The sequence below is a fragment of the Vicugna pacos genome, chromosome 1, assembly GCF_048564905.1.
Source record: "Vicugna pacos chromosome 1, VicPac4, whole genome shotgun sequence".
Classification (NCBI taxonomy): Eukaryota; Metazoa; Chordata; class Mammalia; order Artiodactyla; family Camelidae; genus Vicugna; species Vicugna pacos.
Genome location: NC_132987.1, coordinates 27,116,054 through 27,188,142, shown reverse-complemented (window position 1 = coordinate 27,188,142; position 72,089 = coordinate 27,116,054). Strand labels below are relative to the sequence as shown.

The 72,089-nt window shown below is 35.4% G+C and overlaps 1 protein-coding gene across 4 annotated transcripts; it reads right to left on the bottom strand.

Annotated features, from left to right (window-relative positions):
- Window positions 1–12,267: 12,267 nt before the first annotated feature.
- Window positions 12,268–61,311, bottom strand: TSC22D2 (TSC22 domain family member 2). 4 transcript variants are annotated; one of them, XM_072958997.1, is made up of 4 exons: window positions 57,194–61,305; window positions 45,824–45,895; window positions 14,932–14,983; window positions 12,268–13,973 (listed from the first exon to the last, which is right to left on the bottom strand). In XM_072958997.1, the coding sequence occupies exons 1-4, from the start codon at window positions 59,146–59,148 to the stop codon at window positions 13,713–13,715; spliced, it is 2,340 nt and encodes a 779-aa protein (XP_072815098.1). In that variant the 5' UTR covers window positions 59,149–61,305; the 3' UTR covers window positions 12,268–13,712. The 4 variants fall into 4 exon arrangements, 3 of the variants coding, with proteins under 3 accessions (XP_072815098.1, XP_072815100.1, XP_072815103.1); XM_072958999.1 differs by lacking the exon at window positions 45,824–45,895 and having other exon boundaries at window positions 57,194–61,303; XR_012071734.1 differs by lacking the exons at window positions 12,268–13,973; window positions 45,824–45,895 and adding an exon at window positions 33,755–33,913 and having other exon boundaries at window positions 57,194–61,311.
- Window positions 61,312–72,089: the final 10,778 nt, after the last annotated feature.

Here is a 72,089-nt window from a genome sequence, read left to right as displayed (position 1 = left end):
CTGAAATGTAATGTCATATATCAGTTACAGTTCAATTAAAAATAAATTAATAAAAATAATAAGTAAAAAGGTATTTTATGAAGTTTGACTCCCACCATGAATAAATGAAGGTGATCATTTGCCATATCTCTGCTAGGGTTGAAGATTACTACCTATAAAATTCTTTGCTAATTTCATAGGTTAAAATTTATCTTATTGTTTAATTCTGCATGATTATGTATAGCATAAATATGTACAAACCAAACAAGAAGAAATCAGAGCAAATGGCAATCTTCTTCCATTACCAGCCTGTAATAAATTGCAAGCAAGTATTTCAACAGACTTTTTAGAAGGTGACATAGGGAAAATTTCTCAGATGTAATGTGGAGTGGCACAAATGTACACTCACTTAGTTGTAAGACAAAAACAAAAACAAAAACCAAAAACTCTGCTTTGGCCCTTTTTAAGCCTTAATTCCCTACTTTTCTTTTAATAGTGAAATGACTTTACGCCCATGGCTCAGATACCCTCTTTTCTTACCCACGTGATGTGAAGGCAAAGGACTCAAGGAATGTTGGTCAATGCCATTCTTATTCTGAAGAAATTCTCATGCAAATGGACAGAGATACATGGAGAATTAATTTTGGCTATAGGAAAAACTCGAGTGCTATCTAATTGTCCATTAATAGGAGAATGCCATGGTATGGCTTATTATACAATACTGTGCAATTATTTAAAAGAATAAAGATGATCTCTGCTGTTATGGAAGGATGTCCATGATTACCGTAGAGTTGTAGAAAGAAAGTTGAAGAAGAGCATGCTTAGTATGATCCCATTTATGATTAAGAAAACCCCACCTCTTCAGCAAATGGTGTTGGGAAAACTGGACAGCAGCATGTAAAACAATGAAGCTAGAACACACCCTTACACCATAAACAAAAATCAACTCAAAATGGATCAAAGACTTAAACATAAGACAAGATACAATAAACCTCCTAGAGGAAAACATAGGCAAAACATTATCTGACATACATTTCAAAAATTTTCTCCTAGTAGAAATAAAAGCAAGAATAAACAAATGGGACCTAATGAAACTTACAAGCTTCTGCACAGCAAAGGAAACCAGAAGTAAAACAAGAAGAAAACCTACGGAATGGGAGAAAATTTTTGCAAGTGAAACCGACAAAGGCTTGATCTCCAGAATATATAAGCAGTTCATACGACTCAGTAAGAAAAAAATAAACAACCCAATCCAAAAATGGGCAGAAGACCTAAACAAGCAGTTCTCCAAGGAAGACATACAAATGATCAATAGGCACATGAAAAAATGCTCAATATCACTAATTATCAGAGAAATGCAAATCAAAACTACAATGAGGTATCACCTCACACCAGTCAGAATGGCCGTCATTCAAAAATCCACAAATGACAAATGCTGGAGAGGCTGTGGAGAAAGGGGAACCCTCCTACACTGCTGGTGGGAATGCAGTTTGGTGCAGCCACTATGGAAAACAGTGTGAAGATTCCTCAAAAGACTAGGAATAGACTTACCGTATGACCCAGGAATCCCACTCCTGGGCTTATATCCAGAAGGAACCCTACTTCAGGATGACACCTGCACCTCAATGTTCATAGCAGCACTATTTACAATAGCCAAAACATGGAAACAGCCTAAATGTCCATCAACAGGTGACTGGATAAAGAAGAGGTGGTATATTTATACAATGGAATACTACTCTGCTGTAAAAACCGACAACATAATGCCATTTGCAGCAACATGGATGCTCCTGGAGAATGTCATTCTAAGCGAAGTAAGCCAGAAAGAGAAAGAAAAATACCATATGAGATCGCTCATATGTGGAATCTAAAAAACAAACAAACAAACAAACAAAAACAAAGCGTAAATACAGGACAGAAATAGACTCATAGACAGACAGAGAATACAGACTTGTGGTTGCCAGGGGAGCGGAGGGTGGGAAGGGATAGACTGGGATTTCAAAATTGTAGAATAGATAAACAAGATTATACTGTATAGTACAGGGAAATATACACAAAATGTTATGGTAGCTCACAGAGAAAAAAATGTGACAATGAGTGTGTATATGTCCATGTATGACTGAAAAATTGTGCTGAACACTGGAATTTGACACAACATTGTAAAATGATTATAAATCAATAAAAAATGTTAAAAAAAAAGAAAACCCCACAAAATGTGTGTATGTGTGTGTATCTTAACTACATGCAGAGAAAACTATCAGAAGAGATTAACTCTGCAGATTAGGGTTGAGGATGAATAGGGAGGGGGAGGTTTTGATTTTTTTTTTTTAAGATAAGCTTCTTCATTGAAATTTTTTAATGAGCATGTACTACTTAAGAAAACACACATTTCAGACAAATTAACGATAGTCAGCACCCCTCCCCTGCAATGAGGCTGCAGAAATCAGCTATCAGTAAGCTGATTGCAGTCTTGTTGGCATTCTATGATGGAGACTTACCTTTCTTCATTCCAAGGAGGATACATTGTCATATATTGTTCTCATTTTGCTCATGCCACGTGGCCATAGTTTGAATCACAGAGCTGCCTCAATGAAATAAAACAGATGAAATCAATGAATAGGAATAATTTGTGTACGGCTTCAACGTAATTTGTTCTAGAAAGGGAGTTCTTTCTTCCTGTGACCTCTAACCCTCTTGAGTATCATGGGGAGAAAAACATGGGGTTCGGTTTTTTTCCCGCAGCCTGGAATCTAGTTCTACCACTAACCAGTTCTGAGATCTTGGGCAGATTGTAAGGCCCTTGGATTCTCTAAACCTGTTTTCCTGTCAAATGTGAAAAACATTTGCTTTCCTAAGTCTTACTAGGATAATTGTGAGGATCTAGTGAGATAAAAGGGGGGAAAAGATTTTGGAGAATGTGGTTTAACTTATCTTGGTGACCTGTATTATTGTAGGTGCTATTCCCAGGGCCTGAAAATCACCCAATCTTTTCCTAGAGCTTTTGGTCAAAAAGTGATGAGGAAAGAGAGCATGGCCTCAACCAGATGTCTAGACAGAGGCAGAAAGGATAGCAGGAGCAAGAATTTACTGCGTGCTCGCTAGGGTCCAGGTCCCAGTGAAGTAATGTACATATTCCATCTTGTTTAATCTTCCCAACAAGCCTATGACTTGGTTATCCCAGGCTACATTAACAGATCAGAAAACCGAGGAATAAAGCATGTGAATCCCCATCCATCCATCCATCCATCAGGAGTACAACTGTGAATAAAAAAGTAGAAGTCCTTGCTCTCACAAAACTCACCTTTGAGGGTGACCTGGTTTGAAGGTCCCCAGCTATCAAAGGCAAAGGAGGGTTTCTCATTCAATTTTATACCACTGAGCTTCTGGCTCTAAGCGGCGGCACCCTGCTGCCCCACATTTCCTAGACTGTTCACTTGAAGTCTCACATGTTGGTCCCAGAACTCTGATGCCTTTTCTCCTCCTCGCCAGGAGAAATCCCCACCCTGTGCTGACATTCTTCAATATCCAGGAGTATAAGCTTGTATAAACCAGTTTTTTTCTCCTGAGGTGTGATTACCTGAGCAGAGAAATCCTCCAGGAAAACTGCATTCCCAGATGAGTCAGCTGTCATCACAGCCATTACCTAATGCTGAATTGGATGGGTTTAGGAAGCTGAAAGGCGGTAAAAAAGCCAAGACTCACAGGTTTGGAACTCAAAGTCGCTGGAAGCAACGGGTTGGTCATGTTTCCGCAGCTGGTGCCAAGTCTTCACTTGTTCATTCTCTCTGGAGAACAGGACAGGGTAGGCTTCATAAGTCCCATTTAAAAAGAGGCTGACATTCCTGGGAAGAGGCTCCTTCTCAATTTTTCCCCAATAAGAATTTAATAAGGACAGTCAACTGGATGCAGGGTCGGGTGGGGAGGGGGAAAGGAAAGGTAGAGAGTTCCCCCTGGAGAAAAGTGGATAGGAGGAGTGGTTACTAGGAGGAGCAAAAAGACCAATATTCTTAAGCTCATGTCTCAACTCCGAAGCCTCTGCTTGTTTCCAGGGCAAGACCATACAACTGATAAAGAAACTGATCCTCACCAAGAGTTGTGACATGGTTAATAAAGGCAATAAATAGAACACATGGTTACCAGAGTTGCTGATCTTTATTGCCTTGCTTAGAAGTAATGCTGCCTAAGCTAAATGTTACCGATCCCATGCTGTTTCTTAGGAAACTTCCTGGCTTGTTGTCAGTTTGTAAGGAGAGCATTTCCAGTCTCCATTTGGCAGAGAGTCAGCACACAATAATCCACTGCTCATTTGTGTAACTCTTCGCTCCCTGGGTCCACAGGGCACCCTGACCTGCTTTTTCTGGCTGCTGATGCTGCTTCTGAACCAGGCCCTCCTCTGCCCAGATATGGGCTTCTGACCCACATTCCCGCAAGGTACTCTTGACTCAGAATTCTCTCTCAGACTCAGCAGTAAACAGACAAGCCTTCAGGTTACTGTTTCCCACCCTCAGCTTTTTGGGGGGTTGTTTCCTGGCTTCTCCCTATCAACACCTGATGTACACCATCCTAAATCAACTCACTTTATTCTCTCTTTCTTCTTAGAATAAAGTATCAGAGTAGGTCTTCCTCTATCACTGCTTATTTATTTATTTATTTATTTATCTGGGGGTGGGGAGGTAAATAGGTCTATTTATTTATTTATAATAGAGGTACTGGGGACTGAACCCAGGACCTCGTGCATGCTAGGCATGCACTCTACCACTTGAACTATACCCTCTCCCCCTATTTTTCTTCCTTTATACTCATTATTTTGAAAACTGAGAAATAAAAGGGAAGAATTAAGTCCCTGTCTTTCTAATATGAACCTCAAGGTAATTGAACAGTTGATAAGGGCAAATTTCTCTTTAGAGAAGTATTTTGCTAATGAGTGAGAAGGAATGATAGATTTAATAGGCTAATGGGTCTAGGCAATGCTTATCGATGCTGCCAAAATCACAAAATAGAGACAGCCAGACCTTATGTGATGGAAGTATATACACCATCACTTATGAATTAATCTTGAAAAAATATGAACGTGAATCTGATTGAGATTTTAGATCTAACTAATTTTCAGGAAACACAGGGGTTAGACGGTTCTACAAAATGCCATCAGGAAAACTCAGACTTGGGAAAGGCTACTGGACAAACAACTCTAATTTTTAAGGGATTTCTAGGGAAAAACAGAGTGAGGAGCCTATAGATTAAAAGACCTAAGAGGCATGCCAACCAACTGCAATGTATGGACTTTATTTTGATTTGAATTCAAACAAATGCACTATGAAAAAATGTAAGACAAGCAGGGAAATGTAGACACTGACTCGATTTTTAATGATATTAAGGAATTATTGTTAACATTAAAGTAAGATAATAATATTATAGTTTTTATAAAATCCTTATATTTTAGAGATCTGTGCTTATAGGTTAGAGACATATTAAATGTTATGATATCTTGAATTGTTTTCATTATAATCCAGAGGGTCATGGGGGGAAATGGATGCAAGTGTAAATAATACAAGATTGGCCTTGACAATAGACGATTGTTTAAGCTGGGTGAAAGGTACATGGAAACTCATTATTCTGTTTACTTTTATACATAATTGAAAATTTCCACAACAAAATAATAAAAAAAAACTGTGAGATAAAACCCTGGAAGAATGGACAGGGAATGTATAACTTCCCAACCATCAGAGGAGAGAAAAAAGGAGTAAGAAAACAATTGAGTAAAAGTCAGGAAAAGGGGAAAACGGGGGGGGGGGGGGGAGAGGGGACACTTGCAAAGCATTTCAAGGAGAGAACATGAAATAAGATGGCAGAAATACAAATATGCCAGTAATGATAACAAATGGGATAAGATAATCTATTAAAAGACAGATTAGGTTAAAAATTTCGCTACATGTATATATATATATTTTTACAAGAGAAACCCTAAAAAAAAAAAAGGAGGCAAATGAAGAGATAGAAAATGAGATACTAGACTAAACAAATGATAATAAACTGAAATTAGGTAAAGGAGTTCAATAAGATAAGAACTGAAATATATTGAATGGAATTAGTAACAAAGTGACCCTTGGTGACCATGGTGAGAATGGCTTGGGAGCACAACAGGGGCCCCAACCAGACTGTGTGTGATAAGCAGTGAGCAAAAAGGAAAGAAGTAGAAAGGCAAGTGGAGGGGGCACATTCCCAGTTAGGGGAGAGGGTTACTTATTTATCATTTATTTACTTATTAAGCCTATATAAATACAGATGTGATAAGGACATAGGAGAGATCCAAGTAGAACAAATGGGAGAGGGAGGAAAAGCAACTGTGGGGAGGAGAGAAGGCTGAAGATGACAAGCACCCAGAGCACCATGGGAGACATTAGCAGCAGACAAGAAGGAAACACTTTCTATTTTATTTTATTTCTAATTTATTAATTTGTCATTACACAAACAATACATGAATGCATACTCAAAAACATCAAACATTACAGGTAAAGCTAATGCACTCCACCCAACTACTGTGAACAGTTTGATTAGTATCCTTCCAGACCTTCTCTATACATTTTTATAATACACAATTAGGTACTTAAGATGTACACTATACAGTATTTGTGTGTGTGAATGTCTGTGGTAGGCATTTTAACATCAATGGTATCGTATGTATTTCATGTATTATCCTTCAATATTTCCTTAAATTTTTAAAAACATAACATTGTAACTTAGAGATTTTTCCATGTCAGTACAGGTAGGGCTCTCCTTTTTCATTAATGCCTAGTATTTTATAATGTGTACCGTGCCCCATTCCCTTGATGGGTATTTTGTTTTTTCCAACTTTGTATTATTACAATCAAAGGTACAACAGATATCATTGTACAAGCCACCTTGTGAACAGAAGTGTGTAAAGTGTGTTTCATTGAAAATTGGAATTGTTGGGTCATGGGGCATGTGAATTTAAAACTGTAATGGACACCACTCAATTGTCTTTAAAAGTGGCTGTGCTAGTTTATATGCTCACCAGCGACGTAGGATTCCTGTTTCCCCAGACTCTTGATTTACATTTATTTTAAATATTTGCCAGTTGGATCTGAGATGGTTTCTTGTGTTTTAATGTGCATTAATTTTCCTTATCTTGCTGAAGTTGGGCATTTCTTCATAACTTAATTGTAAAACTTTTGGCTTATGTGCATTTTCATAGGGCTATTTCTAAAAGGGATATGTGACCAAAAAGAATAAGGCTCACTGCTAGTCTGGCTGGAATTAATTTTGGTGAGTTAGAGATCTAAAGTTATCTTTTTCCCAAATAGTTATGTTGTCTTAATACTATTTGTTCAATAATCCATTCTTCCCTACTGGTTTGAAATGTCACTTTTATCATTTATTCAATATATATTTGTGTTTGTTTCTGGATTCTCAGCTCTATCAGATTTATTTTTGGCATTAGGCACCTGAGTTATTCTTAACTTGGTTCACTGAATGGTAGCTGATTTTGTCAGCCAAGATAATGTGTTGCTTATGAGACAATCGATGATATAATTCATGACACACAAATGCTATTCTAGTTAAATTTAATTTAAATCAGTAATGTTATCTACAAACTTAACAGTACTAAGACATGTGTAAACTTCTTTCAGCTTAGTTCCTTTTTTAGGGGACACCTCACAGGCTAAGTGTAGAGCTGAAAGGCTTTTCACCAGGTCCCCTCTTTCTAAAAGTATTATTTGATGTTAAAGCTTTTTGGTGATTTAAAGTTGTTTCCTGGCAATGTCAGAGAGTTTCTCGTGGCATGGCAATATTACAGTTGATTTATAAGAACCTTTCATTCAACAAATAATATGATGCCCACAAACTATGACATACACTTTGAAAAAACAATACGGCACTCTAGCTTTTACTTTTACATTGGACATGAGCTCCTGGAGTGTACATATAGTGTCCTTCATCTTTCTATCCCTAAACAGCCAGTACAGGGTGCAGCACCTGAACTGAAATAGAATTGAAGTGCATTTCAGCAATGTTTCTATGAAATAAAAAATAAAACTCAAGCTCCTTAAAAACAAAACCTTTACTTTAGGGGCATCACACACTTACACATTTATTTTTTTCTGTCCATCTGCCATTTGATTAAAAAAATATATTTTTAAGTAGGAACACTAGAATTAGACACTGACCTGACAGTTCATGCCCAAGTGTGGGAAAAATGTTCCCTTGCTGTCCATGGACTTCCTCAGGTATGCTCTATCTATAGACATGTTGCTTGCCTATTAAATGACAGCAAGAACTGTAATCTGGAAAACATTTTGGATTGCAGTGGGCAAGCATACTTTACAGTCATTATATAGAAACATCTCAAGCATGCAAATGAATAAAAAAAAGGTAAACAACTTTTTTATGGGAAAGTAGAAGTGTGGCACTTGCTTTATTTTAAAATTCAGTTATTTTTATCATCTAAATTAGCACATCTTTTCCGACTTTGGTGGGTAATGTCTTTGTCCATAAACTTTGATGCTCCATTTTATAGCTGAACCCTTGACATCAGACCATGGGAAAATTCCCCAAACTGCTTGATCTATCAGTTTCCCTGGTGAGGAGAAGGAAAAATAACACTAACTCACCATCCATGCATGCTGAAAAATTCTATGACCAAGTAGACAGTGCCAGTGCAAAATACCAGCTTCTTACTTTACCATTACCAATCTTGAAAGGCTGCCTTACTTTTATTTTTGATGATTCTGTTAAAAAAAAAAAAAGAGGATGTCTATGACCTTAAACTTGCTTGGTATAGTGCCTCACTTAGCATTTTTATTTGTGAACACAGCATGTCAGCCCAATTTGTAGATGAAGGAAATCACTAAATAGCACTTGTACAGCACTCTCTCCGCTGACAAAAGGAATACATGCATTTAAAGAACAGTTCTTACCATAAAAGTTCTGTGACATGATATAGAAAAATCTGAAACAGGAATGCATTCTGGAATGTCAAAAAGGAAGTAATAGGAAGCAAATAGACATCACTAAATAATGAACTATTAGTATTGCTAGAAAATAGAAACAGGGATTATGAGGTATGAGGAGGTGGGAGAAAAGGTCCAGTTTTGCTTAGGCAGGGGACTTCTAGGGCAGAAAGCCTTCGGAATTGAACTGTGTCAGAGAACGGAAGGTTGGAGCTTACCAAAACTATCCTGACTTGGGCTGTTAGTATCTGCATTGGAGCTAGAAGCCATACTATCCTTTCTGGGGAGGAAGAAGTAACTCTGAGGGACAAACTCTGAACTCATATTTCTGGACCACTCTAATTGTAGTCACCATAAAAGGACAAAATTTGGTTTACCTTTAGGGCTGGATTTACACAGAGGCATAAAGGGACAGCCAAGTCTCTTCTAGTACCCCCTACACTTTTGCTAAATTCTTGAAGTCCCTTTAAAAGGAAATAAAGACTCATTTCATAGAGATATAAGGCTGTTGGAAGGAAAAGTCTTTCTCAAACTTTCTAAGACTTGGAGCTCTCTGATCTTTCCTTGGAGCAGTAAGAAACAGGCACCTGACCCAGGGAATGGAATGTTCATCGTGGAGGGAAAAATGGTACAGAAAGACCCAAGACAAACTTCCTTCATGAAGTCACAAGATTGCCTGTATAATTTTGCCTATCCATCATCTCTTTTCTGGATTATTACTACCCCTCCTAAATTACTTCTCAGCTTCTAGTTTCAGACGCCCAACTACCTCTCATCTGCAAGTGGAATTATTTTTCTGAAATGCAATTGGTTACAATCTCATTTCTTAAAATCATATAATAAATCATTCTTGCTTTCTGAATAGATGCCAAACTACACAAGTGGGTGAGGCAGTCATTGCCTGTCTGCCTGCCTCCTGTGAAACAGTTCTGTGCTCCCCAAGGAGCTTTGCTTATGGCTCTCGTTTAAGCCTTTGAGCACTCTCTACTTTTGTGAACTTCAAGACTCAGGTGTCACCTCTTTGAGGAAACCTTCCTTGACAAAGCCATCCTTGACTGTGTATACAAGTCTTTATTACTGCATTGTATCTATTTGATTGTCTGTATCCTTAATTAAACTGTGAATCTTGAGAGCTGGGCTTTATCCTTTCAAAAGATTTTTGAACAGGACTGAAAACAGGACTGAATCATGTCACAAAGTGCCTGCCACTGAGCTATAAAGCTTCCTTTAAAAAATACATGACTTCAAAAACAAAATAAAACAAAACAAAAATACGTGACTTCAGATTATCCTTAAAATGTTTCCAGAAAATTAGGTGATATTTTATTTCTGGTTCTACAAGGATGAAATTTCCATGAACAGGTATTTTGGTTAATCTTAAGGACCCTGCCTACCCTACTCCCCAACTCGTTTTTTTTTTTTTTTTTTAAAGTGCAGGAGTGACTAAGGTTTGGAACTTGGAGAAACATCATAGTCTCTGACCTGTGACAATTCCTTGTGAATAATAGTAGTTTTAATTATCCATCACTGAGGGCTTGGTAGTAAAGCATTCCTGTCTTAATAATACTTACTATGCTTAGCTCAGGAAATAAAATTGGAAATATACAGCTATTTTGGACATACAGTTATGAGTTAAACATATTTAATATCTTACAATCCCCCCCCCTTTCTTGGGGGGTGCTGTAGCAAGCTATAAAATCACATTGTAGCTTGGGGAAAGTTAGGTTCATATTGAAGACACATTCCCATCTCAGAAACAAATTTTCTACTTGAATTTTTGCTTGGCTAAAGTAAACCAACAAAAAACTTAGGTGGCACCTTGGTCTATGAGCATTTCACTGAGAAAATTACAGATGGCTCTCCTGTAAGACTGTGCTCTCAAACTGGCATCTGAATAAATTAATATTCCAGCCATGTGTAACAGGAGACTCTAAATATCTGAGGTAAAACTGAAATTTACTTAAGATCCTAAACTAACCACTTGGGGGAATGCTTGATGTCTCCATATACAGAGTATCTGATGCTGGCAAGCACACAGCTTTCCCCCTCTTAGGCTTGTCCCTGACTTTGGAGTGGGGGCATGCCTTATTAGAGGAGGTCCGGATGTACAGGCTTCCTTTCACAGCTATTTCTAAGGGTGTTCATGATGAATTTAGATCCAAAGGGAAGGAGAAGAGGGTAGGAGAGGAGAGAACAGGCACTACTGTAATTTTGCATTTTTTGAACACTGCACCATTAGTTGAGTATCTTTTCATGTCATTAAAATAAATTGAAAAGTGTATTAATATTTAAGGCCTTAATACATTTTGCCAACTTACTTTCTGGAAGTACTCAGGAAAGCTTGCCCTTCGACATTAGGTCCTGCTATTTAAAAGAAAAATCATTTGTTAAATATTAATTTGCATTTCTTAGGTTACTAGAGGTTCAACTTTTAGCAACTGCCATTTATTTCTTTTGTGAACTATCCAAGGTTTTCTCGTCTATCGTGATTTTTTAAAAAGTAGTAATTTATTTCAATTACCATTTTAAACATACTAATCATTTCCTTTGTGACTATTACTTTACTGATTATAAAGTGTTTTTCTATCCCAACATCAAAATTTACATTTTCACAAAATTTCAACCCTTTCTAATACTAATTTTTCTCCACCTGTATTAAATACCACATTGTTTGCTCTTATGGGGCACACTGGGTGAGCCTTTTGGTTAACATTCCAACACGAAAGTTTCACCTTCTAGCTCATCTGTGGTGGCTCTATTTAAAATCTTACTCCACATCTTTAGGTTGCTTCTTTAAGCCTAAGTACTTAGTTCCTTTAGTTAGTTCTAATGTTAATTAACATTAAAATTTTGTTTTTAGTGAATATATCATTCAGCACAACTATAATGTAAAATAATTGAAAATCCCATGTATACTTCGATTTTATGCCATTTAGTTTGTAGCTGATTTGATTTTTTTATTTTAAATAAAGAACACTTATTTATCGTCTTTTAACACAGAGAGCTAACTATTGGTTCTCATTAACTCTTGATTAGCTAGCTGGCTATAGATACACAGCATGTTAATTTCTACAGGCACCTTTCTGAATTCAAGTAAAAGTTTTGGTAGACAAGGATTTCCTACTCAAATGTCATTGACATAATATGAATATTAAGTACAAATATTGCTCACCATTCTTGCATTCTTTAAATTATTTTACTTTGAAAATTTAAGAACCATCGTTAAGTCATTAATAACATAGGTTTTCATTTAAGGAATATTTTGAACTGCGAAAATACAAATCTAATCAAATTAAATTTTGAACACATATAGAGCCAAATATTTCAACAAAACTGCAGTTTAATTTCAGAAAATGTGTTAAAATATATATTTATACATCAACTTCTGACATACACTTAATGTGTTAGTATACACAAAATGATGCTTTCTCTTGAAATTGTATTTATGAAATGTACATTTTAATTTAAATACTCAGTATACACTGCACTTAATCTGCATGTTGCATTTATTAAATACATTAAAATCTGCAATGTAACAAAACGTTTTCTGCATACGAAATTCAAAACACCATTTTAAATGAACAAAAGATGGCTCACTTCATTTTTTTTTTTTTACAACTAGTGTATAGCGCACTAGCTCAGCTCCACCATACTACCTGTTCGTTCTTTTTTATTTGACATTGTTCACAGACTAGTACATATTACAATAAGAGTGCTGGATAAAAACATGAGGTACGAAAGTGGTTCAAAGATTATAGATCATGCAGATCATGCTAGACAGCAAAGAAAATTGTGACTGAGAAAACACTAAGTAAAAATACATAAAGAATGTGCATTATAAAAAAAAAAAAACTCCATTACACAGCTTTGCTTCTTTGGTTACAAAGTAGGTTGAACAATTTCACAGCTTTTTATTCCCACCCGAAAAAAAGTCATACGAAATGTCGAAAAGCAGAGGAATCGTGGCAATTTCTCTATTAGAAAGTAGAAACAAATGAACAAAGTTTTCTTCATCAAAATAGCCCAATTATTTATTATATCACAATAACTGGTGACTACCTGTACAGTTGCACTATGTTCTTCATACTTACACTATACAAAATTTACATTCAAGCTGGGTCTTTACTACTGAAAATAAATACCAAAGGTAAATTGCCATTAGTGTTAGAAATATGCCAGGATTCTTTTGTTCAATTATTGCCTAAACGTTTTATCTATTAAATGCAATCCTGTCTTTCAATTCCTTTACTGATACTTATAATTATTCAAAAAAATTAAAAAAGTTCTGTGACATTGTTCATGTACATTATGAAAATAGCAGCCCTGTAATAAATAAAACACAAATAAATGAAAACTTATGTAGGCAAATGTTACTGATATTGAAAGAAAAGTGGCTCTTTAGATGAACTGTTACTTATAATGTGATAGAAAGGCTCAGGGTAAATCCATGGGAAACAGGAAACATGGGAGAGCCACCAAAGCTCTTAAAAGACCCCACTCATGCGCACCAGGTAAAATGCAAACTTTGCTAGCTTTAACACATCCCATCTGTTATTCTCCTTGTGTACTGAGGACATAACCTGAACATTGACAGCGCTGCATGACATCTCAGAGAGAGGAGAAGCTCTTGTAGAATGATTGTCTAATACTGAAAAGGCCAAACACACAACCGAAGCATGGCTACTTGCTTTCGTATCAAGTGGAAAGAACATGAGTGGCACACAAGGATAGGTTGCTTTCAGTTTTTCTTAATGAGGCAAGAGAGCTTTACGCTGAGGAGACATTCGGCTGCTGCGGAGGCTGTGCCGGCTGCGGAGGCTGTGCTGTCGCTGCCTGCTGCTGAGAAGTGCTACCGGGACTGGCCTGCTGGGCTGGGAGCTGGGATAACTGATCGTTGTTTGAAAGAGATTTTAACAGTGCGTTTTCTCGTTCAAGTAAAGAGTTTCTTTCAACTAATTCTTTTATTTGTTCCTTTAGAACTTCCACTTCTTCTCTTACTGCATACATCAAATGGCTTTTCACCAGATCCTGTGAAAAACAAAATTAGGAATGTCAAAAAGAGTGAGAGGGAAAGGAGATGCTGTTTGGTTCTAGCTCACCTAGTGCCTCAAACACGAGGCGGCTTTGTATTTGCTTTCTGCTCTTGCTTTTAACGTTTCTATTGTATCTTGACTGACCCTAAGGAAGATGGGGTATAAAAAGTTCAGTTCCCAACTAGGGCAGCAAGCCCAGGAATCTCTTTTCAAAGTTTTAAGTGATTTCAAAAAATATATGCTCCTTAAATTGTCAATTACTATAAGCTTAGAATTCAAAAAAAGTTTAATTAAGATAATATGCTTAGATGTCAGATTAAGAAAACAAAGGATATTAAACTAATTATAGTACTGATGTAAGAGAGAAAATGACCTGCAATTTCCAACTTTAAAATCTTAGGATTAAAAAAAAAATAGTTTGAGACTAATGGTCCTTATTTATAGCCTAACTATAGTTTCAATAACCTGAACCAAAATTTTTATATATAAACACAATATCTTAAAGAAAAAAAAATTTGTAGTAATAGCAGAAATCAGAACCGGAATTAATAGAAACAGACTATTTATTAAAGCTGAGTAAAACAGTCTCCTTAAATGACCAAAGGATGAAAAAGATTTCCAGCTAAAGTTTTCATTTCAGTACTCTTTTGTCTCTGAACTATTTCTGATGCTAAAATACTTGGGGGATCATAATGCATCCTGAATACGTATATCTATCAAAATGGGCCCTATCAATGGTAATGCATGAAATAAAAGATGTTCAAATAGGGGAAGTATTTACTCCACCGGTATTTCTAGACTAAAAATTCTCAATGTTCTAGCATCTTCAACTAAATCTCATATTCAAAAATACACTTTTGGTTATCTTGATTTAAAGAAATTAGGTATTTGTTTTTCAGAACTGATAAAAACCAACAATCAATGAAATGAAAGGGCTATATATTTTTACTTACCATTGCTTGTTCTATTTTGTTGTCAATGGCTACACCACCTCCCCCAGATGCACTGGAAAAAATTAGAGTATTTCATTAAATTATTCTAAAAAATGTAAGCTCTCTTCCAACTCTTAAAATAATTAAAAACATTTGTGTTTTATGTAAAACCAAAAATGGTAATTTAAAATAGATTAGTCTATTCTCACAATTTCATACTCAGAGCTCTCATTTTGAAAATGAAGATGTAAATAGATGACTTCTAAAAATCCTTTGTAGTTCCAACATTTCTAATCTGCCTATGACATACACACATGCTACTTTCAAATGTAACTCCCAATTCTAGTCAGGAGTTCTCAATTTAGTGAACTTAAGATACATTTTGAATGAGCAGTACCCTTTCTCCATCTCTTTCTCAGTCTTCTTCATTTACCAACTATATATTCTAATTGCCTTCTATGTATTAATTCTAGTGGTTACTTATTGCATTAAAAAATCAGATGATGATTTTTTCCTACAGATTTTATATTTTAATACCTAAATTTAAAATTTTAAAAACTGGCTTGTAAAAATGATTTGAAGGCTTTTGGGCAAACAGAACTTGCAGGGTTGGCTAACAAGGAACTCAACATTTTGGCAGACCTATGTGCTTTGACTGTAGTTTTACTACGTGGCAAAAATCACCTACTAAGGCATGTGGTTTAGACCAATTTTTTCTGGAAATATTTGGAAATAGTCTAGCTGATAAGTACATCCCAAGTTCAAATATCACCTTAGCATGTGTATGATAATGACACAGAAGGTTGAATAATTGTCTTCTTTGGCAGTTTATATTCCCCCATATATCTAGCAAGGATCCATATCCTTTCCTTGGTGTTTTTGTAAATTTCAATTAGGTTTTCTTGTAAAGATAAATCTGACACTTTAATCTATTTTATCAATACAAGAAGAGGTCTCTAAATCATTTTTATACAAAACTTTACTAGATACTTTTCATTTAGTATTTAGTGCTAAATTTCCATGCTAATATATCCGAAGATTAGTTTACTTTAGATGATGTGGAGCCTCAATGTTACATCAGACTGAGGCTCAGAAATATTTTGTCTGATGTAGTAATGCCTTTTGATAATGTAATCCAAGTAGATCATTATATCCTGGTTCTGCTCTTCACTACCATCAAATCAAGTATTTAACTTCCTTGAACCTCAGTTCCCTCATCTGTAAAATGAAGGCTAGTGTCAATGCCTCCATAGACTTTTCACTTTTAAATTCTCGAAACTCTGAATCAATGCATGAAAAACACTACGCTTGTTTATCTGAGCATTAACCATATTAATTACAGCATACTACTTCATTTCTTGCTGCTGTTTCTAAGATGAAAAGGAGCTTCTGTATACCGAATAACCGGAAAGGATATATGAATCATTAATACTTATATATGTTAGGCTTCAAATGCTTGTAGAGAGCCGCACAAAGCAAGGTTACATTAACTATAAACTGCAGAACAGCTAATATAAACTTTAGTGTAAAGTTCAGTTCAGACACCATGTAGATAAATTCACCAAATATTGGCCATAATTTGGCAAAAAAGAGTGACAGGTATTTAGATTAGAATTTGCCTGAGAATCCTAGATTATACCTTATTTCTATATCAAGAAAAAAACTGAATTAGTTTTAGTCATTTCTCATTTAGTCATGACTTAAATATATTCAATTCTTTTAACATCAGTTTTAAATAGAATACCTTAAATGCTAACTTTAACACCAGTTTTACATATTAACAAGCAACCAAAACACCCAAATAAACTCCAAACCCTTCAAAAAGGATTTATTATTTATTTATTTTGATAATTAAAATAAAACCTAGCCAGTTTCTAAACCACTCCCTCAGCTAAGGAAAAATAGTTACCATTCTATTCTTTGCTGATATAATAACCTCTAGTCCTGACTCAGACCTTTTACTGCTACAGAGGAACAGGTTTGCAAAGTATAAACAGATCAAGCTGAAGACATGGATCTCTTAATAGGTATCACTATTCTAATTTTGTTAAACATTGTACTTGAACAGAATCAAATCAGTCACAGATACAATTATTATCATTATTGTCCCTTTGGCCACTTTGAAGGCTGTTACCCAAGAATTCTATAACTTACTGCAGTAGTTCTCAAACTTCAGCATGCACTAGAGTCATCTAGAGGTCTTGTTAAAACAGACCGCTGAGCTCCACCGCAGTAGGTCTGCAGAGGGGTCCAGGAATTTGCATTTCTAACAAGTTTCCAGTTGATGCTGATTCTGCTGCCCAAAGACCATACTTTTGAGAACTGCTAGCTTATAGATATGAAAGAGACTAAGAATAAAAAAATCTAATTCTATTAAAAACATTTCTTAGCCCGGTATACAAAATCCTTCATGGCCTTGACCTCTGCCTTCTATGGTCTCCTCTCCTCTCACACTCTATCTGGTCTATTGTGTGTGGTCTTACGTAATGTAACTATTTGTGGTCTGTGGAACGTTATGTCCCCTCAGGTTTCCATGCCTTTGCAGAAACTGCTCCCTCAGTTGGAAATGCTCACAGTTCCAATTTACCTGGTTATCTTTTACTTATTCCTGAAGATGCTCGGTGCCATCTCATCTGAGATGCCCTTCTGATTTCCTAAGGTAGAACCAATTATTCCATCCCTCCTGTGGTCCACTAATCATCACAAACTTTTACAGTGCAAAACCAGCAAAGCAGAATAACAAATCCTGAGGCTCCTCCTTATATTCACTGTGTGAATTCTAGGAAATTATTTAACCTTCCTGGACTTCAGTTTTTTTCACCTAAAATAAGGATTACATACCATAATTTATAAAACTTCTGAGAAGATTAAGTGAGTTTAAATAATATTACCAGGGATAACTCTATTAGACTGAGATCCCTGAGGGAGGTGCCTTATCTTCTTTGCCTCTGTCAACAAATAAACAGTGCTTGGCACATATGAGCTCAAATGTATACCAAAAGAGTCAATATGATAGTAATTAGATTAAAAGCAATTACTGGTTCATACTAGGAAAACATTAAATTTTTTTGAGTTTGAATAAATCAGTAGTTCTCAAAGTGTGGTTTCCTGGACCAGGAGCATCAGCATCAGCATTATTTGGGAACTTGTTAAAAATGGAAATATTTGGGCCCACCCAGACCCAGACTTACTGAATTAGATACTCTCGAGGTGGGACCCAGGAAATCTGTTTTAATAAGTCCTCTAGGTGATGAGAAAGAAACTAAAGTTTGAGAACCACTGCTTTAAATAGCCTGATTTTTAATAAAAATACCAATATGGCAGTCTTAAATATAAACAAATAAAAGGGTATTCTATTTCAAGATCCCAGAACATGGTTTTAAGAATATTGCTTCCATGAGGGTAACAAGTTGTTTTCCATTGTGTTCAAAGTCAACACAGTGGTTTGGGCTTTATGCTCTCTTTTAAAATGAGAATCATCAGCCACAGCAGAATGAGTAATTTTCCTTCATTTACTTCCTTGACTTAATGGTATAGTATTATGCCTTGTTTTCTTTTTTATTACTGCATCTACCACACTGTAACCTGACGATTAACCAGTTTCCAAACTTAAGTTCCCTAAGAGAAGGCTTCCTAATAAGACTTTGTAACTATTCTGGTAAACTATAAAGTGCTATATAAAGGTAAGGGATACTTTCTTTTTTTTTAAAGGAACTTTTTATTTACTATGGGTCACTCTTTTAGAATAAAATCATAACTGGATTAAAATATACTAGATGAATTAAAAATTGTGGATATGGAGGGAAAGGACAGAGGTACAGAACTGTGGGGAAAAAAAGACTTTATGACTTCATATGTGATGAATTTTCACTTACTGGAATTGCAGCCCCCAAAGAACCAGATGAGGTTGAATTTAAGTAAATTATAATCACACTCACAAGAAAAGTAAAACTTAAAGTATCAATAGTACAGCAAGATAGTATGGATTTTCATGCTGTTCATCTTCTAATTCGTCCCAATTGGTTCCCCACCACAGCTTTTCTTCCCAGGCCTGCGTATCACAATAGCTCTCTTGAAACCTAAGACAAGAGGCCAGACAGGAACCTCTGGCTTCATAAGTTTCCTACATTTTTATCCTTCTTAATAGGCTAACTGTATCATCCATGGTCTCAGCTCAGTGACTTTGTGCAAATCATCCTGTCTTTCCTCTCTAAAAATTAAAATCAGTGAAGTCTAAGTTAGGCTAACTTGATCTCACATTTGAGAAAAACTCCTTATGAGAAATCAACATTTTTCTTTTTTTTTTTATTAATGTGGACAGAGACATCATGGCCACTGTTTAGGATAAAAATAGGGCACATTCTTCTCTATTACATTTTGACTACTTTGTCTTTCTCCTGCTCTCCTTTGATACAAATGCTAATTAACAAAGCAACAATGTAGAGGAAAAGAACACAAACAACTGCCCACTTTATGGTAGTCACACATTACTTTCGTGAGTCCTTACTATAAGCCTGAGCAACATCCTCATTTTACAGTTGAGGAAACTGAAGCCAAGTAATTTACTCAAAGACAGAACACTGGGACAGGATGAAAACCTAACCTAATTAATGTCAAAACACATGCTTTTTCTACCACAACAGTAAGACTGTGAAAGGAAGGGAGTAATTATCTACAATGACCTAAAGGAAATACAGAGTTGTGTAGATTATGAAGAGTGCTTCAAGCACCAAATGCTAGTTGTGAAACTAAGCATGGATCTGAAGATGAAATTATTTTCATAATATGCCATTTATCTTATCTAGCACATTCCTAGAGGTTCAGCTCTGAAAACAAGCAAGGTAACTTCTTAGAAAAGGTACTTGCTCAGTGATCTTCAGACAGCCAGTATAGCTTACATATTTGCTAAGGACTAAAATGTTCTTCTGTTTAGAAAGCTGAAGATACAGTAAGATTACAGGGATCTACATGCAGAATATTATACAAAAAAAAATTTACTTTATTATACAAAAAAATTTACCTTGCTTTTACTCAAAGACCCTTCTAACTTTCTCTGTTGAGTCACAATCATAATTAAAAATCCACAACATGAATTCCCAAATTACAAAATAAAATGTTTTGTGATAAGAACTTCATTGATCAAATTGGCAAATGTCATATACTTATGTTCAAGCCCTTTACCCAAACCAGGTAAAACCAATTCTTCATAACCTGACAAGTAGAAGCTATAATCTTTCTTGGAGGCCAGTCCTCAGGAATCATGTACTGTTTCCAGTATACCATATACAACTTTCATCCCCCTGCCCCCCTGCAACAGGCTCTATAATAACATCATGAGTATTAAAAATGCTTTAATTCTAACTTGGGCAATATTTTGCCTCTTCTCTAAGACATATATATTTTATTTGTTAGAAAGAAACCGTTAAGTTGCTGACTGCAAGAAAAAAAAAATCTAATGACTCTAGAGCTCAGTAAGCCTATCAAGGTAAAAGAAAAAAAAATCCATCACTCTTCTATAAAAGGAATTTAAAGATATTTAGTCTAATTTATGAGCAAATGACAATTCTCCTTCCAAAAAAAGAGCCTAAATAGATAAAATTCATGTAGATAATCTCTGGTCAAATGCAAACCTCTGTGGTTAAGAAAGAAACTATTAGACACATAATAAATTAAGCTAAGAACTCAAAATTTTATGTATTCTAATTATTAACCATAAGTTCTACCAACGTAAAAACAATCTGTTTAATTTCATGACTTAAAAAACTCACAAAAATGCCCCGTGTAGATTTTTTATTAGTAGTAACACAAAATAAGTGATTTTTGTGGATGATAAAAGCTAAGCAAACAGGTAAAATGGCTACTAACAAAACTAAGTTTTATTATTTTTTCAAGTAATCAGTCTTAAAATGGTGTGAAAAAAGCTTTTACCAAGGAACTACTAAAAATTCAGCTAAATATTTATATAAAGATTGATACTTGTTTTTAGCAGCTACAAAAACCTCGCTCACCAAAATCTAATTAATTTCAGGTCAAAATCCTGACCAGAAAAGGATATTTAAAAAGAGGAAAAAAGGATACATGCTGTGGATTGTATCAATGTCAATTTGTTTTACTACAGTCATGAAAGATGTTACCCTTGGGGGAGAACTTGGTGAAGGGGTACATGAGACCTCCCTGTACTTTTTTTTTTTTTTTGCAATTTCTTATTAATCTACACTTATTTCAAAATAAAAGGTAAAAAAGATACATATACATGGTAAAGAATAAATTCAGAGAGTATACACATAAAAGTATACAATCAATACAAAGTCCCTCTCCTACCTTAGACCCCCTTTATCCAGAGTCAACCATATCACTTCTACTAATGGCCTTAAAAGAGCCCGTTTAGGAAGAATTTCTTTAATACTTTGGAGTGGGAGAGGTCTTTCTAACTATGCTTCAAAATATAAAAAAATAAAAAGCTGCTTCAATAATTTTCCTAAAATATAAAGCACTTCGAGAAATCTGTAAGACTAGAAGCCCAGTAGAAAAATGGATAGACTTCACATGGACAGCTCACAAGACATGAAAAAATATTCAGCATCTCATTCATTATAAAAATACAGATTAAAACTATAATGTGATACTATTTCCCTAAATGAACTGGCAAACATATTAAAATTCAATATACTGTTAAGTGAAGCTGTGGGAAAATAGGCCTTCTCATATAGTGCTGGTACAAGTGGTATACTGGTATAACTCTTATAGAGAGTAATTTGGTTATACCTAATAAATTTTACACACACACACACACACACACACACACACTCACTCACTCACTCACTCTTTAAGTCAGCAATCATACAACTGGGAATTTATCCTATAGATATTTTTACATACATAAGAAATAATGTATTTATAAGGCTTCTCAATACAACACTGTTTATAATATCAAGGCTTCTGATTATCAATGGGGAAGTGGTTAAATAAATGATGGTATAGCCATCCATCAATTTACACTGGCGATCTATTAAAAAAAACCTACAAAGATGCTTTTCTGTGTACTGAGATGGAAATGATATATCTTGCAGATCTTGAAAAGTAAAGGTACAGATGTGTGTATATTATCATTTGTGTGAAGAGGGAGACAATATATATTGTATTTCTTGTATATGCATAAAGAGACTGGAAGGACACACATACACATACACACACTAAGGAAGTGGTTATCTGTTTGGGAAGGCAGGTAGATAAGGGACAGGGATAGAAGACTACTTTCAGTGCACTCTGAAGAATGCTGAAAAACACATTCCAAAATGAAAATGACTCTTAAAAGAGTTATTACCCTGTACAGTGTGAACTCAAGACATGAAAAAATAGTAGACAGGAAACAAGAAAGGGAGAAAGGAGGGAAAAGAACCAACAATTCCACCTGCTTCTGGAACTGCTTCTTTCTGAAAGATTAGGTACTATGTTTGATATAGTAATAATATAAATGATGTTTGTAATTTGTAAACTTTATTTCTTTGGTGTAGGGTAAATTAAAATCACTTAATGTTTATACATCCCAGTATAGTTATTTCTGTTCAAAGTGATTCTGGTAAGTAAATAGTAAAAGTCTGTGATAAACATCTAAGATAAGATAGGCTACATAAACTTATATAATGTTACATTAAAAATGAATTACAAAAAAGGTATAGGTAAGACTAGTATTAACGCTACCTCCTTTTTCCAGATCTCTTTAGACTTCAAAGTTATGATATCTGGGGGGAATTATTTTAGTATTTGGTAGTAAAATTCTGATGAACAGTTACTTGAAGGAAACAATTTCAAAACTAGCCAAACAAAAATTTTTTTTCTATTAAAACACTCAAGATAGAAGATGTAAAAATGTAGTCTAGAAAAACTGGATACTGATACAAAAGTGAAATATGCATAGCAATTTTACCATGACAGTCCAAACATTTCAAATAAACTAAGAAAGTTTAATTAATATTCTATTATTTCACATTAAATACTTCAATGTTATAAGTACATGAAATCACATCTGCTTAAGATAAATGAGCTTATGCACTAGCTAGTTATTTCTTATTAGACTAACATTAGGCAAGGTTTGACACAATGAAAAAGTTATTTCCTTCCTCTGAGTCAGAATGAAAAAAGAAAGGGTGTGAGAAAGGGGTAGGAGGAGGGTGTCATTTCCCCCAGTGTTGGAGAGCTTACACTTAGAGCAGACTCTATTGAAAGAGATTTCATTTTACTGTTTACACAGTAGCAATAGATAATTTGATAATAACAATTAATTACTGGGAAATGAAGAATAAATAACCAAGGGGCTTAAGCCAAATTAAAAGTCTGACACTGTAGTCCTGACTACTTTAATTTACTTCCTGGAGACTGGGAAAACAGTATATGATTGACGACTACCTAGACTGAGACGAACACTGGTACCTGAGAGTGAAAAGGGGGAGAGGGATTAGAAAGGATTTTAAATTTTGCCAACTGATGCCCAGCTCAGAATACCTGACAAAAACCTAAATAATGTAGTAATACTGAAAAAGAGTAAAGCAAATGCAGTTCCATGTATTCATTCATTCTGACTGTTGGGATATAAGCTGATAAATTTTTCTATTTTATCAGAATTCAGTGATTAAAGTACTGTAGACTTTAATCTAGAAAAAGGTTGATGTTTTTCAAGACTGATTTTTAAGGGCTATTTCTCCTAGAAAGTAGAAAATTTTAATAGAAAGGAAAAAGTCAATAAAAATTCTTAATATGAATGAAGACATTAAAATATATGAGTTCAAATTACTTCAGCTGTGTTAGGAAAAGGGTAAAGATTAAGAAAAGCCTTTCAGACAAAGAACTACGCTTTAGTAGTCATTCTGTAGTTAATTTCAATTCTCCTTTTTTAAAAGGTTAACAATATAGCATTCGTTCCCTTTACCTACGAGGAAATAATAGCACTCTCATCACCTAAGGAAATTTTCATGATTTAAGTATATGAAAATGAACAAAACTGGAGAAAGAACATGATAGAAAAGAATGTCAAGGGAGATAAAAACAAAAACATAAGATTTGCATTTCATTTCAGAGACAAAACAAGCACTGAATAAATTTTCACCCAGCTGTGGGCCCATTATAAAAACAACATTTTTATACAGCTAAATTCACCTAACATTTCCAAAAGTAACTTAGAATTTTTTAGCAATTACATAAGAATGGGCCAAGTTGTGTGTGTGTGTGGGGGGCATGAGAAACTAGCTTACTAATATATTCTAATGCTAATCTTTACATTATCCTCCCCCTCTTCCCCCATCCCCATTCCACTGGCCTGCTCAACTTTTGCAATGGATAGCCTAAACTCCTTAAGATCCTCCATGGTTTACTTTCACTCTCTTTGCTCATAGTTTCTCACTCTCTGTGGAAATTCTACCATTCTTTTATAGCTTTCAGCTCAAATATTTTCTCTTCTGTAAAGGCATCTCTAACCCTTCCAGAAGCAGTGTAGTAGGTCATAGCTCATATTATACTTATGGTACTAACCAACACAGGCTGGGTTTTTATAGTTGCATCTGTCTCCTACGAGACAAAACGCTACGTGCTGTACAAAATCTACTACAAGGCTGGCAGCCATTTACTAAAGAGTGCTGAAGAAGCCTGGACTCACAAACTGTATACTTGGATTTGAGTCCTAAATATATCACTTGCTACAATGACTCTGGGGCCTTTTTTTTTTTTTTTTTTTTTTTGGTTAACATGAGGTAGCTGTATTGGATCACCTCCAAAGCCATTTCCTACACTTAATGGCAAAATGGACTTTTCCCAAGCATTCCTTGGTATTTAATGAATATGGGTAATGCTATTATTTTAAGCAAACTTAAAATAAATAATTGGGGAAACATTCCTTAATCTCATTTCTCCTTTTCAGTCTGAAACTAAACTTGTCATGTTCTTACTGCCTAATATTAATATCTAATTCATACATCTAGGTAATGCAAATTCCTTTGGAGGTAACAGGTCATAAATCCTGAACAAACTTTATCTCTTATTTCCTAATAGCCAAATCTCTGTAACATCTATCTTTCTAGATGACACTTATATTAAAAAATGAGAAATTCCAATCTGTCTCCTCTGTACATGCCCAACACTCAACAGATACTGGCTGGAAAGACACAAAGTTAGACAGTGTCCATCAGTGGGATGATCACTTGATGTAGAATTAGCAGGTACACACCGCAGTTTGGCCTCACCTCAGATTTGCTGTGTCTAGGGGCAAGTTACTCAGATTGTTTTCCTTTTTCTTTCATCATTTAGTTTCAGAGACTTTAATGAAACTTAGTGTAAACACTCAAAGGCGCTGTTTTGTGTGTGTGTGTGTGTGTGTGTGTGTGTGTGTGTGTGTGTGTGTGTGTGTGTGTAGGCAGGGGGGTTAGAAGGAAAGATAGTACTATTCAATAAAGGTCTTAAAAAAGTTACCTAAGATAAGCAAAGGGGAAGAAGGGATAGCTGGACACTGCAAAATGCTTGGTCACAGGCATTAAGCAAGGGAAAATGAAATTTCTTTCTATAACTGAAGCACAGAGAATATGTGAGAGATCAGAGGGATGATAAAAGAAAAAGGCTCACCTATAATAAAGAAAATGCCACGGATGACTGGAGTTTTTAGCATGGTGCAACTAGGGAGTGGGGAGGTAATTAACGTCTCAGGAAGAAGGTTAAATTTTTTGAGGGGTGGAAAGTGAGTGGCAGAGAAACTTGGAAGAAATTTTAAGTTACATTTGGGGTTGTTGAATTTTGAGGCATCTGGGATATAGATCCCAGTGGAGAAGTAAAGAAAGAAGGTTGCTGGAAATAGGCATCTAGAACTCCAAAGTAATCTCTAGCGAGTAGTCTAGGTTTGAAAGTTGTCAGAATGTGTTGGGTAGCTCAAATTGTGAGACATGAGCTTGGTTAAACAGTGAAGACAAATGGGGCCAAAACACTGGAGAAGACCAACAAGTGAAGAGTTATAGAGGAAGGGATGGGAAGAAACTACACTTCTTGTGAAAGCTAATTCTTTCATTGAATGGCCTCACATTTGCCTCTTCTTTCTCATTTATTCCACAAACTATCTTTTTTTCAACTAAACAGTTATTCTTGAGCAAATTCCTTCCATCCCATTTCCACAATGAGTCCTAACCAGATTAAGTCAAAATGAGGCTATTCCCTTGAATACCAAAATGTCATAATATACTAGTGAAGGGCACATACATAATTTTTGCCCACCTTATAGCTAATCTTTTCATTTATGTTCATTTCTTGAAGGTGCAGAGATGTTATTTAAAATAGCTTTACAGAAAAAGCATAATTTTATAGACAATGTATTTGACAAAGTAAAATTGTATCAGGTTAGCAATTAGAGTTATCTGCCTAAAATCCAGCTTTTATTCCTAGGTTAATAATTAATCTTTCTTTGCTACCTTATGTCCCTTTTTAATCTGTCCCCAAAGTCCAGGGATAGTAATAAATGAAAATGAAGGTTACCAAGGAACTGTTTCAAAATAGGATAAATCCACAAGAATAAAAAAAATCACGAGGTTCTTAAAAAGACAGTTGCTTCATTATTTAGACTAAAAGGACAGCACCAAGCATGGTCATTACCCCTTTATAAAATGAAAAGAATATTGTATCAGGGAAAAAATCTGGTTGTAATAAATCAATGAATGTTTTGCATTTGGGATGTTTTAAAAGTTTAGATTGGTTTGGGTTTGAGCAAATAGTTAATATAAGGAAAGTACTGTGAAGATATGCCCTGAAGAGTTGAAGCTGTCTAGGCTGTCACTTTGCTACACTTGGCTTAACTCTCTTTTGCTCTCTACTTCATTCCGGGGGTAAGACAGTTTACCTCTTATCAGCTGCCTATGCAAAAGGCTGAACTCTCAAAGAATAATAAAGTGGTTTAAGAACATAGGCTTTAGAAGTAGACGAGCTGGTTTTAAAATCCCAAATCCACTACTTACTGAAGGGGTGATCCTACCAAGTTAACATACTGAAACCAGTTTCCTCATCTGTAAAATGGGGTCATGGTTGTATCTACCTTAAAGGATTGCTGTGAAGATTGTGTGAGGTATTTTACAACAGAAGAAACTTAAAAGAATTTTTTTGTCCCTTCTATTGTTTGGATCCATTTGGACTTTGACACTGTACAGAGTTTACTACCTCAGTGTATCTTAGATTAAAAATGAAGCAGTAAGGTACAAATAAAAATTAATTACAGTTAGTATTAAGAAATAGCTTTTGTATTTATGTTTCACTGAAAGAATGAAATAATCCTAGTTATGCCTGATTCCGTTATACTTGATTTACTTTATTTCTTTATACTCAATTAATCAAATGTTAAAGATTTAATGCAGCCACAAAATATATGCTAACAAAAATTGTTTGATTTGAGATGTACACTTACACCAATATTTATTAAGCATACATAGCATTCCTGTGGATTGAACATTGGTAAAGTTCTTATTGATATACTATAGGATCTCAGTATTTCATGTTAAGAATGAAAATAATCCTAACTTACTGTGGAAAACTTTTCCAAAGGCCACTGAGATAGAACTGAATTAAATTCAACATAAAAATTTCCAAAAAACTGTTTAAAATGTCTCATGCCTTTCTTTAGTATTATGTGGCATTTCAACATTAAGTATTACTAAAAACAACTCAGAAAGAGTGGGATAAAGTGTTTTGGTTCTAAACCACATTTACTCTACGTGAGAATCACTGCTTTAGAATGACCTAATTCAAAAAGGGATTTGGTATAGGACAATAAAGAAAAGTATAAAGTAGTAGTACTATAAAATCTGAAGGGTTATAAGGGTTTTGCACTCAAGCAGAACTGTACTCAAATATGCACATTATCAGTGACAAGTTTTTAACAGCTAACAACTCTTTGTCATTTCAATCTTGAAATCCACGTCCTTGAATTATTCTAGGCAATGACGATTCTATAATGTTATTATGGTTAATGACAGAATTTTACAATAGTTTGTAAGTCAATTTGTGTAAAATTTTTATGATTTCTAGACTTACATCATGACTTGAAATTTGTTAAATCAATTTAGATTCTAGAGATAAGAATGAACGAAATGCAACGCTTCACCAACATAATCTTTTCTCTCTTCCTTTCTTGCTGACAGGCCCCACCCCCCTGACTCCTCCATAAATAATTTTATTTTTTTGTCTTCACTGAACGTTTTTCTCCCTTGAATTAAATCTTAAAGGCAGGAACTGTGTCCATCTCAAGAGTCTACTTATTACAACACTCTGCATATAACTGATATTGAACATTTAATTGAAGAAAAAGATGGAATAAAACATACGGTATTTAATATATTATCTAATTATATTTTGTAAGTTCAACAAGAACTCATGTCAAGTAGGGCTTACTGCACCAGGAAAAACAATTAAGAAATTAACTAGTTACTTAAACTATTAGAAACTAATTAGAAGGGTGTCACTGGAACACAGGGGAAGTGGGAAGACCTCCTTAGAGTTTTCTTTTGCTCCCTGACAAGGAGAGCTTAAATAAAAAGCCAATAATCTTTCTGTGCTGTTCCTTGCATCTGGTTGTTACTCACTGACGAGGAAGAAAGTTTAACAGTCTATATATATTATAGGCAACTGAAGTAAGTAGAGAAACTGTTTAAGTCTGAGGAACAGAAAAGTCAGAGCTCTATAGATTCTCAGGTTGCTTCTGACAAAATTATGCCAGTGAAACTTAGCAGTCCCACGTATGGATCATGGTGACTGACAAAGTCATAGCAGACTTTGTGAAAAATAAAGTGGGCTTTAAAAACTCAATCTTTTGGATAAAAATCGTGAAAAAGATCTTTTTTACCTTAGAATCACAGACTTAGAGGAAAATCATTTTGTCAATCTAGTGAAGGCTTAATTGTATAATCATACCTCATAAATATCCATCTGTGAGTTCTCTCAATTCCCCAGCATCATTCGCTATAGATGCTTTGAATTGAATCTAAAGAGAAGTAAAAGAAAAGCTATCCTAAAGGTGGAAAGAGGAGGCAAAAGTCTTGCTGGTTTGGTCAGGTCAGAGCAAGAAGACATTTCAAACTGTCATGCTTTAGGAATGTGTCAGGAACAAGTGAGAGTTCTAAGTGAACTAGATCCAGGAGTCCGAAGAGATTCGGATGTGCTTTACTCTTTTTACACTGGTGGATCAAAGCACATATAAAGGAGCCCCATGAAACCCTTACATCACCACTAAAATCAATAATTACAAAGAGGGGAAAACATTCCTGTGATCTCTAAGATGTTCAGCCATGTCTCCTTATCCAGTTTGAAAAAGAACTTTAGAACTACGTTTGTACTAAAATCAGTGACTTATGGCCATGAACTGGAATCCACATTCCTGAATACAGCAGATATGAAAACTAACAGAATTAACTAGAGAATGTTCTCAGTTCAATGTTTCCACAGCTTATGTTTTTACATGAACCTAATCTCTTTACTAAATCTTTAAGTGATGGCAAAGTATTTTTCTGCTTCACATTTTAGATTCTCTGCTGTATAGGATTTATAAAAGGTTTAAACATGAAATGGAAAAAGAAAGACAGGATGCTAAGATAAACATCACTGGAGGTGTTCTAAGGCTACATGACAACTTGGAAGGTATGCTGTAGACATACATGACTCAAGTATGAGATAAGCGGCTGAAATAAATGATCACTAGATTCCTTTCCAACTTAGATTTATAATTCTAGACTCAGAAGATAAACTCAGAGGTGGTATCAAATAAAAGGGCTTTGGTTCTGGAGTCATAACCAGGTTTGAAATCCAACTCCATGACTTTTACGATATGACTTCACAAAAGTTACTCAGCTTCTCCAAAGGATAAAAAATAGGACCAGATACTAGGATTCAGTGACATAAAGCATTAGTGTCTGGCACATGGTAAACACTTAAATATGTTAACTATATAATTGGTATTAGTAAGGTATAGTGGTCAAAATCTAAATGTCATGAAATACACAAGGAACACTGACTTAGGTAATCTATTTTTTTATATCTGACTCTTGCCTTTAACTGTAAACACAGTAATTTTTAACATTCTTTCCAGATACCAAATTTTGTGAAGCTACATTCCAGAGCAATTTTAATGTACTGGAACATTTATCAGATGTTGATTATGGGGATACACTATCAAATAAACATAATCCCAGAATTTACAGTTTACTACAGGAGTTACAAGTTAGACGTGTGATAAATGCTAAGACAGGGCAAGATTATAGAGGGTGTTTCAGAAGCACATAATCAAGATCTAGGGTCAGGAAAAAAATTGTTTAGTAGAGGAAGTGTCACACTTGAGTGGAGAAGAAAAGGATACACACACAAAAATGTTCTAAGTAAAAAGAACATAGGTATCTTCAGTCATGTTAGAAAACTCAAATAATGAAGGCCAGTCAGAAGGCTGTTACATTTCCAATTAAGAAAGGATTGGGCTCTGAACAGGAATGAGACAGGTGAACAGGCTGAAGAAATACTCAGGAGGTAGACATGGCAGTTATTTTGTTATTAACTTGTCATCAGAGATCAGATTAAACTGGCTACAAAAGATCAGGGAAGTTTGAATATAAAGACATATGCCTAAGTAATGAGTTTGAGTGCCAAGAGCATATACATGGTTTCCTCCAGCACGTAGATGACATCCAAAGCCATCCAGATGCTCTTAACATGATGAAGAATATGAGAAGTCGGTCTGGACACTATCCTGCAGACACCAAGAATACTTAAAAGAATAAATAGAAAGGAAAAGTCTGCCAAGGGGACTGAAAAGAAACAACCAAAGAGATAGGAAGAAAAACTGGAAAGGATGGTATCACAGATGTCAAAATATCAGTCAAAAATTCAAAACCCCTGAAATACCAGTATTAGCTTTGTACAAATGGACAAATATTTGGAACAGTAAAAACTACTTAAAAGCTACTTAACCATGATTGCAACTATTAAAATCCATTAATATGTACTCAAAAGTCTGGGGCAGAATATGCAAACACTGACAGCAATTATATTAAAAACTTGGATTAGATGTAATTGTTCTTATTTCCCAAACTTTCATAGTTTTAATTTTGAAAAGGTAAATATATTACTACTAAAAAAGCTGTGGTACAGATACATTATCTGAAAGAAGACTTTTAGGATAGGATTCTCATATTCTGATGACCCATCATGTTATTTGTGTATTTTCAATCAAGTTTATACTTGATCGCAGACTATTTCAATTTAACTGAAGAATACACAATTATTATAGTTTTACTTGCTTTTGGTTTAAACAGTACTACTGTTGTGGATTTAACTTTAAGTCATATTTAGACACAGGAACTTTATTATAAACACTTAAAGATAGGGAAAGGGCATAAGGTTTAGATCTCATCTGAGAATAAAATTAAATCAACAAAAAGGATTTGTACAAAGTGCTCAATAAAAAAAATCCACTTTTTCCAAAAAATAAATTTTGCTTCATAAATGTTTTACAAGTAGACATAAAAGAGTGAACTGATTAATTAATTAATAGAATCATTCACAACTAAGAGCAAATGTGGTATAGCTTAGTAGGGGGTTTTACATGTGATGCACCTCCCTATCCCATGGAACACTGGCAACTCAAAGTAGCTTTTTAAATCCTTCCAGTGTTTGCTATTTATAAATAAATATTAAAGGGTGAGTTCCTTAATGGTTTACACTTAGTACAATGCTATTCTAGTAAGTACTACAACTTTTCTAATACATGTACAGTTGCTTATGATTAATTATAAGTATTAAATTTGAATGAAGGCTATTTTATAATGCAATAAATAATTTTAGATAGTAAGCAACTTACCAAATTTATTTTTTGGCAAGTGCTTTAAAAGATGGTTTTATAATGAGGTTGACCCATTGCTACTTAAGTTCACAGGAAATCATATTCATGTATTCACATCTTTATACAATATGAAATTCTCCCTTATCTTATCCTTCAAGTTTTCCAGGATTACTCTGTATACCTGCACTCCAATTGAGAGAGCCCAATTTCCACTTAGAAAGCTGGATTTGAATCCTAGCTCCACCACTTACCAGCTAAGTGACCTGAGAAAAGTACTTAACCTAAGCTTTCAATTTCTTCCTCTGTCAACTGAGGCTATTGATAGTGTCTATATAATTTGACTGCTGTGAAAATTAAATGAGATAACATGTCATAGTAACCTGACACAGAATAACCACTAAGTAGCAAAGAAACAACTACTCTGTGGAGAAACAGAATCAACACTTGAGCACAGAGACTGACAGGATGCAATTTCTAAACTAAAAGCCGTTAGGATCTGTTCTATCCGTCTAATGGTCACTTAAAGTAAGCCAGCCTTGGATAAGTATCAGTAAGAGTTATAGCTCAGTGTACTCATTAAGAATTTCTTTCATAAGTCACATACCTGGGTGTCTAACAGGGACTGTCCCTTAGACACAATAATTCACTCACAATGTTACTCAACTGTTTTTCAAAACCTGGCAAATGCTCTGAACCTTTCACTGAAAACTGAACAAAGTTCTATCCAAAATTTCACAGGCTTCATGATCTTCATGATCCTCTGAGGCCCACCCACTGACTACTACATATGGATATCCTATACTAAAGAAATTAGAAGTTATTTTCCTAATTACCAAAGTTATATAGATTTATTGTAGAAAATAAATATAAACGGAAAATATATATAGAATAAGGGACAACCGTTATTAATTTGTTGTATTTTCTTCCAAACTACCATTGATTGCTATTACTGGTTTAAGAAACTTTAAGTTTATATATATGATACAATTACACGAAGTCTTAGAATACTATTACCAGAAACAATTTAGAGTATTAATTTAAAAGACAGAATGAAGGTGTGTAAGAGAGAGAATAACATATCTCTGGTTAAGAATAAAGTCAGAAATAGATATTGTAGCCTATTTAGATGATAATTTCAAACATTTTTTGATAGATCTGCAGGATATGTATACCATAATAAAAATATTAATTCTATAACTGTATGACTTTAGACATATAACTTAACCTAGTTTTTATCATATGCAAAATATGATGATCATCAGAGTGCAGAGTAAATATTCTAATCTAAACTGCATTATTCTAAGAGTCCCTCTACAAAATACAACTGTGTAAAACAAAGCAAAATAAGATGGTACACAAAACAAGCTTAAAATTTTTTGTTTTCTAAGCAGAATACAATTCTGAAAGGAAATGTTTTAATTTTCAGGGCATATAAAACTGTATATAGACTTCTAATATATCATTTTCATTTGATATTGTCATCTTAATTGTTCTCAATGTAAGAATTGAGAAAATTTTGTTGGCTTTTATTTTCAGAGACAGCAGGAAAATGTCTTTTATTAAGAAAAATAAAATCCCACAAGTAATAAAATTAATTTAAACTATATTTTGTGGAGAAAATGGATGTAAATTTTTAAAAAATGAAAAATTATTATTTCTCAAATATCTCTTGGGATATTAACTAGGAAGTATATAGGGCTCTTTACTATATTGTAAGCATCTACAGCAGATGCAATAGCAATATTTAAATAATCTTATTATAATATAGGCTGTCACTTTATTTTTAAAACTGATTATTTATTAAACACCATTGCAAAGATAGGGCCTTCAGCCTCATGAGACTTTAAAAGAATTACATACTCCAAGTATTAAAAATTCCAAGTTTTAACTTATATTTAATACTATACTCTTAAGTTATACAATGTGTTCATTTTGTTCATAAATATTCATCTCAATACAATAACATCAGGTATAATACATAAAATCTAATCCATCAATTCTTACCAATTTATGACCTGATGAGACACTCTTGTGGACAACATTCAGTCCTTAGAAGCTAGAATAACCCTCCAACCATGTGAGGGCATCACAACTTTTAAACTTTCGGCTTTCGATCATTATTATGTCACATTCCTCCTCCGATGCTGAATTCTAAAAAAAATTCTAGCAAAGAGTTTAAGTAAATAAGTGTTTTAATCAATAGCCTTTAAAAATCTTTTATAGCAAAGTTTTATGTTTTACCGTGATTACACAACTGATATTTTGTACTAAAATATTTTTTTAATGTAAGATAATTTCATATTTGATCTAGATACTTCAAACTTTAAATATCAACATGGACTTTCAGGCCATCATGAATATTTGTTAGTAAAGAGTCATAGAAATGGAACCAATTAAAGGTTTAAGATCATGATCCAGAAATTATGATTTAACACCATTAACTTGGTATAGATAGCTTTGCAGTCCTGTAGAATGGCACTTGAGTTCTATTGTTTGGTCCACATCCATATGTGAATTTCTAGACTTATATAGCACAGGTGGCTGGATCAGTAATAATTTATATTGATTATTTAAATGCTTAAGAAAGCATTCAAATTTTATGCTTTCTAGACTATTTCTAGTCTGTCTCTATCACCCACAATTTTAAAATTAGACAACATGATGGAAAGAATGAAATTTTATTATGTTTTATATAATAGATGTAACAATGTATCCTACTCAGAAGTAACCCTACTGCTCATCTGTGTGTAGGCACAGCAGAAAACAGGGGATAGGAAGATTTAATAATGGTAAAAATTACTTCATTAAGAATATAATCTCAGATTTATTAAATTTATATAAAAAAGTTTTCAATTAGACACCTATTTTAATCGCTGAAAGGTTAACATTTTCTATTTGATAAGAATGCTCATTTATATTTTTAGTTGCCAGTAATCCGAAGAAAAGGCAACTCACATATTTATGGGCATATTTTTGCCTATATTAACTTCCTAAATAAAATGGCATAATAGGGCAAGAGGGAGGGGGTAAAGAGGCCCTTACTGAGGAAGATCAGTATGTGCAAAACTATAGAAAACTCAAAGACAGCACTGTAAGGAAACTCTGTAGCAATCTCCAGAGATATTTGACCCAAACATAGGGGGTTAGAGTTACATTGGTACAGATTTTAACTTTTAATGGAAATTTTCTATTAAATACACATGGTCATTTAAAAGTCTTCCATATAGTCTGAAACATTACTAGAATTTTTCCAATTTACAAATATAATCTTTCCAAATGTAATCTCACAACACATTTGACTTCAATAAAAATCACACAACTTTACTATCCTTTGTCAAAGCACAGCCTTATATTGTACATAGCACCTGGTGAAGGCAAAAATCCATATCTATGAAGATAAATAATAGTTTAAAGTTGTGGTCATTTCATCAACACATTACCAAAATGTTTTTAGGAAGTTTTTATGCAACTCTAGTCTCTTATCAACCAGAATACTACCATAATTTTTTTTAAAAAAGTTACTTTAATGATTCACTCATTTGAGGGCCAAGTCCCATGATAAGATACAATACCCAGACATATTTAGCAAAGTAAATGCTTCCTGAAGTATATTCATCTGTAATGTTGGTAATCTGCTTATCTGTAAGGTTTTGATGAACTGGTCATTTATAGGGCAGACTACCTGTCCTTTGTTAAAGGGCCTGCCAACAACAAGTACTGTTATGATAAATGCTTGGAAAAAAACCTTTGGAAGACAGAATTAAAGCAGCCATATAAAGCAAATTTAGTTATTTCACTGTGAAGCCTATAGGAAAAAAAAATTAAGGATGTGTGCACCATACAAGTGTATGGGGAATTTAGGATTTAAGCTCTGTATACATTAAAAAAAATACAAAACCTCTTTTCCCCAGCATGCATTTTCAAAGTTACTTGCTACCAAGTAGAAGGGTCACATTTGAAGACTTTCAATCTTTAAATTCCAACATGCAGGAAATGCTTATTAAAAATCTAAAATAAAATTGAGTAACTGAAGTGCTTGTGGATAAAGATTAATTATATATCCTTTAAATTTAACTTAAAATTAGAATTCTCCTAAAAATGAATATTGATTTAGAAAGCTGTTCTAATGTATCAATCACAACCTTGAATGTCTGGCAAGATTGCTATCAAACACAAATCCTGAGCATTTCCTACAGTTATCATTCCATTCTTCAACTTTTAAGAAGGAAAAAATACCATTTAACAGAGAATATACTATTAGAAGTTCTTATAGTCCAGCAAGAACTAGGCTTAAGTTTACCATTATTAAGCCAATTTTATGGTAAACTTATATTAATAGAACAAAATAGCCAGCACCAGGGCAAAAAGGTAGACGACTTGCAATTTCCAAGTTTTAAAACTGATATGTGAAATCAAACCCACCTATAAGAGTTCCTAAAGGAATCTGCTATTTGAATGAATGGTACAAAACTTCACTTTCAAGTGTAAACCACATTTCTTTAAAAAGTTCACTACACTGTTTTGAAAAATTCTAGACGCTATATAAATCAATGCTTTAATTCTCTAAAGGTTAGAAATGTTTATCTTTTTAATGGAGAAAGGGGGAGCACTCCTATATGCCTCTAATAAAATTACATACAGTCTTTCCATACACATGAGAAAAATGAGGCTAGAAATAGCAAAGAGAATCTTTCAGGAAAAAAATGAGATGAGACATACTAACAGAAAAAGAACACTGGAAAGACAATGTTCCAAGAAATTCACATATAAAAAGACATACACAATTACAGGAAATCTTGTATCTGTGGCTGAGCCAAGACACAATTTAACACAATGATCAGTTAATGTTAAAAACTAAATTAAAAAAAAAGGCATTCTGCATATTATGCATTGTATCAAATGTACCTATTGGTGGAAGATATTTAAAATACATAGCTTAAAGAATTTCATTAATATATCTTTGAAGAAAAGCCCTAACAAGATAGGTTATAGATATTTTAATAGATTGTTTATTCACAAATGACTTATACTCCTCATTCTTTCAAAAGGAGAAGAAATGGCTTATAGAAGATACCAAAAAGAAAAAAAAGAAAGAAATTGAAACTGGGAGTGAGAGAAGATAAAAATGGAAAAACAAGGTAAGTAGAAGCCAGTGTGCAGTATTTGAATATATGCAATAAGGTCTTGCAGGCTTTGTTGATAGAAAGCTACATATTTATTTTGAGCTTTTGTTAATAACAGCTAACATAAGGGAAATATAACTGTCCTTAAAATTCAAGACACTGTCACATATTATGCTTAATAGTTAATATCTAATTTTTGGAAACAAAGTATGTCATGAACATCCCAGCATACATTTAGCAACATTTTCTGGACTAAGTTAGCAATAACTAAGATAGAAACAGCTGCTGTAAATAAAGACAGAAATTTTCTGAAGATCAATTGTTAATAGTCATTGTGAATAAGAGTAGGATTAGTCAGATACCACAGCTTTTCCCCTTCTTGTTCTCTTTTTAATAGTATGTAGGTCTAAAGAGTGAATACCTTTTTTATCTTGATATTATAGTGGTAACTAGGTAGAAAGATATGTTTCTGGCTTGCAGGCAAAAGTTACACCACCACTATTTCTGGGCCAAATATCACAATTAAAAACTGAAAACAAATAAAATAAGCACCTTTCAAATCTTATTAGTATTTATAACCAAGGATCTTTAAATTTTGACAACAACCAGGAAACAAAGCAGCATAAAAATGATATTTCTTGAGGATATTTATCAATGAATACACATTCTAAATTATTACCACCTATTTAAATTTATTTGTCAAATATGAAAAATATTTTAGAAGTAGTCAAGTAAAACCTAAACAAAGGAGCTAATTTTTGGTTAGCTAATACATTTAAATGCTTTATATCAATCACAAAAATTTAATACATTTCTTTATTTACATAATTTAGAACATTAGTATGAGTGCGCGCGCACACACACACAAAGAATGTCACCTATAATACAGTCACTCATTTCTCCGTCTAAGTACCTACCAACCCAAATCTTAAGGAAAACAGAAAATTAAAATAATTTCAATTAATATTCTTTCTTCTCAATAGGCTGCCAAAACTATCTGCCCGTTTAAATACATTGAAAGGTATGAGTTCATAATTTTAAATTGTTAAGAACTAGAATGGAAAAAAAACCCAAAACAGATGTTATATATTTGTTTTGGTTCAACAATTTCAGGCTACATTTAAATTTCCTTCTCATCTGAGTAAGTTCATTAAGAGTTTTTTCTTAAAAAGCTTTGCTACAGAGTTCTAGATTCTGTAGAAGAAAATAAGATGGGTTTAGCAAATTATACATACACATTTCGTTTCTATGCTGTTAAAAGGCTTGGTTTACTTAAAACCCATTTGGTGGGAAGTTAAAATAAATGAATAATGACAATAATAATAGAGGCCTTACCAACTATTTCCACCTTTTAAAATTGTTTCTCCAATTTCATCCTAAAAATAATTACCATGACCTCTCAGAGTAGGCTGCAGGGACTTATGTAGAGAAAATTTACTAACTAAAGAGGAGGGTGGTAAGCACATGAACAGAAGTATATTAATAATGGATGAGCCATTAATAATTTCTCATCATCAATTCTGAAGTCCAGTCATGTGCTGCAAATAATGTCAGCAGGTCAGCTGTCCCATTTCATCTAGCCATAGGAAGGCTGAGAGAAGAAATGGTTAGGATCCACCAAAACACCACTTCAAACAATGAGATACAGGTATTTATATGGCTAAAAATATGGCAGCAGACAATCCACCTTAGACAGCTCTCAATAAAACGAGAAGGATACAACAGACCATAAAGGATAGCAGTCATATAATTTGTAAACCCAAGTGGTGAGTAAAAATGTCTTCAAATACTTTTCACAATTCAAGATAATTAAAATCCTAACTTAATACATATGTATAAAAACCACAGTACAGAAAAAAGTGGTACAGGAATGTACCTCAATTTCTGTTCTAAGGGATATACCCACACATAAACCCACATGTTCTCCTTAAGCTCTCCTTCTCTTGCCACCCCACCACCAAACTTTGAGAAATAAAAGATCTCCTCTTAAAAATTTCCCCAACCCCAGTACTTTTTTCAGCTGGATTTTCCTCTCTCCCCTCCCCAACCCCTATGGTATAGACTAGCTAGGCAGATGAAATTTTTCCCAGTATTTCATCCAGAACATTAGCACTTCCTTTTTCAGTGAATAGTTAAACAATTCTAAAAGAGACTAATACAAGTGAAGTATTTTACTTATTTATATGAGACAGGAGGAAAAAAGATGGATGTTTCCTAATTAAATGTAATCTGTGATCTTGTTTTGGTTCTTGAATCAGGGAAAAAATGTTCATGAAGGACATTATTGGGATAACTGGCAAAATCTGGATAGGAACGGTATGTTACATATTAGATAATAGTTGATCAAACCTGAATTTGGTAATTATACTATTGTTATATAATAGCATCTTAGGAAACATATGCTAAAGTATTTTTGGGTTAAACAGATATAATATCTGCAATGTACTCTAAAATGGTACCTAAATAATGATGTTAGAATGATAAAGCAAGTATGACTTAATGTTAACAAATATTGAATCCTGGTAAGATTATTGAAACTCTGTACAGTTAACTCTTGAACAACATGAGTTTGAACTGTGTGAGTCCACTTATACATGGATTTTTTTCAATAATAAATACTACAGTACTACACAACCTGAGGATGGTTGAATCCACAGATACAGAACCACAGATATGAAGGAACTCTGTGGATATGGAAGGCTGACTGTAAGTTATATGGGGATTTTCAACTGTGTAGAAGATTGGTACCCCTAATCCCCACATTGTTCAATGATCAATTGTACTATTCCTGTAATTTTTCTGTAAATTTGAATTTTTTCAAAATAGAGATTCAAACATTTTCCCTTCTTTTGGGTTAGGAATTAATATTCTCAGAATCTTCTAGTCTCTAAGACCACTTATCCTCTTCCAAGTTTCTCTTGTCCTCTAAATGTAGGTACTGTTGCTAAAGTTCTTGGCTTGACCCTCAAACCCTACTCTGCTCCTTGAAAACCTCAGCCTTTCCTACAGCTTAAATTCTAAAATTAAATTAAAAAAAAACCAAACCCTAATTCTTCAATCTTTTTCTAGCCTTAACTTTTCTACCAAGCCGCAGGTCTATAGCTAAAGCTGTATTTCTACCTTGACTTTCCATCAGCTCTTCAACTCATCCAAAAGTAGCTAAAAACAAAATCTTATCATTATTTTCTCCCTCCCAAACCAATTATTTCACTAATACTTCCTAAGGGTACCTCCATTCCCTCAATTAGGTCTGGCACCTTGGATTCAAATTTAACTGTTTCCATATCATATCCAATCAGTAACAAAATCATTTAATTCCTACCTTCTGATAACCATTCTTTCCTCATTTCTATTGCCTAATTCAAGCCTTCATTACCTTTCTAATATCTTAGGTCTCTCCAATCCAACATCTCTTCTCTGTTGGCTTCAAATGTTTTATGCACCAATCAAACGTAACCATCCTTATCATACATGTCCTATACTTCCACAGTAGTTCACAGTATTTCCTTTAACTGGAATGGGTCTTTTTCCTCAGTTCTTTAACTATGCATGAATAACCAAATTCTGCCCACTTTTCAGTTTCTAACTCAAAAAGCCACCTCCTCACAAAGCCTTGACTAATACCTCCAGCTGTACTTGAGAGGCATAAAATGCTTGAATTTTAAATGACAGTTATCACTTTCAATCACATGATGATGTTTTTATCTATCTCTTCCCGTATTAAAACCCAGCTCATTGGTTTCCCTATTCGTGGCCACCACTTAATTGCCTGACATGGGAATTCTTTCCTAATAGAGAATAGTTTGTTAGCGTTCCATTCCTTAAGCAAACACACAGCTTTCTGAGGTTTTCTGACAATCATACCAAGAATGACGAGACAGAAGTAAAGGAGATCAGTTTCAAAACTTTTCTTAACTCTTTTCTTCTTCCTTTAGAATTAAGTGGATGGGAAGGGAAGGGGACACAGAAACTCCAGGGTAGGGATTTTAAAAGTAACTGGCTCTAAACCTCAAAGTCAACACCTCTGATTAGCAGTCAGGAAGACAGCTTTATCACTTCTAGTGACAGCAAGATTATTTCCCAGGGGGCTCATCTCCTTTCAGAAAGTGAGCTCAAGCCTGCCTGTTGAAACACTCACCTGGCTCCCTAGGTGGAATATAAAGGAAGTAGACTTTCTAGCTAGCTTTGTATTTAGAGTACCTATACTATAGATATAGAAATGGAATACAATAGGTCTGTCATCATCTTTTTTCCTACTTACTCTAGTTCTATAAATACTCCCTCAGATTACATTAGCTTTTGTGGTAGGCTTGTCACTTGCTAACCAATACTATAAAATGCAGTCAGCTAACATAGCTACGTATTTTTCTTTTAATCTACTGATTCAATTTAGGTTGCAACCTCCCTCAATTTACATACAGTTTCTTTCAATTTCTCAATTTCTGCACATACTTCAGACTGTCAAATTTACAAATGCTACCATCCAATAATAGCCATGACTTCCTGCTTTAATGTCATCTGTACATTTTATCAGCATGTTCTTAGGTTTTCATCTAAATCTGAGATCCAGTTCTAAAAAGGCCATTAAAAATGTGTCCTCTAATCTTCTGCATCTGAGTATCCTGTACTAGATACCATTAAGTGGAACTGGTCAAAATGTAATCAATAAACTATGTAAGTACTAGGTAAAAATTATTAGGATATATTTTTGGCGTGGTTACACAACAGTTTGGGCTCATCTCCTCAAATACTTATAGTATGATTACTAGGAGAGAACATTTAACCTGCAACAATCTCTAACAAGTAACCCACCATGGTGGCTCTTTAAATTACGTAGTTCAGATCTACAACTATGCAATATGATATAGACGAATATCAAACATAATACTGGATGAAAGAGAACAGACACAAAATACACAGTGTATGATTTCACGTACTGGAAGTTAAGATAGAGGAGGGGACAAAATAGGAAGGGGGCATCAAGAGGTCATGAAGGAGCTTATTATAATCCTGCATCTTGATCTGGGTGCTGGTTACATAGGTGTGTCCAGTTTGAACTGTACATTTATGAATGGTGCACTTTTCTGATACAAATTATTCTTCAGTAAAGAGATTTTTAAAAAGTCACTATCACTGAGCATTCAAAAACTAGATTAGCCAAATTCTGAAACCTGATTTTTTTTTTTAAAACCAGGTTTTACCTCATTTTTGTTTTTAGCTAACAAGTGGGTGTTAATGATGTATCCAAGCTTCTTGGAGAATAACTGAAACAAAACAAACTATCTTACACAAGCAGTTTAGTTCTGATTTACTCCTAAATTCAAGAATGAAATTTAAAAAAAAAAAAAAAAGAATGAAATCTCATAGGCAAAAATGATAGGAAATATTGGATGCCTTTTCTAACATAAAATACTTCAGGTTATTTAACAAGAATATTTTAATTCAACAATTTTTAAACTTGATGTAAATAGATATAAATAAATAACCACTGTGTGTGTGGGGAGGAGGGGGTGGGAGGAGACTTACTTTAACCAAAATCATCAAGTACCTAGTAAAAGATATACCACATACTTAGACATTCATTCTAAAGTTAATAATCCATGTGTATGACTTTCCTTATTCATTTTTCCTTAAATATTGGTCCTATAAGGAAGGAAAAGCCAACTCAGGGGGATGGTGCACCTAGCAACTGTTGCTCTCATCTGCCAACCACATTTAAGTATTTTCTTCATTAAGACAGAAATACTTTTAAGTGTTTATTAATAAGGGTAAATCCTTACAAGCTACATGATTTCTTCTTTTAATTTACATGAGGTAAAGTTTTCTCCCTCTAATGCTCCTTTACCTTACTGACCTGATATTTACAAGAGGGTAAAATTGTTTGCCATAAATTCTTACCCTTCGCTTTTGTAGACAAAGGACTCCCAATGAGAGCCTGCTCCCCAGTGATCATCAGGATAGGTTCTAAACTAATTCTGTCAGTGTAACAAAGCAATGCCAATAATTAAGTTTGGAAAGCATTCTTTAAAGAAGAAAAATAGGAAGTTAAAATTTAAAGTTACTATTCTGAAATGCCAATAGGCTAGGAATCACTGAAAATTGGCTTCTTCATAGTAAGATAATATCCAGAAAGTTAACTGTGGAAGCTACATTATTCAATTTAATAAATAGTCAATGCAAACAGAATGGGCTTCCTAAAGAAAGGCTGTATTATATTTGAGCTATGAGAATCTATTGTTCTTATATTCGGTAATTGTTTCAGCTCACTGATTCCTTAAGGTATCTGCAAATGACAAATGGGGAAGACAGACAACAATGACGGTATCTACAGGAAAAGGGAAAGGAAAGCTTGCCAGTAGCTTTGATGTTAGTATAATAACATTATACTATATAACAGTATATATATATATATATATATATATATATATATTATATAACAGTAGTATAAAGCATTGAATATCAGTGGAAAGAGATAATATCTAAACATAGGCAGAAGAAGACAGGGAAAACTTCTCAACTTGCTAATTCTAATTTAAATAGGGGAGAAAACAAAGGTAGTCATTAGAGAGCTCTAAGTCAGTGTGAGAAAGGTGTATTAATTACTTATATTTTAATTAAAAGATAGTCTGCTAAAAGAATCCTGGGGAAAGAAATCCCACTCTTTCAAGTAAAAGCAAAACCAAGAATCTTCAGATATCTAGGGCAGGTTTAATTAAAATTGACATAAGGCTAAAAACTTGCCCCAACTGAAAATGATTTAAGATTTCATAAACAGGAGGCTAAAAAAGGGTATCTTATCAACATTGATGGACAAATTTGTACCTTATAGTAAGTAGATAATAAAGGATTTATAGTCCCTCAGATCACTGAATGGTTCCATTTAATAGAATCATCTCTGCAAAATACTTGTCAATTAATAAAATTTTAAAAATCTAAAATTTGTAATAGTCAAAAATGAACAAGGCAATTCTATGAGCTATTTTTCAAAGTTTAACACATATAAATCTTTAATCCTTGTCTGCAATGAAAGAGAATAAATATCCCCACAACATTTTGTTAGTAAATAACCTATTAAAAAGTTTGTAGATATTTGCCAACTGAAGTAGATAGTCAGAACTAATGAAGCCAGCCACAACTGCTCTTCTCAACTGAAAATTAATTAAGCTAGTTGAAAAGCTAAAAGGAGGCCACTAGTCAATTTCTACTGGATTGGCCTTGTTCCCTTTGTACCAACATGCCAATTTACAGTGAAGAATGGCTGATCTAGGATGTAACTTCTGCTTATATTTTGGCACTAACGTACTATAGATAAGTATCTGTTAAACTTCTTTGGCTCTGGACAAGAGGTCCCAAGGAGAAGACAAAATATTTTCAACCCATGAGAAACTACACATATAGCAACCCGCCTCATTTCTGATACCTTAAATGTTTCTGATATCTAAAAAAGAAAACAGATAAGGAGTATTTAGCTATCACAACAAATGATGAGCAACTTCTATGGTTGTTTTATGATGAAACAAAAGAAACCTTTAATATTAGATCCAAATTATAAAAAATAAAGCTCAAACCTTTCTACATTGTTCTGATGAAAATAATAAATATCATTCATACTGATGTCATGGTAGTTCATGAAAGTTAGTGATTTGAAATAAATTATCATGTATCTAAAAACTATTGTTTCTTAACAGAGTGCTATTTTTTGTTTTTCTAAGGGAAAAGTATAAAGGACACCACAAAGTACTCACCCTGGCCACATCTGGTAAGCCATTTGAATTATTAAACCATCATGCTTGCTTCATGTCACAATTTACATTTATGTCAATTTATATCGCTATAGCTGTACAATTTAAAAATTGAATTTATAAGCATGGCACTATACATTTTAAAACTTCTTGTTCTACAAGTAACCATTTAAAAACATTTTTAGTTAAGTAAGGAATATATCACCAAAAAGATAGTTTGTTAGAAAATTTCTTGAGTGACACACACAGCAAATCAAGCCTAAGAATTAAAAGACTGTTATCATTTCTAGGCAATGTAGTCCATGTCTTAACATGACATGTACATGCACTTAGCAATACTCTACTCTAATGAAAGAGATGGAGTTGAGTCCATGAGTGTTATCCAAACTATGCCAAAGGAAACAAATGCGTTGCCAGGCAGAGTTAAAGGAATCTAACAAAGCTTTGTGTGAATTTTAAAAACATTGCTTGTGGTCAACTTTTACTAATTAGACAAAGAATGATGGAATGCTAATAAATATTCAGCAAAATAAGTGAACAGAGCATATACTACTTAAAATGTGTATTAAGCAGAAAGATAAACCAAAGACTCTGTTGCCATACATAAGCTCCAAGACTTCATTCTATATTTTTAAGTTAAAAATAAAATTCATACAACATTTCTGTGAGAAAACAAACTGTTTCAGGAGTTTATAAAACAATAATGTGGATCTAGTGAACTCTAGCAAACCAGCTTGAGGTTAAGATTTCTCACTGAGAATTAAACAATGACTACTACTTTGATACCTTAGTCTTTTCCCTCCTATTTCTTAATACGAAATAACATTTTGCTTTGAGTCACTAAAGCTTTTACAGGGAAATCATATAAAATAGCACAAAATTAAAATACCTAGTTTATTTTATAGAATATACTTTAAATACACATGGGTAAGTGGATATTTCATGTAATAAAATCCAACAGAATAAAGTCCTTCAAAAAAATAAATATAAGCGCAGTAAAAAGAAAAGTATGTTTATATTCTGTTTAAAATATAGACTGTGTTTTTGGTTTATTTTGCTGCTTTGTCCCATGCTGGATACCATGTGATTTCTCCCTCCCCAAAAATAACAAATAAAGATCAGTTTTAATAATGAGAAACCAGTACAGTGCAAAGCAATTCATGCATACACTTTTGCATGTATGCATTCCATATGTTAAGTATTCATACCTATCCCAGAGGTTCTTTGATTCCTGAATCGTGTTCAAATGGAACGCTTGGTAGAAAGCAGTTGAAGGATTCCTGTGAGATCCAAGAATCAAATGGAAATGAGGTTGAGAAAGTACAGTAAAATCACTACTTTTCAAAAAAAGATGGAAGTTTCAGATTTCTAATACAGTACAACTGCTTTACTAAAAAGAAAAAAAATACACACAAGCCTGCTTAAAAACATTCTGAAAGATATTTAAAAACTGGACAAAATCCAGCATGCCCCAACAATAAATCCAGGATCACAATTCTAAACGCAGTGATACAGATAAAATTAAATACTAACTAGCATCTAATTCTGTGAGTGTGTGTCACCAATTCATAGCCTAAATCAACACTATTCTATATCAGAAGTCTTTATAAATCCCCATACATTTAGCAGTTTAACAAAGCTATACACTGTTCATGTAAAATAAGTTAAGCTGTACCATCATAATATAAAAATTCTGCATAGGATCCATAAGAATAAGGTTTGATGGTGACCAATGAGTCCTTTTCTGGATTGGACCTGACACAATTTTCATCTTCAGAATCCATTTACTCATGTGTGGTTTCTCTGGGCTAGAGCAAAAAACGCTGCTGCAATTGTAGTGTAGCTTTCTAATTTCTTGCATTTGTACTGTACCCCTGTAAGGGGTATAAGAGCTTACACACCTTAATCACCAACCATTTCTACCATTCCCTGGGGACACATTCCCTAGGGCTATAACCACAGAATCTTAACTGAAGGGCTCAGTAGGGCAAGCTCCCAGCATGCTTGTTTCATCTCACACCTCAAGAGTGGTTTCTCAGGGGACTAAACTTTTGAAAAGCTGTTCTCCAACAGTTCTTCCTTCACCTCAGCATATTTCTGTGGTCTCCTCCACCCCAACCTGCACATTAGAGAGCTAACAAAAACTTGCCACATTACTTCTAAAATCCTTGACCCATGCAATAGGAGAATAACAGGGGCAAGTTAAGATTATAGGTGTTTATTATATATCAGACACTATTCTAAGTGCTTTATATTTATTAACTCAAATCCACTACAGCCCTAAGAGTTAGGTACTATTATTTTTCCTATCTAATAGTTAAGGAAACTGGTTTTGATGGAAGTAACTTGCCACAGAGCTAGTTAGGTGCAATTCTGGCCCCAGAGTTTATGCTCTTAAACCACTATGCTAAGCATCTAGCAGAGTTAAATTTTAACCTCCCTAGGTGTGTCTCTATCAGTTACATGGTAATATTACCATCTAGCTTTGCAGGGTGGTTCAAGAACTGAGACTATATATAAAGCTCCTGGTATTTACTCAATACTCAATAAATGACCAGTTAGTTTTTAAAATCAAAATGAAGTTCAGATACAACACGGCAATTCTGAGACCCTTAGTAGAATCTCTGCAGTATTATTTATTAGTACAATAAGAAAATTATTTCCAAGTTCTACCGGAATAGCAATCAAGTATCAATGATGAAACAAAACAAATACTCAATGAAATTTCATAATTTCAAAACTCAGATTAAGACAGTATCTACTGAATCAAAAAAAAAATTTTTTTTCTAGAGGCATTCTTAACAAGTAGGATACCTTTTAGATGATCTGAAACTGGGAAAGGCAGGTAAGACACCAGATGTCAAGACTGTCACCAAAGCAACTGTTTGATTAATCAGGAGTCTTCAGCATGTGTACTCTTCTTTGCTTCCCCTACTTCAACTTCTCTCTATTCTTTTTTTAGTATATGTGCTGCTGAAGTGAGCATAATTTCTTTCTATTCTTTTAACATTTCTCTACTTTTCTCTTGACTAGGTCTAAGGCAAATCAAAGACACAGATTAGACCTACTAATATCAAAAAAGAATTACATGTTGCTAACTACTGTTTACTTAACAGCTTGTATTCTCTCAAGATATATTTGTCAGGCCCCCTTTTTCACTGTACTTAGAAAATCAGCCCGCCACATTAAATCAAAGCCAACTAAACCAACTGAAAACTAAATATGGCTTTTTTACCAAGCTCATCCAAGACCATATGGGAACAAGTTTGCTACTCACACAGGTCTGTTTGGAGAACTTGGGTTTAAAATAAACTCAAAGAGGAAGGTAGTAAATACAAAAGAATAACAAAGAATGAACTTGGAGGTTCCTCTGCAATTCTGGAATTTAAAATTCATTAGACAACATTTATAATATATTTTTAAGAGTGGTATTCTTTAAAATATCTTCAGATGCCTGATTTTGGAAAAAAAATATAATTTGAATCAAATTCATATGCCACATGAATTGGTTTTAAATTAAGTCTAAGTTACAAAATTCCAGCATTTTTACAGCATTGATTCTAATAATGAAATGTTTCTCACAAGTCAAATGTAGAAGTGAAACAGGAACATTTCTACAGGTATCTGTGTATCTTGGAGGTGACAAAAAAAATCGGTGAAATAAAATACTATAAATGGACCTAAAGTCTTTAGAACATGCCAACAAATATACGCAGATTGCAAAGCTGACAGTTAACAATTCCTTTCTACATATATTCAAAATGAAGAAACTATATGGAGTTACACAATCCACGTATTATAGGAAATTTTAAATAGTTGAGATTCCAAGTGTAAACATTTAGATAGTCTTATTATAAAATATGAAATTTTGGCTTCTGGAACACTTAAGCTGGGATATTATCCATAAACTGAGAGATTTTTGGCAAATAGCAACAATTAGTCTCAAAACATTGACTAGCAAGCATAGATTAAAGGAGTCAAGTCTGTGAAATCTAGCTGATCAAGAACTTCAAAAGAGCCATTTGTAAATACTGAAGGGCCTGATTATCAAAGACTTCTGTTCTGGAATGGCACAAAATTAAGGAAATTAAGAGCCCAAGGAAAAACACTGTTAATGGGGATCATTTCAAGTTTAGAGTCTATGAAAATTTCAAGGCACCAAGAGGCAACTGACATATTAAAATTTTTTTATAGAGAAATACTGAATTTTATGCAGCTTTGGTGACAAATCCTCTTCTGCTCAAGAAATAAAATTTGAAACCAGTTTTCTAACAACATATTTGATGTCAATGTAAGCTACTAATCTAAACATAAAGCCAATGAAGCACTTCTTAGGAAGTCTGAGGTGTGGTTTATTCTGAATTTTGTTTCAGCCACCTAAAGGAAAACACTGTTTTCCCATTTGTAGAAAAATTCCAAAACCAATGAATAAAATACATTATTTTCTCTCTGACTTGATATACTGAATAGTCTGTCACATTAATTACCAAGTACATGAAAGTAGTATACATGAGAAAGTGGCTTAAATGTGACATATGTCTACCTGCTATACTAAGATACTATCTTTGTAGGGTAACTAACACTAATAGGGAGGAAAAACATTCATATATACCATACCTCAAAACTAAGCTACAAAAACTGTTGAAGCTTAAGGGAGGTATATGAACACCGAACTTAGCAAATATCTTCTCCTTCTCTTAAGTCAAAACTCAACTTCAGAGATCTATAAATAGAAACCAGGTAATTACAATAAGCAGAGGAACAACAAAGGCCATCTCCAACATTATCACCTAGGAATTTTAAATGATTTAAAATATCCTTTAAGAAAAGGGTACCAACACAACAGATCAGTAGCTTCTCCTTCTTCCTATCTTATAGTCAGTAGAGTGAAAAAACAAAACTAACTCTGGGAATATCCAAGAGCACCGGCTTTGGAGTTGACCTGGTCTATGCTTTATGTGACTCAACTCCTCAGAGTCTCAACTTCCTTTATCCATTAAAAAAAGGGGAGAAAGACACTCATCACAGCTGCTGAAAAGATCGAATGAGATTATGTATACATTGATTCTGAAACAAGTAAGCCTGGTCTGTGTGTAATACTGGATTATAGTTTCTAAATCATGCTGTATAAAAATCAACTTTTGGTAGAGTTTCTTAACATATTTCAGCATTTCATCATTATAAAAGTAATACTGAAGCAAACAAAACACTTAAGGCAAACAGAATACATAAACTTAGAGCCAGGTATACCAAGCTATTTAATTCCATTGGATGAGAATTCCACTTCTGGGACTCAGAGCTCCCCCTGGATTTCCCTATACACAACTTTATCACAAGATTTTAATTAAAAATACAATAATCACTGAAAAGGGTACTGAAATGGTTCCAAGATACATACTACTAACAATAAAAGCTTCAAGAAACACCTTTTACAGCAAGTATAAACTTAAAATGATAAAAACCTCAATTTCTTTCCATGACATTTAATTAAGTACATCATGTTCCAAATCTGACGTATTCTCACTCTTCCACATTGTTAAACAAAACTGCTTTCTCCTTCTACTTGGAAAATCATCCCCTTCTGTTACCAGTGACCTAATCTGAATGACTCTTTTAAGACTGAATTCAAGAGTTAGCATCAGAAGAATGCACAAGTAGTAACGGGCTGCTTCTGGACAGGAACTGGGTGGCTGGAAGACAGGTGGCGGAGAGGCTTTCAATTTATACTCAGATATTTTGAATTATGAACTGTATAAATGTATTACCTATGCAGAGAATAAATTAATTTTAAACAGAAATCAGTCTAGTCTCCCCACATCAATCTGACTTGATGTCCTAATTTTTCCCATTAATACCTGAAATTTATTCCATCGCAGCCTATAGTGTATATCACAGTATACAACTGATAATTTTCATAAAGCCTGAGATCTTGGAAGGCAGGATAGTCTTATTTCTGCATTCCTGTACTTACAACTCAGAAAGCACAAGGAAAGTTGAATGACTGACATCTTGCCACTTTTAAGTGTATTCCTGGCATTCAACCTACTTAAGGACTATTTGCAAACTTCATTTTTTTGGTCACACAATAGTCTGGAGGAAGGAAAAGGATTTGACAAGAGGAAGGTTTAAGCTGGCAACTCCCTCATGAAACATGACTATGTATGGATTCATACTTAGGGAATTTTAAAATCTGACCAAAGGCTCAAATTCTAATTTCATCAATGAGGAAAACCAAGAAAGTTGAATGACTCGACCAAAGAAATTGGCTAAGTGGTAGAAGAGCCAGGATTAGAACAAAATTTGCTGTACTTCTTACTACATCCTGACTTTTCCGACCTAAAACAATGTCTCCTCTTCTCTGGTTACAACCATACCATGCAATTACCCTTCTGGATCAAAAAAAGACTCTTGGTATGATTTGTAGTATGTCAAGGGGTGTTCAGTTTAGACACTGAACTATTGATGTTTCTGTGATGTATGCTTGCCATCCATACTGTCTTAACTTATGTATGGACTGTTCACAAATTACTAGCATACCTCATTTAATCCTCTCAAACTCTCCAAGGTAGTTATTATCCCCATTTTTCATATGGGGAAACAAGGCTTAGAGGGCTAAATAACTAGCTCAAGGTCAAATGCCTCAAGCATGCAGCACAGTTGGATTTCGGCCCAGGCATGTCTGACTCCACTGTCTGTAATGGTCACTCATACGGTATGCTATAGTATATACTGTAACACACTACTGATCTTATTTGATCAAGAACTCTCCTTTTTTGTTTTTGTTTTGTTTTCAAAGGCTAGGTAGACCATATACCAAGGATTTGTTTTGGTTTAACTTACAAAATCATTTAGTAAAACTGAATTCTACTTCTACTTTAGGAACCTGTTGGCCTTAAACTTTGCTTTGGATATCCTTCACGGACAGATTAAACAATTTACTTGTGAAATAATGAAGATGGACAGCCTAAACCATCACAGACAACATTTAAAACAGATCAGCATTATTTACAATAACTGACATATTAATTATAGTCTCTCTTCTATATATAAATATTCTTTAGTCAAATTTTAGTGAGACCTTACAGAAAAGGAGGCTTTAAGTAATTTAACATTCAGACTTCACTTATTTGTCTTAACTACTCTGAGGAGTATAAATTATCAGGACATTTACTAATTGTCTATATTCTAGGTGAACATTATTAAAATTATTAACTCAATCTACAGAATTTTCACATAACCATCATATACGGTAAAACTTTAAGAATGACAGTTCATTCTTTTTAACAAAGGGTAGCCTGGGTACAAAGAAATAAAACTAAATACTGTAATCAGACTTTGGGGTTTAAATTTGAGAGTAGCACAGATGAAATTTAATTCACCTGATTTAAAACTAGAAATTATGCACATATTTTTTAAAGGTAAAACAGATAATCAATATACCTTTAGTATTACCAGCCAAATTTGAAGTGAATACATTAAAATATATTATGAAAGTCATGTAATGATGTATAGGAATGACACAAATTGGTTACTGTTCCTAAATCTTTAAGGAGGAGTCCCAATTTTTACCTAAAGCAATGCCAGATTAAGAACATAACAAATATTGAGAAATTTGGTATTGGTTCAAGAATTGCTCTGGGAAAGACTTAAATTTATACCAATGCTTCAGGGTATGTATATTCTTTGTGCAGTCATTCATATTATACCATTTAAAAGAACAGCCTCAAATCACAAGTCCACTAGTTTATAAGGAAAAAACAAACTTAAAGGATTTATTCCAATTCAGGAATTTTTCTACATCTACCCCTTAAACACTGTCAACTATTAAGCTTTCTTATTAAAAATCATCTCTTCCTATTAAAAATTACTTAGGAAACATCATCTTTCAGGCTACATTTAACCAGACACACCTGTTTTTATAAAGCCTCTCATATTTAAAGAGTAATGCAGTAAGAAATAAAACAGTGTCTGTTTAGAAAAGTAAATACATACTGGTCTAAAACAATTATTAAAAGAAGGAATTAAACCGCTGTTCCTCACTAGTAACAAGTATTCCTATTCCTTCTGAGACCATATTTCATGTCATTTCATTACATTTCCTTTTGTCTTGGTTATCTGCCGTTACTCTCTACTCCCACAACCCCCCAGCTTCTACCATTTTGCAAAGAAAAGTCGAGATCCTTTTATACTCCCCTATCAACCATTCATTTCACTTTGGTTTCCTTTCCATCTGGTTGTTGGGGCCGATCTCTGTTACTAGAGGACACTAGACAGCATAACTACTTCCAAACCCTTGTGATGCTCAACTCCATTCCAAATAAGTACCAGATCCATAAATCCAGGATCACATTCTACCACTTCCAAATTAGTGCCATCAGAATTCTCAAAGAACAAATAGATTGGTATTACATTCTCACAAAGAAGAAAACATATATAGCTCACTACCAGTACCGTAAAACAATGACTTCTCATAAAGGCAATTTGGTTCAAGATACTCTCCATTCCTTACAAGGAAAAAACAAATGTTACTAAAATAGTTACTCTGAGTGCCTTACCCACACACATAAAAAGCCCTTATATTTTCTAAAAAGTTAACCAATGTTCAGTTTAATTCACACAAAATTTTAAGCAATATATGTGTCACTGTGAATAAAAAAGGCCATACTCCTACTGACACAGCTCTTGGTTTTGGGAATTTCAGGCACTTTTGGATCATCAGACTTTCTGGAGATCTATGATAATTTCCTTAACTCAGAACCATGCTTTGGACTAAAGCATATTAGCATGAAACTTAATGAATGCATCAATGTTAATTTCCAAACTAAATAATAATCATACACAGGAATTACACTTTGATTATAAAACCCTTGGTGAGAGTACTTAGGCATAAGATGGTACCTAGGGTGAGACTTAAACACCAAATGTAAAGCTGCAAGGCAATATTATCTCCACAATCACTATCAATAAAGAACCATAAGCTCCCAAGAAATACAGATTCAAGAAGCTTTCATTTTTAAAGACTAAATGCACTAAGACTTTTCAGAGCTCTAAAAAGTTATCTACAGATTTTAAAATAAAGGTAAGAGTGACAGTTCTGCCTCCTGATATACATGTACATAATCCTCTCTCTTAAACATCAAGAAAAAAAACTCAATTAAAAAAAGTGTACGTATATATATGATACCTCATACATATACGTATACAGATACATATCTATAATTCTACAAGCAAAATTTGTATTTATAGCACATACTAAGACACACTACTTAACATTCACAATTTATAATAATTTATCAGCAGCAAAGTACACAAATAAAACCATTAACAAGATATAAAGATATCTGCCATTAAAGGATCCTTACAATCAGGTTTTCAACAGTCTTTTGGTTGCAGTTGACAGTTCACAATTGCTGCCATTCATAAGAGTTCCTGGAATGTGGCCTACAGAGTTCACACTGGTCAGCTATCTATGGAAAATGATCTGTACTGTGTTCCTTTTCCAAAAGGGCCAGTAATATTCTGCACCTCCCCCAATTTACCAAAATGTAGCCTGTTAAGTGTGTAGGTAGTTTAAACATATTTTATAATATTCACTATAAAATTGTTTATGCATTTTTAAATGTATTTTCAACCATTATTATATCCCTCAGTTTACACAAAATCAATTTGAAGAATCTCAAAAACTGACCATAAGCTACAATGATATATAAACTGTACCTTAATTAATAATATAGGGTCAAAAGGCAATGTCTTAAACTGAGAAGTTTAAGACTTCTCTTACTTTGTATATACAACCATCAGCTGTTTTAAAGTTATGATAGTATATAAGGTATGATTCAAATAAATGGTCTCAAAACAAGCCAATAGAGATCCTTGTATTAGGTAACGTAGCCAAAATCACAAGATAGCGTTTTCAATATATCAACCTAAACCACCTCAATCATTTTTGTTAATCTTTCATTTTTCTTCATTTTCTCAAAGAAATAGACTGTGTTTACTAACATCTTAACATTTTAAAAAAGGCTAACATCTTTTTTTTTTTACAAATATTTTCCAAGGAGCTGAAACTTGTCAACCTATTCACAAAATTTAAGTCATAATTACTCAAAGCTTCCTACTCCAATGAGTTTTATTTCACATTTGAATGACTGCAAATAAAACTGTATGAAGATTTTAATTTAAGAAGGCAACCTATAATCACCATTTTAAAATCATGATTTTGTTAGTACTGTCTCCTCAAAAGTACTCATCTCAGTAATTCAAACATAAGCCTAGAAAAACTGTGTTATTTAATTTCAAGCATACAACTTTAAAAATGCTCTCTCTTTTACAAAGGTTTTCCATTAAAAAACAAATAAAGAAACCCCAAACTATTTCTACTTAATGGATTCATTCCTTCACCAGGTATGTAGGTCGAGTGTCAAAACAGTCAAATGTGTAAGATTACATCTTGGAAACTAGCATGTTAAATTAAAAACCAATGAAAGACTGTAACAAAAATTAGAAATGCACATTTGGTAAGCAAGGCAAATTTTAAAAGACTAGGTGAGGGAGGGAAGTGCCACACTTAAAATAGAACTACACACACATAAAAACCCCTGCACTGGATTAACTGTTGCAATTGATAAGAACACTGATACAGTAGTATCTGTAGTTCAAATAGTCACATGTTTGGAAATGAGACTTTTGAAATTATCAACTCTTAATAAGGTAAGAGGAGAAATAAATTTATCTTTGAGGTCATACCCTAAAGAATACATCCCAGAGTTTCCATTTATCAACACATCTCTCTGCTTTATGCCATATCATCACATTTAAGTTCTGGGGAATATAACTACAAATGCTGTAAACTGAGAGCGGTGTTAAAGAGGAGAGAAAACACCTTCCTCATTTATAGGTGAGCATGTTTTTGGGGTGGGGAAGGGTTGGGAAACCAGTCATTTTTTTGGAGAGATACGGGGGCAGTGTACAACAGGAACAGAGAGGTAAGCAAATGGTTATTTACAAACCCATCAGAAAAAAATGGCTTCTGGCAGCTAGAAAAGGGAAGATGCCTATTGATTATTACCAAATGTGAACAAATAAACTCAATCTGCATTTCAGGTGTGCCCCTAAGTGTGAAAAGTGAAATACGGCAGAAAATGTAAAGAGGGATTTTCCTGAGTGGCTTGTGGAATCAGTTTTCTTTACTTGGTAGTCCCATCCATATAAAATTTCTCAATGACTAGCTAGTATGAGCTCACTTATGGACACGTGGTATTCTCTAAGAGTTCTCAAATGGAAGAAAGACTCCCCACAAGCAAGTCACCTACAAAAAAAGATGAACTTTGAATTACAAAAAGCAGAGACGATGAATTTCAGTGAGCATTTTTCAAACCAACAGAAGTATATAACAAAAATATAAAGCTAATTAGAAATGAAAAGTTAAGAAAAGAATGTGAAGGAACTCAGAAGAAAATTGGAAGAAAAAGCTTTAACAGGTCTCATTGTATTCTACATACCAATTATTCTAGAAACATAAAAAAATAGTTCTGATCTTTTAACACAGCTAAAATTAACTTCTCTCCAAACAAAACCTCGGCAAATAAATTTCTAACTGTAAAGTACCTAAATCTTTTACTGCAATTTTTAAATGTAATTTTTGGTAACAAGTCAGTTTTTAAAAATTTGCATTACATTATGCCAAATTTTCTGTGACATTTCCTCAAAACCACTTAAAATCCTAAATAAACTATAACCAAACATCAACTATTGTAGAATTGGTATGGCAATACAGCAATTTGCACTTAAACTATTTAAAAAGCTTCCCTTTAATAGAGGGAGCCAATTGTTGACGTTTATCTTTTACTATAAAATTACTCTAATTTCACGAACTACAAAGTCTCTTATCTCTCCTATAGTAAAAAGACTGATGGACGATAAGAAAATCTTTCCAATACATTTTTTTGCTTTAAAAAATGTATCTTAAAGAAGTCACTGGGTAGCCTCCTGACCTTCTATCCTCTTTTATTTAAGGGCTGAATGAAGATAAGCTCTTCAAAGCTGGATCTGACATTTCACCATTATCTCTCCAGCCTTTCCAGATACACTGGAATAGATACCTTACATGGCTCTACTAGGGGGCCTTCTGGTTTTCCAGAATGGGAAATGTCTAACCAATTTTATATCTTAGTCTCAAAACTCACACTGAGAAGACATTCTGCCATTAAGTGTTCAAGTGTGATTGATATCTAAGAGACAATCCTATGGGGCATAACCTACTACCTATCACTTCTAAATTGAGAGGATTAAGCTAAAATCCACCCTTTTGAAAAAATAATGTTGCATTCCTATCCAACTTCAGTGCTTTTAAACAACTGTGACAAGACCAGTTCTCTCATTACACACTTTTTTTTAACATCAGTAATCTAAAACTAATGTTTTAAGAACTGATAAATCAATTTTACTAAACAGACTAATTTTTATATTTAGAAATACTAAAGGCCACAGTTTGAAAAAAGACTCTCCCAGAGCTGCATTCTAAACTACAACATATGGCCAAGCATTTCTATCAAATATTTCAAATAAGATTTCCATACCTGTCTTCATCACCATCAACAGGAATAGCTATGCTGAATACAGATGTGGCGAGACTGTTCATAGGTGTTAACTGAAGGGGGTTTGCCAGGGCATCTGCAACAGGAGGCTTCACAACAGGCTTATTTTCAGCAATGAGAGAAAGTGGTGGTTGAGGTAGGGGTTCTGATTTTCTTCTAGTATCGTCAACTGGCCCGACTAAAGGCTGGGTCTGAGTCTGAAACTGGCTTAGGTCAGACTGCGGTAGACTCGTCGGTGCGCTGGCGATGCCTGGCGCTAAGGGCAGCCCAGCGTGCTGGATTATGCTGCCGCTCCTGCTGACTGGCGGGTGGCTGCTCAGCTGCTGCGACTGGGCCAGAGGCGCGGGTACATTTGGCATAGTAACAGAAGTGGTAGACACACTAGGCACGCTGGGCGCGGGCGCGGCTGCAGGCACGTTGGGAACTCCGGGCACCACGGCGTGAGGGCCCCCAGGCACCGCCGACGGCGCGCCACTGCCACCCATCTGCGGCGGAGGCGCAAGCTGGGGCGGCCCAGCCCCGGCAGGAACAAGGCCCGGGGGCACTGCGCCTCCCACGGCCGCCGGGGGCACTCCGGCCAGCTGACCGGGCGCGGCCGGTCCGCCCGGCGCGGAGCTTGGCCCCGGGGCCACGGCTTCGCCCGGCAGGGGAGACGCGCCCATCATCTGCGCGCCCGCGGAAGAGGCGTTCTGGCCGGGGCCCACGGGGAGGCTGGCCGCCGCGGCGAGGCCCGCTCCGGCGCCTGTGGACGAGGGCTGCGCCGGGCTGGGCGGCTGCAGCCCGGCCACGTGCGGCTGCAAGTACTCACTCTGGCCCGCGGGCTGGACGGGAAGCAGATGACCTGGCGGAATCTGAGGCTGGGGATACGCGAACTGCTGGGGCGGCGGCGCGCCAGAAGCGCCGACGGCCGGGCTGGGCTGCGCCAAGGTTACATTCGTCAGCGGCAGGGCCTGTCCGTTGGGCCCCTGGGGGACGACAGCCGGCCCGGCGCCTTGGGGCTGGCTGGGCGGCGGGGCTGCCATCATCTGCGGCTGCCCGCCCGCGGCTCCCGGGAACGGCGGCGGCGGAGCGGAGCTCGGAGCCACAGCCCCACCTACGGGCGGCGGCGGCGGCTGCGGCTGCCCAACGCCAAAACTCTGCGGCGGGGCCGGAGCGGGCTGGCTCATCTTCTCCGACGGGGGCAGCTGTGACACAGCAGTCAAGGAACTGTCAGTTCCCGAGTCGGGACCGTGCGCCCCCGGCATGGAGGCCACCACCACCACCACCGACCCTCCGGTGGCGCCCAGACCACTGTCCCGATCCGCAGTCTGGTCAAAAGTATTGCTGTGCCTAATGCAATCCCCGGACCGAGTTAGGACGCTGCTGTCGGAATCCCGCTCATAGTATTCCATACACGTCCATCGGCCGCGTCTATAGGGCTCCCCGCTCCCGTGGTCCAGCTTGATCACACGAAAACGGGAACTACAAGTGGTGGGGGGCTGCGATGGGGCGGCAGTCCCTGGCCCGGAGGAGGGGCCTGCGACCGGGGGGGCGCCAGGAGCCCCCGAAGAGGGGGCCGAGGTGGCGGCCGCCGCCAGGGTACTGGCCAGGGCCCCAGCCACGCTCCGAGCCGAAACGGCTCCTCCTCCATTGGCGGGAGCGGCCGCCGCGGCCGCCAGCTGCCCGTCTAGGAGGAGGTTTGGGGAGACGGTCCCGGGAGTCTCCGCATCCCCAACATTGTTGAGCGTCTCTTCAGAGGAGCTGCGCTCGCAGACCTCCTCGGGGCCGTAATCCGTGGCCCGAGATACGTCGAATATCTCGGAGGAGACGTCCTCCGTGCGTGACTCGTCCGGGTCGTCCAGGCTCTCGGTGTCCTCGGTGATGCTAGTGGCCACCTGGGCCGTGGTGACACTGGTGATCTGGAAGCAGCTCTTCTTCTTGGCCGGCATCTTGGACATGGTGAGGAAGGCTGGAGGGCAGAGAGGCACGCCGGCTCCTCTGCGATCTTGCCGGAAACCAGGAAGGGCAGGGCACGGTCCCCCAAAGACAAAGTCCGAGTCCGCACTGGGCTCTGAGGCCCGCCGCTGGAAGAGTCACGGGCTAATCTGGGTGCCGGTCCCTCGGTGAGACATCCTCCTCCTGTTTCCTTCTCGGTGTTGGTCTCTTCGGCTCAGCCCCCGTCTCACTCACGCGGCGGCTCCGCCTTCCTTCTCGCTTCCCGCAGCCGCGGCGCCTCAATTCAATCCCCTCAGTGGCGGCGAGGGCGCGATCTCAGGGGCGGGTCGGCTGCTGCTTCCTCCCGTCTCTGGGCCGCCGTGGTCAGTCCAGCTCGGCGCTCGGCGCGGTCAGCAGGCCTTGACTGGGGGTGGGAGTGGGAGGGCGAAGGGGAGGAGGAGGCGGCGGCGGCGGCGTGAGGGGCGGTGCTGCCCCGCTCCGGCTCCTTGAGCCAGCGCCGGCGTCAGCTCCGGGCTTTCGGACGCCGAGGGAAGAAGGAGTGGCGAGTCCGGAGCCGGGGATTCCTGATTCAGCCAAGAGCTGGCGGAGCTTTGGCGCGGGCGGGCGGCCCTCCCTCCCCGGCTCTAGCCGGAGCTCAGCCCCAGGGACATGTCGACTGTCTCTGGCGGAAACCCGCTCCGGGGGAGGGGAAAGCCGGCTCGGTCCTCCCCTCACAGGGGGAGCCACCCCCGCGGGCCGGCGAGCGGCGGCGGCGGTCTCGGCCTCCCCTCGCGGCTCTTGAGAGAGTGAGGGGCGGCGGCCAGCTGGACGGTGAGCGGCGGCGCTCCGGCTGTGTGAGGTAGCGGCGGTAGCTTCTTCGGCTCCTCCTCAGTGCGCCCGGTTCGCAGGCCCTGGAGAAACTGAAATTCAAACTGCTGAAGCGGCGGCTGCAGCTCCCTCCCCTCGGCCAAGATGGGGCTGAAATGGCCGCGCCAGGGATGCTGGGAGGAGCAGCAGCCCCGCTGCCGCCGCCGCTGCTGACTAAAATGCCGCCGCTGCCGCAGCCGCCGCCAGCGCCGCAGCCGCCGCCGTTCCGTGACGCACCGGCGTCGTGACGTCACTGCCCCGCCCCTCCGGTTTCCTGCAGAGTTTCGCGTGGAGGCTGGGGGGGCGGTAGGCGGGGCTAAAGGTTAAAAAAGGGGAGCGGTTTCTTTTTTATTTAAAAATTTTTTAAATTTAAATTTTGCTCTGTAGCTCTTTGAAGAGTTGAGGAGCGAAAGACTTACATTCCAAGCCTAGAGAAGCTTACAACCGAGCCAATCGAGTGTTTTTGTATCGGTTTGTTCCGAGACACTGGGAGACTGGAGGTCATGTGCTTGCTGTGTCTAATGTTTAGCAAAATCTCAGTGAAACGAGGCGATAGGAATGGGGGTTGGGGGGATTTAGCTAGGATAAAGAGGGAGACGGCTGGAGGAACGGAATCACTTAAAAAGTCTTTACTGAAAACAAGTGTTATCCTCTATAGTCAGAGGAGTGAAATGTTGAGAAAAATGGGGATGATTAACCAAGAATAGCAAGCCAGACTGAGTCAGAAAAAGGATCTTTAAGCCAGAAATTCTGTCTCCAACAATGGCATCGGGAGATGGTTACTTGCCCTGGGTGAGGTCAGTTTAAAAAAAGACTAGAGGTTACCAACATATTCCTAATTTTCCTGTATTTGTTGTGATTCCAGCATCGAAGAGTTCATTTAAACATCTTGAGACTGTTTTTACTTTCAGCATGAAATCAGCTTATGGGTTCCATAAATGTAGAACCTACTGCGTTAAATAGCTGTAGTTCTTTCTTTTGTTTATTCTAAAGCTCTTAGTTGGAGCCAGAGTGTTAGATAGTTTGGATTGGGCCATGAACAATCAGAAGTTAGGAAGCACCCTTTCCTATCCAGAAAGCAGCTATGAAAGTACTAGAGAATTTATCATCATTTAGTTACTTTCTGGTGGAAAAAGTGGTAAGGTCATTCTTTTAAACAGTTAAAAAAATGAGGAGGGCAGCTCTTGAACTTTGACATATTAATACATCATTTAGGTAAAATCTAAGCTGTCTTGATAGAAATCAAATTTTCATATCTGTTACAGGTTTAGCAGTCATATGATGACTGACATAAATCAGTTAATCATTGTATTCAGTTCTCTAATCTTTGAAGAATAGAAATACTTTTTATCCCAAAAGATGTTTTGATAATTAAAATTTACAGAGAATTTTTTAGGTCCTTAATTGTAAATAATGTACTGAGATACATCATTAACCTTAGTAGAAACCATGTCCTCCAAACCCAAGTGACTGAGGTTAGGATGTGAAATAAGAGCACATACTAACACCCCTGTTCCTTAAGGGGGTGGGAGAGAGTAAAGGAACAAAGTGTAACATCATGCTGTTATAGTGGCAGAGATGGCTAATGGAATGCTTCATTTCTAAATCTGTAATTTCAGTAATTGTTGGAGACAGTTTTCCATCAGTAAGTTAGATCAACTGGTTACATCCAGTATGAACTTATAAAAGGTTAATTTCAGTTTGGATTAATTTACCAGACTGTTAAAAGTGGTGATCAGTGGGTGATGTTGAGTGTGCGGCTTTTGGAAAAATAAATATTGTATGCCTGCTTGTCCCATTACATTATCTTATTACATAAACTTCTTGATTACTTGTTATGATACTCTTAAATCATCACACATTTAAAGGAAAAATCTTAAAGTAATCTGTAAGATCATTTCTCCTGAAAGAACCTGTAAAGCATTTATTATGAAATGAAAGTGATGACAAAGATAATTTAGAAGAGATCTGTAAGTGGGCTATATTTCTGGTAAGGATGAGGCTAAAAATGTTAAAAGACTTCTTAGCAAAAAATAAGATTTATAAAGTTAAAATGTTTTGTTTATATGTTTAAGGATTTGTGTGTGTTTGAACTAATAACATTGTTCTCTTGAAAGTAAAGTTTCCAAAAGCTTTAAAGGCCCTAGGTTCTTTTATAAGTTTTCTCTTTAAAAATGAGAGTAATTTATTGCATAAAATTTCTATGAAGAAATGATAAGAATTCTGGTTGTTGCAAATAAGTGTGAAATCATTTTATAGAGGACAAAAAAATCATATCTATCATCAAACTACAAAAAGCTATGTAATCTCTTAAGATTACACAAAAGATTAAAAGCTTTCATGTAACTAATTAAAATGATAGAAACAGGATATACGTGCAAGTATGTTTGCTTTACGTGTGGAGAGTTCATAGGAAGTAACTTGGTAGCCTAACTCCCTGGATCTGGGGAGATCTCTCAATTCTCAAACCTCCAGACTAGGGATCTTAACACAACTATCTAGCTCTGTGCCTGTACACAGAAACTGTAGTTGGAAACTGTGGGAATCCTTGATTACTGCTCCAGAACCTCCAACTTGACTGTTCTATTTCCTCAGAGGCTTAATTTGAAGCAGTATATGGGAAGTACATTTAGGAAGAACAATGCATGGGGAAAAAATGACTTAGAAACTAAGGACTGTTTCCACTGATTGGAAAAAACAAAACAAAGCAAGAAACAACTGCTGCAGCAAGGTCTTTTCATCATCTAAGAGAATCATATTCCCAAATTCTACTAGGTTATTATCTAATCATATCAGTTACCAGATGAAAAATTATTTCACAGTCACAAGGTTCTGGAATGTGAATGACAGGTACTCAAGAAAACCTCCTTCCTCCCCCAATGACTGAATATTATATTTAAAATAGTAATGATACATTAATCTCAGCACTCTGGTATAGAGAAAACAAAATCAAACTTTCAGTGAAAAATGAAGCAACTGCCTAGGTGAAGAGAAGCAACCTTTTAGAATTAATACCATCAGTCAGACGTTGACTTTTATTGAGCGCTCCCTTGTGTGCATTAGGAACTGGACAGCCTGTATCCCAGCCAACAAATTTTTCTGGGATTTAGAAATCACTTATGTTTATTTTCTATATTTTTTATCACTAAATTGTTAGAAAAATACAAAATGTTGGGCTAGTTTTCAGGTGCCAAAAATCATTTGCTGGAAATAAATATCAGTGTCTAAACAAGTAGCACTTACTACTATGATTTTCCTAGGTTTCCATTTCTGGAACAATGTCTTATTAATAACCCCTTGCAGTGAGGCCATTGTGTAATATTATCCAAAAAGGGAAAAAAAATGCAATCAAAGAGGACTAAGGCTAATAAAATTCCTTGAATACTTTTATAAAGAAAAACATAATCTGATTGAGATGTACAAACTTTGAGATTGAAATGTGTAAAATTTTCACATTTGAAGAAAAGTTCTGTTAGATACTCTTCTAGAGTTTGATATACTATGAAACAATGTCTTTTTTTAATACTGAAGATTTCCTTGAATCCCACAGACCTTTGAAGTTCAGGCAAAATAAAGCAATTTGGTGGAAGAAAGGGGTGCATTTTCAACCAATGATAAATATAATGTCCTATTAAGGCCTGTTTTCTTTTATTATGGAATTAATTCAGATACTTAAATTTTAGTTCTGTGGTTTTGAAATCTAGCTTAAATGATGCAGTGTAGGACAATTATAGTAGAAAAATCTATTAATGATTATATTACTTTTATAAAAAAGAACATTTATGTGACCACTTGGGATAAAATTAAAGAAATCTACATTGCCTAATTGGAGAGAACTTGAGATCAAGAGTAAGCTCCAGTTTTACTATAAACTTGTTTTTTGACTGCTAAAAAGTCTAATAACCCCTCGGTTTCCCTACTACTACAAAGAAGCAACCTTATGGTAAAGGGGTGTTAAACTATCAATCCTAGTTAGTACTATAACCCAGAAGTCTGGAAATCGGCCATTCTTTAATGGATGGAAAAAGGTAACACATGCGGCAGTGTTTTGGCATCTTTGGAAGGATAACAACTCAGTGTGATACTATCGGCAGTAATATTGTTAAAAGAAGTTGTTAATTAAAAAGGAAAGTTACTAGGTGTACATGATTTTATGAAGAAGCCATATTCTGTCATAGATGAAATAGTTATTTACAGACATCCAATGGCATATCCTTTGGTAAGGTAAGTCATCATCATCTATTCTGTCCTTCCTGTGTATATGAATTTGGTGTATGCACAGATGTGATTACATATCATTTCAAGTGATGACACACCTGTAATTCTAAGTTGTGAATCTTACACTATAAAAGAACATTGAAAGACATCATCGATTTCTAGACTTCTGGGTTATAGTTTCCTTTGTATGTTACTATTATCATTTTATAAAGTTAAAAAATGTGTTGAGTGTAGAAACTTGTATAAACTTCATTTGAACATGAAGGATGGTCTAAGTGTTCTTGACTAATAATCTGATCATTCTAACCTAGCTGATTGGACTACTTTTAATTCATAGGAATGAAGGTTTGAAAGGCATAGATAAAATCTTGACTACTTTGTATTTGAAGTTATGTTTTAATTCAAAAATAACTAGTTCTTTAGTCACTGGAAACGACACACTTTTAACATTTAACTTTAGAGTACTTGAAATCCTACTTTGACAGCATTCACAGTCATTAAAAGCTCAACTCACGATCCATGTTTGCACAAGGATTTGAGTGTTACTTAAAATGTCCACGTAATGAGCTGCTTCTCTGCAAATTAATACTCACTTCCCTTCCCCATCTGTAACTTGGGATCTTTGGAGAAGAGGGGGAATAGAGGCAAAATACAAAATCAAGATGAAATGTTAGCCATAGGGTCATTCCAGTTGTGGCCATCAAATCCCTAATGAATAATAACAATAGTATTAACTATGACACCCATTTTGTGGCATTTACCTACTTTTAAACTAGATACAAATATATTTTCATCTTCAAATATTTAGAATATTTTCTCTATCTTCACCGTAATTTTTTCTGGATTTTGATACTAATTTTTCTTTTTTGCATATTGCATATATTTGTTCACCAACTTGTCTAATTCTAGATATTTGGCTTATAACTATTTCATTCTTACTTGCTTTATAGATACTCCATCAATACAATAGTTCTACCCTCTAAGGAAAAAAAAATCAACCCCTCCCACAAAAGTGCATATTTTCAAGAAGGAGAAATTATGTGCTAATGATTTATTCACATTATCCAAGTATTCTCTACTGAATTTCTTTCAGCTGAACTACTGTGTTTAAAGTAATTTTGAAAATAATTTTGATTTTTAGTATTTCATTTGAAATATTTTACTTTGGTGTAAGGAAAAAAATCTCCTAGTAGCACTGACCTTATATTTTGAGCAAACAGCTTTAACTATCTGCTTGTTCCTTCATTCAAATATATTTAGAAATCTACGATGTGCTGTCCTCTTTGCTAGACTTGAGGAAAACAGTTATGAACTAGACAAGCTAAGGAAAGCCCCTGTTCTAGTAGGTCTTATATTTTGGTAGGGGGACAGATACCAAATTTTCAAAATGTTTGTAATTTCAGATACTCATAAGTGTTAAGAAGAAACAAAACAATAATGGAAGGTCAGGGCAAGGGCACCTGAGGTGTGTGGGCTGAGGAAAGGCTCTTTGCGGCAAAGGCTCTTTGCGGCAAACTTGCTGTCAGTAGCTAGAGTTTTAGGAAGAAAGATAGGTGCAGACAATGGCCCTGAGGTAAAAACCAGGCTGTGGTGGGGAGGGAGATGCGGGCATCTGAGGCGCAGAGGCCAAGTGAAAACATTTGTATTTTTTTTTTTTTAATGTGAAGGGAAGCCACAGGAGGGTTATAAGCAGAGGATTAACATGATCTGATTTACATTTAAGAAGAAATCTTTTTGTTTTCTTAACCTCTCATAGTTTAGAATATGTTGTGTGTTATGTTTAGACAGATCTAAACTTCTCATAGTATAGTCAAAGCTAAGTTTCTTTCTATTGGGCTATAATATTGCATCATACCAAAATGGTAGAGACAGCTAACAATCTCCATGACATTTCTCATACAGAGATTTAATACCTTTATAGCAAAACAATTGATTAATACATGTAAGAGAAATCTTTTTCTCAGTGAAACCCTAGCTAACTTAGTGGCAGTGATTTTGACTACTCAAGAAGAACTTGAAATGCCCCACTTAAAAAAAAAAGCCAACTCTGAAAAACAGTGAAAAAACCCATTTTGTTTAAATGTAATTATTAGATAAATGTGACAGAACCACCTGACAAGGAGAACTTCTAACAAGTAGAACTAATTTTAGGGAGACTCAGGGGTGAGCCTCATTTTTCCAATAAGATAAAAATAGACATAGATAAATCTAGGGATGCTTTGAAGCATTCAGTCAGTCATAGAAGAGCCATGAGGAGGAAGCTTGATGGAAGAGGTAGGAGGCAAGGCTATAGATTTTGGTACTGGTGGGTTAACTTTCTTCTAGAGATTACTACTTCTTATTTCCTTATAAGGGACTTTTACTCTGTTTCATGGGCTATTTCTTAGTTAGCAAGAGAATGCTAAGATAGCATTCTTTAATGAGGTTACACTCTGGTGCACTGGTGGAGACAACTGGCCTGGCCACTTCCTTCACTCTTTTATCTTCTCCCAATTCCAGGTCTTTGTGTACAAAGGTTAAATTAGTTCTTACCACGGTAAACTCCAAAGCAGGACTATCATGTCTGAGAGCTTCAATAGACGTAGATGCATAGGCTATTATTCCTTTCTCTGGGGCACACAAAGTTCATCTATCTTCCTAGTTTTACACAGAAGAAGAAATACCTAGATGTTTTGTACCATAGGCTTCTATGCATATGTGAATGGACTGCTATAAATTCCAAACAAAAAGGAAAAGAAAGTTAACTTACCTTATCCAGTACTTTCGAAATATGTTGTTTATTATTTGATGGCATTTTTTGTTTTGTTTTATTTTTTAAAGTTAAAGTGTATAGCATGATTTGATTCACTTATGTCATGAAATGATTACCACAAGTTTAGCAAACATCCATCATCTCATATAGAATTTGGTGTTTTAGAAAGTATGATTACAAAGCATTAAGACTTGAAAAAGAAAAGGGTAGCATGCTAAGATTTTTGCGCAAATTCTGTAAGAGTTTTACATGTCTCATTGTGGCATTTTTGTTAATATCATTCTAAGACCTCTAAATTATTTTATAACTTAATTATGAAGCTTATGAATATTGATCAAATCACTTTCAATAGCACTTTGTTACGGGTAGAAAAATACCACTCAGATTTCATAGCCTACCCTATTAATGTACTTCTAGTTGACTTATGTTTTCAAAAATCAAAACCATTTTAAAGATGAATATTTGCCATCATTTTATATTTAAAAAATGTTAAATATGATAGAATATTAAGCTAAAAGACATTGAACAAAATTGTATCTCATCTTTGGGAGAAGATTACTTATATGCATAGGATAAGAATTTTGGGGAAAATATATCAGCATTTAAATAGTGGCTATCTCTGAATGATGAGATTAGAGGCTTTTTTTGCCTTAATTTTTAAAATTTCCAAATTTTCTGCAGTGATCACATGTAATTTTTACCTGCATGCATTACTATTATATAAAAAAATATACTCACACACCACCTAAACCAAAAGTAATGTTATAAAGGTATAACAACAGACAAGACTACAATTTTAATTATGTGATGGATGATACTTTATAATTGCTGTCCAGAGATAAATTGTCCCTCAGGGACAGTATATATTTGCATGGCATCAAAAGATGACATTACAGCACAGGGAACTATATTCAATTTCTTGTAATAACATATCATGGAAAAGAATCTGAAAAGAAAAAAAAAATGTGTATTATAACTGAATCACTTTGCTAAACACCTGAAACAACATTGTAAATCAACTACACGTCAATAAAATTTTTTTTAAAAAGATGACTTTAAGAATGACTAGTGCTTTTTCAGTTGAATCAAATTAATGCTGAGACATTTCAACAAACAAATTTATGAAACTAAAAAGGAATTAAAAGGACATAAAAAACAGAAAAATAATTAAAATATGAGAAGTAAAGTTGAAAGAAATTGGGGTGTCTGGAAACCTTTGTTCTATTGTAGATTCTGCAGCATTCTATCTAGTTATGTGTCTTTGCACAGGTGGTACTTTCTCTGGGTCTCATATTCTTTATATGTAAAGTAAGGAAGTTGAATGAGAGGATGACTATCTTTGGTTTTAAGATTTTATAAATCTAGACTCCCAAAGGACAAGATTGTTGTCTTGGTTTTGCATGCAACAGCCAACATATAAATGGGTTCACAAAATATTTTTGTTTTAGCTTTGGTAATACTCAAATATGCTAGTTATTGCCTGATTCCCCCAAGATGCTTCTCCTGCCTCAGGGCCTTTGCACTTACTGTACCTGCTTCTTCTTTCCTGAGATATTTGCATGCCTAATTCCCCTACCTTCTTCAAATCTTTGTTTGAATGTCACCTTTCCAACTACACTAGTTAAAATTTCTAGCCCCTCCCACATCCATTCCTTTTTCTTGCTTTGTTTTCCTCTATCACACTTATTACCTTCTAATATATTATGTTGTTTACTTCTTTTATTTGTTGTCTGTCTTCCCACACTAAAATAGATTGTTCCAAGGAGGACAAGGGCTTTCACCTGTCTCATTCATTCTTATTTTTGCAAGACCTATAATAAAGTCTGGCACGTATTAGATTCTCAATAGATATTATAAAAATAAATGAATTTTCCCTTTCTACAACATCCAACAATGTTTTTATTCAATATTAGGAAAGTAAAGCAGTAAACATGCCTAAAATCATGGAACATTGGTAGAAGGAAAGTCCCTGCAAAATCAGGTCCTTATTAAACATGTATCTTTAAAAGAAAGGAAAATAAATTATTTTAATTATTAGACAAAATTCTGAAAAACCTTTTTATTGAAGCAATTTTATTTTTTGCAAAAATGTCAGAAATTATACAAGCTGTATATTGGATCATATGCAAAAGTCCTTGAGAATACATCTTCTTTAGTATTCTATAGAAAGTATAAGATTGAAATTCTGATCAAGAATACACATTCCTTTGACATTAGCCATTCTTAATCATATTAATTTCAAGTCCCATTGAAATGCTCTTAATGTTTGGTATAATAGTCTAGTTTAAATAACATTTCCTTTACATAGGAAAATATAATAAATAGAACCACTCTAGTGCTGCAAATTCTTATCTTTTAAAATGTAGATCTTACAGATATGTAATTATAGTAACAAACTATTGGGAAAAAAGACTACTTTGAATTCACAGAGTCTAAATGCAATGGATTAATGACTACCTAGGCTTAAAAAAATGACTTTAATAGACTCCTTGGGCTTTGTTTTCTTCATCTGTTTGGTTTGGCTGTTCTCATTTACATACTTGTTCTCATTAGGGTTTAAATTTCAGAGCTGGCCTCACTCTGCAATGGGAACAAATGTCTTGCCATGTGATACCAACTTTCCATTACATCCTGAAGCATTTGCAGTCCTGGAGGCAAAGAATTTATGGTTGGTACATGAGAGATGGAACCATCACATAAAAGAAGCTAAATTTGTAAACCTATTTTTTTCTTGGTGCCAATATAGTTTCAAGATAATGAGAACTCAGAATAATCATCTAATGACCAAAAATGAATCATTGTTAAAACACTGTTTTTGGCATAAAATAGCTAATGTTTCTAGTTGGCTGATAATTTTCATAGCAACCACAGTATTTGGCACGTCCTAAACACCTTTCACTAGAAGACTTCAGACCCCTTTGAGGCAGCTCATTATACTCTGAAACAGTTCTGAGAATAAGGGAGAACAACACACAAGTTTTGCTGATATTCTGTAGCTGTGTGGAGAGCATCATGTAGCAAATACTGAAAATGCACTACAAGATTTCTCAGTAATTCTCTAATCAAGTAGGAAATTGAGTAGATTCAGCAAGAGAGATTCAGAAGTACTGAAAGTCAATCCCCTAGTTAGAGTTTGGTCAGAATTCCAAACTTAATTGTTTTATTCTTTTCTAAATTGAAGTGTATTAATTGTTTTATTCTTCAAAAGTAAATAAGTGAATGAATTACAGAGGCCATTTCAATAGCAGGGTCACTATTAATATACACAAAAATAACATGGCACCGTATCTCCAAGGAGTTCTGTATAGGTCCCAATTTTTCCTTATTCCTCACTGTGTTCTATGAGGTTATTTTGGTGGCAAGTGTAATTTTGGTTTTAGCTAGAAAGTCAAGGGAAACGAGTATTAAGAATAGCAGCCAATAACTATAAGAACTCATCACAAATCAGTTTATATCTCTGGTCGTACCTTGCATTCATGTAACGCTTAGTGGTTGTCAAACTCTTGCACATGTCATATCATTTGACTCTTATAACCCTGTATCTGTGTGACCTTGGAAAGGTCATTCAGCCTGTGGTTCCCATTTGGTAAGCTGCATTTAATAGATGCCCTTAACTAAGTCTACAGGAGTGTTTCAGAATTAATGATAGTGTAGTCCAGTACCTTATGAACTCTTTAAAAGAAAAGTATCATTATAAATGTAAGATATTCTTATTTATCTAACTTGGGAGACTGAAATTTAGAAAGATCAAGTGAGCTGGCCCTATTTAACCACATTGGTCCCAAGTGACACACAGAATCATAAATTAAAATGTTTATATTTTATAGCTTAGGTAAAAAGCATGAACTTTTATCACAAAATGCAAAATACTGCCTCTGAAGTGGAGGATAGTACTTTCTAAAAAATATAAACAAATATTTATTCTGACCCATGAACTCACTAGTTTTATTTAAATGTATCAAACTATAAATGATTTCATCTGTTATTGGATAACATTCAGTCTATATATGACAACTGATGACAAATCCAGTTTGTTTGAAAAAGATACCCAACTTGGGGGTGATTAATCGCATAATTATTCTGAATTACATAAACTGTAAGGAGAAATAGATAATATTTTTGATAAAAATAATATTTTCCAAATATGTATAAACATCATCAGAATACTATTTCATAGGTAATAGTTAAGGTAGTCAACTACTATAGCCTTGTCATATAGTTCACATATTAGAATAAAACCTCCTTAAGAACATTGGGTAATTTATAAGATGTCTCAGTTTGAATGACATGCTATTCTCTAGCTTCTAAATTATTGTTCTTTTTAAAATGTAGTATTACCCAAATCTACATGATTGAAAGATTGTTTGTGCTTACTAAACATTGCTAACATCAGAAAATGTTAAATTGTTTCATTAAAAACTTTTTTATAATGGAAAATTCCAATATATGTACGAGTAGAGAGAATTGTATAATGAATGACAATACTTGCATATTCAGCTGGGTTCCTAGAAAACGAAGAGAATGTGAGCCACAAAGAGAGATGGAAAAGAATGAGGGTTTACCATGTACTGAATAAGTGTGGTAGACATTTAAATATGTCTTCAGTTAATCTCCACAACAACTCTGTGGGGTAAGCACGATCACCTCTAGTTTAGAGATGAAGTTGAGCCTGAGAGAGATTGAAGACTTCCTCAGGAGTTTAGAATCAGAGCCATATTTGCACTGGATCTGAGTGCTCCCCAGTTCCATGCTTGTGCCATGACTCCATTTTATAATTTATGAAACACCAGATTAGAGGTTCCCAAAATTGTGAAGAGGAACTACTTTCTGGGTTTTTGTTTTGTTTTGAGATCTCATGATAGTGGAAGGAGAGGCCAAGAGAAAGGGGTTAAAACCTGTTATAGATGAATTCGAGGAGAATTGTTGCTGTCAGTGAGGTTCTTGAGTGGGGAAGGAAGCGGGTAGGAGGAGTGAAAGGAGCAATGAACCAGCTTTGGGGTACACCAGTCAATTAGGCTGATGTGTTGGGAACCTCTGTTGTGGTTGAATAAGGAAGGCTCTCAGGAGGACTTTCTGTTCACTTATATTAAGGAGAAGAGCTTTTATAATATGAGATAAAGGATTTTA

Coding starts and splice junctions, on each gene's coding strand:
- TSC22D2 (XM_072958997.1), bottom strand. CDS start 59,148: ATGTCCAAGATGCCGGCCAAGAAGAAGAGCTGCTTCCAGATCACCAGT. Junction 45,896..57,193: donor GTTGATGGTGATGAAGACAG/GTATGGAAATCT, acceptor TGGATCTCACAG/GAATCCTTCAACTGCTTTCT. Junction 13,974..14,931: donor ACAAAATAGAACAAGCAATG/GTAAGTAAAAAT, acceptor TGTTTTTCACAG/GATCTGGTGAAAAGCCATTT.